Genomic DNA, 72,089 nt, shown 5'->3' with positions numbered 1-72,089 from the left:
AGAAAACTTTATCCCATATAAGTTCTTAATCATCTCATTCAATCGACAGAAGACATATTCTTTTTCCTCACGAGCAAAATGTATTTTTTTCTATTTCTTTAATATATAAGAAATATCACATGAATTATTTCCAACAAATTTAAAAAATAAATTACTATCACAAAAAGTAAATTCAACCGCTACTTTTTAATTAATCTACTTTTTTGTTTTTAACTTTCCACGTATGAAATTATATGTATGAATTTATTCAAGAGTTTTATAGGATTTTGCAGTTGATGCTTATTACAATATTATAATCGATTTTGCATTATTTTTTATTTTTTCCACCACAATAGCTATTCCTATAAAAAATCTAATTTTTGTATCTAAACTTTTTGTCAGTTGGAAAAAGGGTTTACTTATATGATGATTTGCAAAGAAATTGAATGGGATTTCTTTTTTAATTTGTTAATTCAAAATTTTAATATTTATTCTTATTAAAAGAAATAATTTAATTTTTGTTGATTGAAATTATTAATATGTTTTAAACATTTGATTATAGTTATATTTTTATTTAGAATTATATTTTTCAAGCCTAAAAATTCAATCTGATATTTAAGTTTGGATATTTGTATTTGCAAAGCTATTCGTGTTTTTTTAACTATTGTCAACGGCCCAGCACCCCTCTCTCTCCTATATTTTTATAGTTATACTTGTTGGAATTATTGAGGTGTAATTTTCAAAGATTATAGTATGAGATAAATCATACAAACTAATATTAATAATTAATCACTCTCTCATATTTATTGGAAAAATCTTGTTGTTGCGACCAAACACACTCACACAAGTATACGTGATCGTCTAATAATAGAGTAGTGAGTAGAGTATCGTTCCCACGAAGACTTATGATTAACTTTTGACTGATTCAAACTCAAATAACTTATCGATTTAAGAGATTTCTCACAAAATATATAATTGACTAATTTACTACCTAAAATTATCAAGCAATAAAATAACCAGAAATCAACCACAGCACTTAAGCAATTTTGGATAACAATCAATAGGAGATGATATTCCAGAGTCACGGGTTAGCTAACAATCATGTTGTGTTCTTGGCTTAAAATGACTAATTGATTTATTTGGATTGTTGGTTGGCAAAGTTGATATTACTCATAAGAATCTGTCGAGTTCTTACTCGCCTATGCATGCTAACTTAATGCCTATATGTCTATGGAATTAATATTAACAAGAATGCATTTACACTTTCTTTATTTTAATCAAACAAGGCAATTAGGTATATTTCTATCCTAACCGTGAATCTGTTCCCCGATGCACTAGTTCAAGAACCTGCTCTATTTAATTCTACATGCAATCTAGAATTCTCACTTTTGAGTTTAACTTTAGATTCGTAGATAGTATTTCATTGTTAGTTACTCAGCAAAATAATTAAAAACATAATTAAATAAACAACCCAATATGATAAAATCAAATTCGTCAATTTAAACTTTAAACATCAACATTAATGTATCACTCATGACCCTAGAATAATAAGGTTCTTAGCCGCTCATGTTCATACAATCATCAAAAAATAATATTTTTAAAACATAAAATCAATGAATACTAGAAGAAGAATAGAAGATTTGATCAAATCCGTGCTCCCGAGTGTTTCGTACTTTTATTTTTCTCTCAAAATCACGCCCCCTTTCAAAATAGGTTTAGGTTGGCTTTTATATGAGTTGGGGGCGTCTTGGGGTCGAAATAACCGAGTCCTAGTCGAAATAGGACATTCTTGCGTTTTGAGCGTCCAGGGCAGCGTGGGGCGCTGGCCCTGGCGCTCACCCTCTTAACCATTTTGTAAATTGCTCCCCACGCTGCATGTGGCCCTCAAATTCTACTTTTTGCCTTTTCTGCCCAATTTCGCTCCAATTCGCGCCCTTTCGTCCCAAATTATATCCGAATGATTCTTACACATAGAAATACCACAAATTAGCACAAATAATCATATTATACATCTCAAATCTTCAAGACATGAGAAAAATGTGAGACAATATACATCAAAATATACATACATTAACCCAAATATCACTTGTGCATGTCTACAATAGTTTCCATCATTTAACTTTGTGGCATTTATGCTTCGCCTCCTAGTAATAGCATAAGTAACATTACGTTGGTCTATATAAGGAAAACTACATAAATTAGTAACAAATTCACGTACCACTAATCCTTCCCAATGGTTTGTTGTTGATTTGGGATTGTTGATAGTTTTTCCTTACCTTTTTCTTAACGATTTATATTTTAATAATGTCCTAAATATTAGGATTTCTTACCTAGTTCAAATAAAGAAGAATTTAAAGCACAAACTTTAGTTGATTTAAAAATTTTAAATATTAGGAAAAAAAATTAAAATATCGATTTTGTCCAATATGAACTGTATTTTAAATGGTAAAAAAAATGAATGACATTTCGCTAAGGGCTTTCGTGCTTTTAATATGAACTCTATTTTAAAGAGGTAAAAAAGACGAACGACATTTCGCTAAGTACTTTCATGCTTTTAATATAATCTAGATAAATAGACATAGATGTAGATATACATAATTTACTTGACTTTCATATCACAAAAGGTCTTCTATTATAAATGAGGAATAACCCCTTTTATTTATATACAATAACTCAATCAGTGTCATACTAACATAATTATATCATCATTTTTCCACCCTCCACTCTAGCAAAAAAAACCCAAAAAACAATCACTTTTCCCTCCTTTTATCTATACACAACAATGGTAAACAAAAATCACTCTTCATCTTGATTTCCATAATTCCTAGCATCAAGAACTTGACTTTTTGTTCTCTTTGGATGGCGATGGTGGTGCTTGTTAAACTTCAACCTCCCCGTCTCTTTGAAATGTTGTTGTTCAATTGGATCTATCTCGCATTCTGGTGGTGGCACTGAGTATCTCAAAGAATCGTAACAATAAGAATAATACATATATTTTGACCTAAATCTTTTCATAGCCATTCTTTGTCTTGGTGTAATTCTTGAAACATCTGCCTTTTGAAGTTCATCATCTTTCTCATCACAACTAGGGTTGTTTACTACTTGTTCCAATGGATCCATTGCACATCCATTTAGTACTAAATCAGTGAATTCAGCTATAAATGGTGCATATTTGTAATTTGTTTTATATTTGCCTCCTGAAGTAGCCCAATCTGAAGCATCCCATATTGTTGCATATAGTCCCATTGGCTTTGATGGATAGTCTCCTCCCATTGCATCATTACGTACGATTTCTCTAATTGGAACATCATCTATATAAAATCTGTTCTCAAATAAGATTAAAAAGAATTTAATTAAAAAATTGTCAATAATTGAGTTGGTTCAATATTAAAAGATATCTATCATTTAATTACTTTAATGTGGATTAGGTTATATGTACTTTTTTTCTAATTAGAAATAATATATGTTGTCAATTCAATGTAATACAAAGTGGTTAAACTATATTTATCTCTCTTTTTTCTAGTGAGAAATAATTTATGTTAGTTAATTCAATGTAATTCAAAGTGGTTAAACTAATTCAACCAGACTATTGGTTGAATGGTTGGCGTATCTTGAAGAGGTTTTAGAAAGAAAATTCTCAACGTCTCCTATTGTTTGTTTCTGTGTGTTTTCCTTTTTCATATTATCTTCTAAAAAATATTATAGCCATATGTTTTGTATGTGATAAACTGGTAATCCAAACTCATGTTAACATCCAAAAAGAAAAAAATAAGCAAATTAAATTGTCAAATCATCAATTAAGACCTTGAAATTGATAGACGTAATTGTCATTTGTCAATAAGTTACTTTAATATTGGAGATTATTAATTAGGTTATCTACAATTTGATCACGGAACATCAAACTTTTCAGTTCAGCTATACGTCGTCCATTTAATAAATCAGATAAACTATCTGACAAGTTAAATGAATAGATTCATTGAACCAGTCAAGTACAAATTCATCACGTCAAAGAAAAAAGAAAAGTCGCACCTTACGTTCTCAATATTCAAAAAGCATATTATTAATTGGTAATATCTCCCTGAACTTTCAATTTCCTAATTTTATATTTCTGTTTGTACTTTTCTGATACCTAATTAACTGAAATGGTCTTCTTTGTTGTTGTAGATATCAGATTTCCGATCATGAATTTCCTAATATTTATAGGAATTTTAACTTATATCTACAATATATTTACATAGCAAATTTCACATTTAATTTACGGCAGATTCTGTATCCCAAATCATTTTGAAAGTTATCCAAGTTGAATTATAAGAGTACAAATGCTTCCTTTTTTAATTTTATCAGTGCAATTTAATATGTTCTAAGAGGTTATTTGTCTCTCTTTTAAGGGAGTAATTTTCTACAGTAATTAATTTTCAAGTAATCTAATGGTGTAAAAAATTCCTATTTATAATATACTTAACATATTTTACATGTGATCCTTGGAAGTTATGTGTACCATATTTCTTTCTAGAAAAGGAACTGTAGTTTTGAAATGGTCAAATATCAAAAGAAGCCGCAAATTTGTCAAATTCAACGAACCCGCGTTGGTAAAAGGATGATATGATGTTTGTACTTTTCTTAAAATTGAAGAAAGAAGTTAAAAAAACTCACATGATGTTTTTGTTGGTCCACAGGATACTGTAACGATGAAATTCTTTAGAAGGGTCGAACCAAAGATAATATCGTTCTTCTCTTCCTCTACTTGTGCTTCCATTTCCATACATATTTGTCTGAAATCTCCATGCTTTTCCTCTTATATTTCCCAGAAACTCAAAATCCAGTTCATCATGTGTCTGTGTAAATAAATCACCATTCGTCGTCTGCCCAAAACAAACAAATAAATAAATATATACGTGATCGTATTAATTAAACTACGATATGAAAATCATAATATTTGGAAAAAAGAATAGTAGAGATGCATACATAGAAGGCAACAACGATTCCTGCAGTATAATCTGATGGCAATTTTATCTTAGCACTGAAGAAACCATGGTTGTAGAGGTCAGAAGATTTAAACCCTGAACCTGTAAGAATTTTAAATAATTACAATGGGAAATAAATTTAGAAATATATATATGGTATGGTAAAAACTACGATAACAGAACAGCTGGAAGACATAAAACAAAGAAAAAAAAAATCATATGATAGTTATATGTACATCTGTAGAGGAAAATAAAGGATTTTCATGAAGTTACGTTAACTTAATTTCCAAAAAGTATTTTTTATGACTTCGGTCGTACTAAACAGACTGAATATATATATATATATATATATATATATATATATATATATTTACCTGTGCGTTGGTTGAGGTGAAGTTGAAGGCTCTTATCATCAGTAGCATGAAGAATGTTTCCTTCGCCAAAGAGATGGCTGAAGCCATCGCTAAAAGGTATGGTGGAGACATTTAGGGCTGTACTAAACCAGACATGGAAAAACAAGAAGACAGACAGACATATCTTCTTTCTGATGAAATCCATCTTTTGTTTCCTCACTATTCCTTTTGTGTTAGCTTTCTCTGTTTTTTCTGTACTTTCTGATGCCACTATCTATATATATAGTGTGTTTATTTATGTGCTTTGAGAGAGAGAGATGTAGTAGTATTATATTGGATAAATTGTTTTTATATTATGGTTGGTTATGGAGAAGGTTCAATTGGAGGGGTATTCATGGAAATATATAATAGCATTAAAGGAGAATGGACCAGTAAGTACGGCTGCTTATCGGGCGGATTGGATGGTTATTTACTCTTAACGGTTTGGCTTATCGGTTATCGGCTTTTAAATGTATTAATTTGCTAGCCACCCGATAAGATATCGGGCGGATTGGTATCGGTTTAGCTCTTATCAGACGGTTTATCGGCCTAATTCAATCTATATCGTGTGCATTAATTGTTTGCTGACCATTGTGACTCAAACTAAAATTCTTATGCTCAACAGACTACATTCCAGTCTATAGAATACAATAGATGAGTCCATTACATCCCAAAGCAAACTACATTACAGATGAGTCCAGAATACATATGTCTTTCCTCCGCCCACAACTGCAAAGGAAAGTCAATGCTCCCTGATTAATTCTGAAATGATAAAATTTCAGTCTATATTCAAAGTGAGTCCAGAATACATACTTTAAAATGATTAATCCATAAGTCAGTGGACTACACAAAAATGTTTGTCATGCAGCTAACGCCTAACAATGCTTGAATTTCTGCAGCTTCAAAGTTCAAACAACAGCTTAATCCATAAGTGAGTCGATCCCTGTAAAAAATATGCATACACCAAATTTCAGCATTAGGCAACGAAGTAGAGACTGTGATAAATACTATTGTTAACTAGTATGTATACACCTAAAGCCCATTACCAACTCCGGAAAAAAAAACTAATCTCAATTAACTAATATTTAACAAGACTCCAACGGTCTAAACTTAATTGAAATGGACAGTCATCCCTTTGGTTCGTTAACAAAATCATATATAAGTCTAATGAGCAATTTATTAAGAAAAACACTTACATAAATGGAGATGGAACATCATAAACAAATTCATTCATGATTTCAGCCATTTTTATGGAGAAATAGTACAGATTCAGGAATGTGTACCTAAAATACTTGACAAATAGAGCTTGAAACAGCTGATAAAGGGCAGAAATTGAGATGAAGGAAATTCAACTACGATTTTGATAGCAAACAGCAGAAGAACAGCAATGTCGACCTCAACTTCAATCCAAAAACAAATGAGAAACCCATAAATTCTCCGAGTAACACAACAGAAATCAGAAAACCTTTTTAATCTTTTTTTCGTTTTTCTTCTTCATATCCGGATATAGAAAAATGGGAATTCAGGGATTTTGTTTTAACTTTTTTCATAGGTGAGATATGTGTGCATGATGGCGAATTCTCGGCTTCCTTTTGCGTGAAAGGGAATGGGTGAGTGAGGAAGGAGACCAGTCGGCTAGGGTTTTCAAAGGGGGATCCATCTGTCTTTTTCTTAGGGTTTGAAAAAATGAGTGTTTTAAAGAGAGGAGAGATCTGGTTGGGCCAGGCGGGTCATGAAAATTGGGCTTCTAAAGGGATGAGCTTGAAACAATTGCAAAATTAGTCACTTTGGATTCAAATTTGAATTAAAACCAATTTGTTTGGCTAAACTATTATATATATTTTTGGCGTTAGATAGAGTACTGGAAGTCGACGAGATAGAGTGTTTGTGGCTACAGGTTGAAATTTAGGCGTTAGGGTTTCTAAATGTCTAATAGTAAATTAGTAATAGAGAATAGAGATAAAGTACTGGAAGTGGAAGAAGGGTTTTTGATTATTTAATACATATATATGGATAAAAATAAAAATTATATATATTCTTAACGGGTTAAAGGATTATCCGTTAAGAAAATTGAATAATCCGTCCCCAAACCGATAAGCCGTTAATAAAAAAAATTTAATTTGTTCCCCGTCCGTTAAACCGTTAACCCGATACCAATAAGCCATTAAGTTTCGATTTCGGTTCGTTTTGAACACCCCTACCGGTAAGGATTATAATTAAGGGATAAATAGATCTTGAGTTTGAACTCCATGATTATGAAGTCTGTCTTTGTTACGTATTTGTTAAGGAAGCGATTGATCTCATACTTTTTTGTGCGAATCGGATCCCAATATATTAGGTGGGAAACCCAAAAATTAAAGGAGCATGTATTTTGGTTTTTGAGTCCGTGATTTATACTTATCCTAGCGTTTCCATAGTCCTTAATTAGTTGCTTATCCAACAAGATATTGAAATGTATAAATTTCCGATTTCTAAAAAAAAGGCTAAATAAAATCAATCAGTTAAGTGTTGATGTTACAAGCGCAACAAACTCATAGCTTTAACAAGATAAGAATAGTACTTATATTTGAACAAAAATCTAAAAGTTAGTATTTAGTTATTTAAATTTTTAAAATTTTAAATTAATAATTTATATATATTCGATGAAATTCTTAAAATTAATATACGATTTTGACCTAACTTAGTGAATTCTGCCAAATATGTAACCGGCACACTAGCTCCACCCTTTGTATGTGTGTGTGAGAAGAGAGTTTTTTCTTTCTTTTTTAGTGGGCGTTTGGACATAAGAATTGTAAAATGAAAAAAAAAAATGAAAATTTTTTTTAAGTAAAAATGGTATTTGAAAATTAGAGTTGTGTTTGGACATGAATATAATTTTTGGTTGTTTTTTAAGTTTAGTGAGTAATCTGAGTGAAAATTTTTGAAAAACAGCTTTTTGGAGTTTTTTAAATTTTCGAAAAATTCCAAAATGAATCTTCAAGTAAAAATAAAAAATTTATGACCAAACAATGATTTTAAAAAAAAGTCAAAATTTTTCGGAAAAAAAATAAAAAATTTCTTATGTCCGAACGGGCTCGTATATGAAAAAGCAGAATAGAGGAAAAGCAGGTTTAATTCTATACCTTGCTGTATTCTAAGCTGACGGGATTGCCCCTGGACATAGCATGTGGGTTAGGTCTCAAAAGCCTAATATTAATGTAATTAGTTAATTGTCAATATTGGTGAACTGATTTTTTTTCTTAATTAAAGAAAATGTTATATATAGATTATTAGAAATTGAAATAACGAACTCTGACCTCTGAAGTCTAATTAAGTTCATCCTGCGTACGAGAACAGTCTGTCCACGTGTCCAGGCAGTCAACTCCATGCAACTTGCAACTGGATTTCATATGCCAGAAAATGTTTTTTTGTCAATTATTGACAAAATATTAGCTAAAACTTGTTGGACTTTATTCAATATTAAGATTTTTTTTCTTTCCTTTCTATAATTATAATAAGAACACTTAATGGGGAAAAAAAGGAAAGAGAGGAAATTCAATCCTTTTAGTGACAGTTGCCATTTTAGGACAAAGAAAGGTCGGAACTCATAACTAAAATAAGATAGAGTTTTATAAAGTCAGAATTGAAAAAAGTTAGTACTAATATGAATAGAAGAACAAAAGGAGCCTAAACTTGGATCTTAAGCTTTGAACAAATAGTTAGTAGGACCACTGATAAAGTGAAAATGATCTAGAAGAATCCCTCTTTCAAGTTATTATATTTAATTTTAAGACTATATTGACCCCTCTTTTAATTAAATTTGAAGTACTATTTTTCCAAAATTTTATTCCGTTATAGATGAGTAATTGTAATTTGTTGGTGCCCAATATGGCTAGTGAATACCAACATAAGGATTGACCCTAAGTCCCTGACCCGAGGTTGGGTTGTGTGAGACGTAATTCAATTTTAATTTTTAAGAAGGTAAACCTCTTAATATAGAAGGAATTTGGTCATTTGTTAGAGAAATTTTTTATTCCTCGTAGTGTAGTTTCCAATAGTAATGATATACGATTTGGGATGCTCACAATGTAAAAGTTATGACTAATTTACTACATCATGCTGACACAATATCGATGCGAGGCGGAGCGAAGATTTGAAACTTATGAGTTCTTAATTTTAGTTCATTTAAATTACTGAGTTCTAAATCAATAATTTGTACGTTCAATATATTTTTTTTAAAGATAAATCCGAATTTAGACCAAAGATGTTAGGTTCGGCAGAACCCGTACGCCCGCACTCTATAGCTCCGCCCCTAGAATCCAGTTATTTCTATTGCACCCAATGAAGAAAGAAACCAGTAGACAGTAGCATAGAACAATTTAAGTACTAAAATGTCCAATTGAAGTTCGAAAAAAGTTGAATGGGACGCTATAGCGTCAAATGGATGATTATCTTTTAGTAGTGATATATGGGGTCTTAAAAATGATTTCCGTTTTTAGCATAAAAATTAATATTTTGTTACAATTGTTTACTTATTTGAGAAGGAACCTTTTTCTCCTTTGAAATTATTTAAAGTACTAATGGAAAGATATGTGCCAGGTAATTTTATGTTATCACTTTAATAAAATTAGCTTCTAAAGTGGTTATACCAACCTGAACAACTGCGTCCATGCATGGCTCCTTCATAATGCAAGGAAAAGAATAGGATACCTATCATCTTTTTTGATAAATAAAAATAGGATATCTATATATAATATCGGAGCATAACCAAAGTGCAGAAGTCTAATGATTCATTATCTTTTACCGGTCTACAATAAAATATTTAACAAGATATATTAACTTTAGGGGAATAAATTTAAAAACAAGGAGTATTTCTTTTCTTCTATTATATTATAACTTCTTTTTGTGTTTCTTCTGGTAAAAGAAATTTATATTGATAGGTGTGAATTCACGAGTCCCTTTTTTGATCCACTATATATACAAACGGATAAATTTGCCATATGTATCATACAACTATTGCTAGTTGTGTAAAGGTACTCATAATTGAACTAAGAAACTTTAGTACTTTTTAGCAAGTAAAACTCACTCCATCTCAGTCTTTATCAAGACTGTTTAAGGGTGTCCCGCCCATAATCAAAAGTTTCAGAATCGAACCTTTAGAGTAGAGAAATATATGGTAGGGAATCCTTGAATGAACCTTACGCGGCGTAAATATGAATGAAGCGTGTCACTAGTTTCGAATACGCGACACAAATTTAAATGAAGTATGTCAGTAGTTTTGAATATAACATGATTTAAAAAAAATCTTCACCAAGATACTTTAGTTTAGAGTGTAGTCTTACTTTATTCAGTAATGTGTGACACATTGTAAAAAATTTCACACAAACCTCAATCAAAGTATCAAACCACTTGATGGAAAAATATTTCGCAAGTAGGGCCAATGCATTTGAACTGCTACATAACTTGACAAGATCCTGTGACAAGTTTTATAAAAAAATATTTAATTCTTAGATGAGAATTATTCTAATTGTATGTGAAATTGTCTGGAGTTAAATGGGGCCAAACGTTTTAGAATCTGCCGTTGTAGAGTTGCTATCTGCAGCCGCCTTGGGTTGTTTTGAGGGCTTATTTCTATTGCCTTTTGTGTGGTTGTATTGGACCCAATCCCTCATGTTAATCCAGAAAGGTTATATGTTATGTGGCATTCTTTGACTAGCTAGCTGGCAATTTCGTATACGACACTTAATATATAGTTTTGGCATCTTCTTTTAAATATTTTGGTGGTGGAAAGATCAAGAATTCCAGAAATAAAAAAAAGATCAAGAATTCTTTTTTTCTTTGAGTTGGGAAAGGAGGGGAATGGATTAATACTAAAGCATTCAAATAATTGACAAAAAACATGCATCAAATTAGAAGAATATATATATATACTCCAATCCTTTCACTATTTGTCATAACGAAAAGGATCCAAAAAATTTATGGTTTCGGCCTTTAAGGTTCTTATCAATGAACCCACCATTGTATTTTTAAAATTATGGGTTCATATATATTATTTATTGCAATTGTAATAAATTTTACACATCAATTTATGCTCCACGTCAAAATTAAAGTTATGAATTCAACTGAATTCGATATCACAAGGCTAGATAAACGTTGCATATTTTTAAAGGTAATATCAATATGAAGTTGAAAAATGAGCATTTTTAAATTTTCATAAGTTTGGCCGCATAAGCTACCACAACTCAAATTAGGGAGCTTTTTGTAATTTGTAAATCTTGAGGAGTCGGCTGTCACAAGTTGAGGAAGTTTGTGAATCCCGCAAAAATATTATTAACGTAAATAAGATAATAAAGTTTAGTGCTATCGAATGAGTAGTAATTATGAAGAAACATAATTGAGGAAATAAAAAATAAAGGGACCTCTATCTCTCTCCCTATCATGATACTTTTGTCTGTGTTTATAGTGTAACTAATTATGCGTAATATATTCTTTCGGATAGAATTAAAGAGAAAAAGGAAAGAGAAAATTCTCAAGGTCTACGAAGACTAGGTCCTAACAATTTGATGCCAACTAATCGGCCATGATACTTGAATTATGTCTTAAATTGTGGTTACTTGCTTTTGTTTTCTTATATATTTTATAAAATATAAGTATGAATTAATTTATACGTGCATGATGATTTGGCAGCAAGATGGAAAAAAACAAAGAATATATGTATTTCACTTGCTTATGTTTAGCCAGTTGGGTCACAGGGGCCAGATTTTAACCTACTCTGCAAGCAGCTGCACCTAATTAACGGCAACAGATTTTGTTTTGCTCATATAAAAACGGGTGATTTGCATCTATACCCAGTTTTTGGGTCACATTTTAACCTATACCCGCTTTGTAAAAAAAATTGCAAGCGTACCCACTTTTCGGGTAACTTCAGCCGTACGGGCCTGAAGTATCAAAAATTTATGTCTGAAGTTTGAACTTCAGAATTTTTTGCCTGAAGTGTAGCCTTATCAAAGCAAAATTTCAGATATTTTTGCCTGAAGTTTGGCGTGACTTGCAAAGGCAATCATGCAAATTTCAGTTCATAGTGCAATGGAAAACTTCAGTTTCCCCTCACTTCATAGTGCAAACTTCAGACAAATTAGTCTGAAGTTCTTCAATTTGTAGTGCAAATTTCAAGAATTTCAGTTCATAGTGCAAGGGCAAACTTCAGTTTTTCCTCACTTCATAGTGCAAACTTCAGACAAATTAGTCTGAATTTCTTCAATTTGTAGTGCAAACTTCAGGAACTTCAGTTCATAGTGCAAGGGCAAACTTCAGTTTCCCCTCACTTCATAGTGCAAACTTCAGACAAATTAATCTGAACTTCTTCAATTTGTAGTGCAAACTTCAAGACAAATTAACTTTTCAGTGTAACTAAGAGCTGGTTTGGCATCACATCGGGCTTTACCTCATGGAAAATTCTTTATGTTCTTTGTACTGGATTTGAAACTTCTGTATATTCAGTATGAGATAAACACATAACAAGATGAACTAGAGAGTATCTGTTGCGCTCTCGATGCATTTGGATTTGTATCTCGAGCTTGCAAAATAAAGGATTGTAAAATTTGCAGAAGCTCACGTTTTATCTTCTGTTGGCAGGGTTTTTAAATTCAAATAGAGAACAATAATAATACTTTGTTTTATTATTTTATGACAGTATTTGATCAAATGCAGGTTAAGTTGTTAATTTGACTTCACATTTTATTAGTGAATTTATCAAAGTAGTGGTTGAAAAGTTAATTTGATAGACAAGAAGAGGAGGAAGAAAGGAGCGCATAGGTCAGGAGGAAGAAGAAGAGGCGTCTGAAGTTGTTAAAATTAGGGTATAGGTTAAATAATTTTAAAAATATGGGTATAGGTTAAATGGGGGCGACCAAATAGGGCGCCCCGTGCAATTTTTACTATAAAAACTTTTGGGCGCCCCGTGCAATTTTTACTATAAAAACTTCCAACTTTGTAATTTTCCGGCCTTGCACCTTACACCAAACTATATTAAATAATTAGGATAGTTCAATGATAAAATTAAATAAGGTGAAAATATACATTAATTCTCATAGTTAAAATAGTTAAAGTTTATGTGTAAGCATATGTCATTCACGTATTGATTTGGTGTAAAAGTCTCGTGCACTGCCTTTGCAGATTTTACATATGTTATAGCCTGTTTGAGCTTATTTTGAAAAGTGTTTTTTCTCAAAAGTTCTTTTTTTTGTGTTTAGCTAATAAATTTGAAAAACACTTTTGAGCATCAATTAGTGTTTGGCCAAGCTCTAAAAAAGTGATTCTCAGTGTATTTATTCCAAAAATGCTTTTCAAAAAAGTACTTGTGGAGAGAAACTAATTTTTTCTGTTTCTCCAAAAATGTTTTCTTTCTACTCAAAAGCACTTCTTTTTTCTTCTAAAAATTTGGCCAAACACTCCAACTTTGAAAAAGGCAATTTTTTAAATAAAAATATTATTTTTAACCTTGAAAAAGCTTGGTCAAACATGCTATTAGTCGTAAAGCATTTGTCGAGAAAACGATACATATCAATCAACTGCATACGCTTCAATCTCAAATTTATTGAAGTCAGTTTTATGAATCATAATTTGTGTCATAAGGCAAATTAGTAAACTCTGTGACCTTTCCGATACAGATGGAAACATATAAGAGCGAACTGAAAAAGGAAATGCGACTATCTTTTGGTATATAGAGTGTCAGCAAATTAACTCATAGCAAAAAGAATGGACCAAGTCATATGCCCTCCTCTTACATTATTGTTTCAATCTATAACTTGGGTAAAAACTTACCCGCGTCGAATCAATAGATACATGACATGTGCTTGCGAATACATTTCTTTCACAAAACCATGATTAATTATTGCATATTTTCACTTTTTAAATCACTTAACAATATTAAGTTAATATGATTTGGTGTGTACATATGATACATGTAAACTTTTACCATGTATAGGGAATCAGTGCAAATTCAATAACAGGGTAATTAATTAGAGCAACATTGCTATAGCAGCTTGCAGGCTTATATAATATTGTTGACAGCAAGTAACCGTCTATAACAGGTGGAACTAGTAACTTAAGAAAATAAGACAAAGTAATTTGCTATAGCAAATTAAATTACACGGTAGTGTAAAAATTTCATTACACTATCAATTGATATAAGTCAAATCCTCTATTATAACCAAATTGAATCAAGATCACCCATGATTCCAAAAAGACTAGCTGTACCAAAATTTGAACCAAAATCACAGACTAGCAGTTTGTTGGCTAAAATGGAGTGTACAATTAAGATAGCTTAGTCAGAAGCCTAATCTTGTAAACAATAGGTATAAATCATGTCAAGCAGGAAATGCTGAGCACGAATTGTAAGTATCGGTATGTCCTATATTGGTCAAGAGAATGAATTGTCTCCTTATATGTCTTGGACAATCATCACCTCATGAACTAGCTTTCGAGATTGAGTTAGGTCCAAGATTCATTTTCTTGATATGGTAGCAAGCCACACCTCAACTGGTTTGGGACTGAACGCAATTGTTGTTACCCAAAGTTGAGCGCCACCATGTTATATTGTTTACGCTCCAGAAGTCCAGCCCTGGGCATGCGCAAGTGGAGGATAATGTATTAATATAGTCCACATTCTGTTATCTCCTTTTATGATCTCGGACAATCCATACCTCATAAGCTAGTTTTTGGGGGCTCTTCAACAAGAACCGAATACTGGTTTCTAGACAAGCAGAATGTCTCAAGAAAGCGGCAAGCATCTGGCTTTAACTGGAGCCCTTTTTTTGTCATTGTGAAGCTGGGCGGTGAGCACATTAGTAGTAAACATACTTGATCGATTATTCAGTGCTTAAGCAGCAATCATCAAGCTTTAAGTGGCACCTTTTTGTCATCGTGAAGCTAGAATGTTGAGCACATTAGTTGAAAGCAACTTGATTCATATGTGGTCCTTCCAAAACAACCTCTCCCAGTATTGCACCATCTCCCTCGGTTCAATTTTTTTGGTGATATAAGGGAAACTCCATTCCTTTTCCAAGTGAGACATTGAGCCTTTTTGTGTGTGTGTGTGTGTGTTTTGTGGGGAGGGGGGGGGGGATTTGAGAATTTGAGCTTTTCTCGATGCCAGTAGCTCGATTTCCTCATGACCTTGATTCTTCCATCATCCAACACTCGGATAATTTCGCAGCAAACTTCTTTGCAAATATTTGATGCTCCGATAATGAGGAGTTTTATACTCCCACAGACAGAGCATGTGAAAGATATAATGTAATAGGCTTATATTGGTATTTCATCCAAGACTAATGCAGTGCACGTAGTCATCCCTGCAACCAACAAATATGTCCCCACCAATCATCACAGGAGAGGAGAAGATGTCTCCTCCAAGTTCATACCTAGCAAATTCCCGCACCATATCACATGGTTGATTTGCCCTGTCAGAGTTCAAGCTGACTTGAAGAACACATACACTTCCAGAACTGGAGCAAACACAGATTAACCTGGCAATGACATATACAGATGAGTTGAATTCCTTATTGACTTATCATAGTATAATTCATTGCATGATTAAACTACACTAAATCACCTTTGAGACAGAGAAGAATCAATGCATGCCAATAGCAAGTGTTCATCAACATAGGCAGATGAAGTAATTGGCTGTCCAATATCATGCTTCCAGAATAAATCACCATTTTCCTAATAAAACATGAAACCACACCCCATTAGCATGATCAAAGATTTCATGCAGAGATGTCAGCCTAGCATCTCTAACAATAGTTTAGCTCATCTTCCGAATGGAACAACTTGAAAGATATGCATCACCAACCCATAACAGGAAGATGGAGAAACAATGATCTTCAGAGACAACTATGTCACAATCCAAAGCTAGTTGGGGTCGGTTATATCAATCCTCACGGGCCACGCTCCATTTAAGCTCACCTTAGACCGATATTATTCATTATTATTACTATTATTATTAATTTACATTTACACTTAATAATTATTAACTTACAGACTTTATTTTCAGCATCAAGAGAAAACAAGAAAATGAGGCATCTTAACTTCCATGAGCTCTTTGAATGCCAAAAATGAAGGGTATGATGTCTGTGGCTCAACTGCTTCCCTGAGTTAACCTATCAGAATTAAGAACAAGCAGGAAGCTAATAATTTTGCCTTAATTCGTTGCCATTCATTTTCTCTTTACTCCGAGAACTAAATTTTCTACCTCTTTTGTCAATCTTACTATTGGGGATTCTTCTGCTCTATTTCCCTATATCCTTATTTAATTTGATAATACATCAAACAAACAAAACATGTGAATCACTTAGGTTCATGGAGTAAGAACTGTTAAATTTAAAAGCATAAACTTTTAGATGAGATGGTCACGATTTAAGAGAAACTTGTAGGAAAGCTAATTATACCTGACACATAAATGACCTGCTATTGCATTTGCTGCAAGTCTAGTAAGTCAAATCATTCATTCCTCTCACAAGGAGCATCTCAAAACTGTCTATCACATTTTAGGACATGTAAAGAGCTTGTGGGGAAAGGATTATTTTTTTAGAAAAAAATAGCAACGGACCATTAATGCCTGCACAAATGCAGTCCATTATGCAGACGGCGCAGGATCGACTGTCAGAAAAAGGTCGACATCAGGGTACTGAAGATTTGCATGGGGCAGTCAAGTAACATGGAGAAGCAAGAAACAAAATGTGGTGGCCTGCAGTTGCACATTCGATGGTTGAAGGGGGTTGTGAGTTGATATGGCTCAAACGAGTCTTGGAATAACTAAGTATACTTTTGGAGATTACCTATGAGGTTGAACTATGACAATAAGACCATTAGTATCACACACACTGTGGTTCAACATGACAATGTTAAGCATATCGAGACAGGCAAATTTAAGGCCAAATACATAAACAGCCACTTAAACTTGTACCTTTTCCTATTAGACACTTCAACTTCAATTAATGTGTGTCAATTAAACACACATTTCACAATGCTAGACTAAGTTCGGCGAGTGAATGCCACTTGCTGTGAGGTGGAAAATAAAGCCAATAGTAAATATACACGTCAGCATAGAAAAGGCCAGAATTAAAAGAAAAAAGAACAGAGAAGAAAGAGTCTTTGAAAGAATTTTACACCACCGTCGCTCATCCACATAAACCTTCCATCTCTTTCCACCATTGAAGCACCCCAAGAGTAACACAAGACACCCACCTTCTTCTTTCTCTCTTCTTATTCCATTTTTCACTCCCCTCCCCCGCGTCTTCTTTATTTCACCACCACCATCCATCACTTCTTCTCCATTTGACCACCATTAAATTCCATTACCATTTCTCCTCCGCCCTCTGATTATAGCAGCACAATATGAAGCAGTCATACAACACCCATTGGAAAAAATAGAGGAATGGAAAACGAAGTGCCTTCGAGTTCTCAGAAACGTCAAAAAACAACTCCACTACAGCTAAAGTTCATGACTTCTATCTTACAGATGTCTCTCTTTTTAAAAAAAAAAATTTACTCGAAGAAACCAGGAGAATCCTTCTTCCTTTCTGTTACGGTAATATTACCATTTCACAATCCCAAATATATATTCTTGAAGTGATGTAGAATCTTGGAAATTTTATATTTTAATCTCTTTATTAGCTAGTTTACGACCATATACATGGGAGAGCTCCGGCGGGTCCGACAATCGGAGACTAAAGATCACGAGCGGAGACGGATTCAACAACATATTCCAGAAAAGAAAAGGGATAATGCTGTGTTTTTTAGAAAGTACATGCTATGGGACTCTATTTCTCAAAGAGAAATGAGGAACAGATCTAGCGAGAAATGCAGGAGAGAAGAAAAGTAAAAAGGCAAAATGGACAAGAATAGCTGAGGTAGGACGTCGTTTAGATCGAAGTAAGAGAAGGGGGGAGGGGGGATGAAATAGTCACTACAATTTTCCTTTTTCTGTTAACACTTATTTTTTGTTCAATGTCAGCCTAACATAAAACTATTTCACGCTCTCAAATGCTGTGTGAAACACGCATGGTGCCACATCAGCAACTTGTGTTCAGTTGACACATTTTAAGTAACATCGGGTGTTCAATAGGTCAGCCCCTTAGTTAAAGTGTCTAAATGAAATTTCGTGACAAGTTTAAGGAGTTGTCTATGTATTTGGCCGCAAATTTAATAAAAGAGAGTTGAATTTGCATATGTTTGTATGTCGTTTATTCCAACGTCAAAACTAATACTCCCTCCGTTTCAATTTATGTGAACCCATTTGACTGGGCACGGAGTTTAAGAAAAGAGAGAAGACTTTTGAATTTGTGGTGTAAAATGAGGCACATATATTTTGTGTGGCTATAAATTATTGCATAAAGGTAAATTGTTTCCAAATAAGGAAAGGGGTCATTCTTTTTGGCACGGACTAAAAAGGAAATAGGTTCACATAAATTGAAACGAAGGGAGTAACAGATATTCTCACAAAGGCACAATTTCGGCCAAACTAAGAGAATCTAATTCAGCAAGTTGGACATGATAAATATCAATATCAACTTGACAGGGTGTGTTGAACTAGGAACTAATGGCTAGAAACTATCACTAGATTTTGAAAAATAAAACCGATTCGTGTATCCAAGGTGTGGCCTAGTGGTCAATGAAGTGGGAGGAGAGCAATAAGGTCTCAAGTTCAAATCCCAGCGGAGGCAAAAAAACTAGGTGATTTCTCTTCATTTGCTTAAGCCTTAGTGGGCAGAGTTACCCAATACTTGTGCTGGTGGGTGGTACTCGGTGGAATAGTCGAAGTGCGCACAAGCTGGCCCGGACACCACCGTCATTAAAAAAAATATAGATTCATCATCTTGTAGGTTTAAACATTGTAAGTTTAAACACAAAAATAAGGAGATCTCTTGAGATAAGCTATGTTGCTCATATCCTTCAAAATCCATGTCGCACCGTTGTCAATTCGATGCGATTCGGGTGTTGGTGTGGGATCTGCACTGGACTGGATTTGGTCAACCTAACTTGGGTGCTTCAACTACACCTATATGGAGGTGATTTGGAACAGGAGGAGCCTAGCTTAATGAGGAAAAGATACAGAGATTAAGAAACTTGTTCTATCAAAAATGACAAAATTTAATCTTCAAGCTGCTCAAGGACAAAATATCATCAGCATAGTATGCTCTTTATATGCCATACTCATAAGCTGCACAAGAACAACTGAAGTTCAAGATCTTTACCAAATCAAAGGAGTAAACACTGCCATCTCTTGAACAAACAAGCACCTGTAGAGATTCAGAAGGGAGAATATTCATACTCACGAACATTTAGATTTTTAGATACTACTTACTGAAAAATAAGAAAGGCTTTCGGCATGTAAAGAAAGGAAAACTAAGGATAGTAAAAATAAACTTGTGAAAGGCCTAAATAGGCCAATATCTTAATCATATCATGAAACTTTTAGGGTGACGATGATGGTGATTGAGAAGTAGGAGGTCCTCTCGCCAACTGAAGACAGAAGTGGACATAAAACTGAAAGAAATGATAAATCAATGTCAAAAAAGTGTGCAGAGACATTGAGAAATTGAGTTATGGTTCATAAACTAAGGCCTTCACTTAATGGCAGCCATCCCACTAATTCGAAGCAAAACACTGGGCAGGAAGTTTTTAGATGTGATTTTTGGTCTTTAAGGGTATTGCTCCATCCTCACCCTCATAAAGGAAAGGGATACCTTATGACCCCTCAGGCTATACAAACATCATGACTTTCATGCTTGTTTCCCTTACCCAAAAGGTTAGTATATACTCGAGATGAAAAGTGTAGACAGTGTGATCAGGCCAACATGTGTCTAAGTTTCCTTGTGGATGGTTCTCTTAACATAGTATTACTGTGGTTGTATCAGATTTATAACTGTGAAGATATTATAAGGGAGAAAAAATCACCTGTGAAGTTAGTGCACGAGATATGCAGGGCCCAGCAAATATTGGGCCAGTTGTACTCACCTATTCCACAAACAACACATAAATAGATAAATAAATGATGAAAATTGAAAAAAGGACATCTCACAGGAATAGACGGAAATGCATCAACTAAAGATCATATGTCCAATTTCATTTGGTATTGATCATATTTATTCAATCAAGCAGAATATGCATTCATGCTCCAGTAAATTATTCTGCAATTGTCTTACAGCCACATCATCCTACTTACAGATACTCACATCCCAACCATGATAATGGGAAAATGGTCTTATCTCAGCTCTAACGGGTTGGCTTACAGATCGTGTAAGAGGGTAAGGTAATTTCAGGATAGTTATCCTTGAAAGGGGGAAGGTTTCATAGGTAAGGAGAATCACAAGGATTCTGATGAAGTAAAATATATCCATTGATTGATGGGATTAAATTGAAAGGCACAACTTGACTTTCAATAAGATGAAATGAGTAAAAATAATACATCAAGTTCATTCCAGTAGGTGAGAAGCAGATGATCTGAAAGAGGTGCTTGACAATAGGTGCAAACTTGAACTGAGCAGTAGGAAACATAATATTGAGTTAACTCAAACTTATCCTCCTAATGCGATAATAACATCAGACTTAAACTTTGATACAGAACAAATAAACGGATGGCTCCAAGAAGCTAAAAGAGTTCACAAAGTGTTGGTACAATATTTGGCCAAGGAAAACTTAAATTTGGTACTAGCTTAAATTCGTACTACAAACGAGAGTTTTCTTTTGGTTAATCTACAAGGTACAGAAGATTTTCGTGAAATCCACATTATTATGCAGAATTCTGTATTCTAACAGAAAATACACAAATATGCTCTGTTTTAGGTAAATCAACATGTGAATATTCGTCCAGTTCTGTTTAAGTCCTGCAGAAAACTGGTTCTTCTATTTGGAGTTGCCTATTTAGTGCAACTTTTAACAAGTTCAGTTTCACCACCAAAAAAACGACCCTCCTTATATCCAAGTAAAGGGAGGGAACATGTGGAGTTCAAGGATATTAATGTTGTTCTACCTTCCAGACGACACATCCCTCAGTGCCCAGCGAAACAACACTTCCATCCACCATGCAACATATAACTGCAACACCACAAGCTAAGTTATGTAATTGACATCTGAAACACACACCATAACAACATGTACTACCAATCATAAAAAATTTAGACAACAATGCATAACATCAACCACGACAACAACAACAACCCAGTGGAATCCCACAAGTGGGGTCTGGGGTAGAGAGGAAACAAGAGGCTGTTTCCGAGAGACCCTCGGCTCGAGAGGAAGAATAGAAACAAGTAAATATCAACAACAAGACCAGGAAAATGATACCAACATCATAAAAATAAATCTTAACAAATATGAATAAAAATAAACTTATTCAATCAATAACTTTAGCACAATCTTTGTAGCCCTAGACCTTTACACACTGCTCTGGATGCCTTTATAGACCCCTACCAACCAAAATGTTAATCAGCCAACTCTGCTCAATATCTAATCCGGACAAATAGATAGCAAGCCAGGATAAATTGATAATGACACAAAACAAGTACCATTTCCAGATGAAGGGTTGATTGAAAGTGACCCAAAAATAGGAACTCCCAACTCTTGTACCCATATTTGATCAAATGGAAGAGCCTGCAGAGAGAGAATTGCTTAACAGGCTTGCAAAGAAGCAAATATTAACAATATTACGTAAGTATAAGAAGGTAATGCTCGGACGCAGCGAACAAAGTAAGCTTATGCTCATATCATGGAGCAATGCGTATCATGCCATCCCACTCCCAGAGTGGAGGGATTGGCAAAGAAAAGAAAACCAAGGATGGTAAGAAGAGCCTTAGGCTAGAGAGATATTCTATCTCAAATTCTAATTTGGTGCTACGTTTTTTTTTTTAAATTTTATTAATGATGGGCAAAAAACACCCGTATACAAGATGTATACCAAAAAGTAGAAAATCTTACCAAAAATATGGCTTCCTACAAATGATACCCAATCTTCTATATTTATAGGAACCTCTGGTACTACTTTAACGGTATGGTTCATATAATGGAGATGATGTTTCTGGCAAGGTCTTATGATCTTACCTCACATCTTAAAATGAAACCAAATCATATCATACAGAACAGATCTACCAAAAATGCAGCCAGTAAAATAAAACCTTCAGTTTCTTTCTACAGCTTAGATTATCTGCTTTCACATGTCATATACACTCTTATTGTTTAACCATAAAAGCAAGTAATTATTTAGTAACATATAAGGCCATATGACCAAGGGTATGGAGCTAACATGGACCATAGATGATAGTATGAAACTTTTGGACACCGAAAAATGTTGCTACTACTATTATCTAGCAGAAGATGAGATCTCTCTAATACTCAACAGGAAATAAAATTTAATGGCCGAAACAATTTGCCCTATGAATCTACAAAATGTGCAAATTGTCATGAGGTACGAGTTGTGAGATGAAGATGGCCCCGAATTTCTTTTCTTCCACTTGGTCGATCATTACCTATATTTCATAGGAAAAATAAGAGAAACATATTTAAATACATCTCCTCACCCTGACAAATAGAGCTGTTACTCTGCCACTAGTGGATGCCACATAGAGCTTTTCATGCACCTACAAAGTTTTTTAAAGAAAAGGTTAAGAATATAAGAAGAGCAAGTTACTTAAAGAAGGAAGAAGATTGATATTAAGTGCCGAGACGTTGCAAAATGGTAAGGATAATTGTTCCAAAACAATCCCGTATACAGGAAAAGCATATAATAACGTGCAATATAAGGTAATCTGACCAAACATCTAATGAAAATTGCTTCATCGGTGTGCAATTCTGTTGAGATGGAAGACATAAGATGTGATGAGGGCATAAAAGCAAATCATTCTCGTGGATCCCACGGAAGGTTTTGCTAATTAGCCCTTTAAGAAATGTACAGCCACAAGTTAACATGTTATGCTAAATGCCAGAAAATTCCAAAAGAAGGGGTCTATCTACTGAGAAGGACATTCAGATCCACCTCATCAAGTGCAGGTGCACCAAATATGCTACCACCACATCGGATTTTGTAAATACAACAGTGATTTTCATAATCAAGGGCATACAGATTATGGTCGTGCGATCCACACCTGCAGTCAATTATACGAAGACAAAAGAATGAGTAATATAGTTGCAGTAAAAGAATGCTAACTGTATCAAGATGGCAAGAAAATTTGGGGAACCGATCAACAAAAAAACATTAGAGCACATGTATCTATTTGTTCTCATCTGTAGATCATGCCAAATTTCTTCATTTTCTCTTTAGATTCTTAGTTTAGACTAATGAGCTCTTGGTAAATCTAGGACGTTAAAAGGTACTTGGACTATTGAAAGACTTCTCTACATAGCAACATGAGCTCTCCACAACTCTAGGAGTCAATTGGCACTTGGACAGTTGAGAGACTTGATCCAAAAAGCACCATGGGCTCTCAATAATTCTAAGAAGTCAACAGAGAATACATGGGCGGGCATAGAAACAATGGAACCTAGCTGTTCTGCTCCCCAGCTTTTCTGTGATAGGTAACAGCACTTAGCTGCTAATGCAACAAAATGAATTTAGAGAATGAGATCATTAGGACATTGTAAGAACACATATAACATGAGGCGTTTCATGTGAGGTAGAATCAAATGAAATCTCCAGAAAATGTAAGGACATTAAGAAGGCAAAACAACATAACGCCCATTCCTTTTCTGTATTTACTGGGATTTTGCCTTCCCAAGCCCCCTCTCCAAAGTTGAAAAAAGGGGCATATATGCACTGATATTCCACGAGCATAGAAGAAATAGGCGACTCTTGGAGATGGGGCTTGCGTGGCAATGGTTTGTTCACCGTAAAGTCCTTTTACCAGAGTATGTTGGTGAGAGAGGAGACCACTTTTCCATACTCCTCGATCTGGATTCCTAGGGCGCCCACGAAGGTGTGCTTTTTTGCATGGCTAGCTGCAAGGGGAGTGATTTTGACTGCTGAAAATCTCCGAAAGGGGGGAATTACACTTGTTAGTTGGTGCTACATGTGTAAAAGCTCAGGAGAAGAAGTTGATCACCTTATGTTGCATTGCCCTGTGTCCTCAGCTTTGTGGAGGGCAATCCTGAATCTCTTTGGTGTTCAATGGGTGATGCCAAGCACTGTAAAGGAAATGTTATATAGCTGGGGCGGTTTCCGTAGAAGAAGAAAGCAAAAGGCGTGGAAATTCGCTCCGTTAGCTCTCATGTGGGTAGTATGGGGGGAGAGAAATAGGAGAGCTTTTGAGGAGATTGAGTCTCCTTTTTCACATCTTAAGAATAACCTTTTATCTTTGATCGCTTTTTGGTGCACTCACTTAGCCCCTACTTGTATAGAAGATTGGGCATCTTTTGTAGAGAATCATGTTCTGATGTAAATTCTCTACGTCTTTGGTATACTTTGTGTACACAGGAGTTCTCTCCCTTTTGATTAATACAATTTTACCTTATCAAAAAAAAGAAATAGACAAGCTTCAGATATAGTAGAAAAAGTTTGCAAGTTTTATCAACCAGGATAAAGAAGAAGAAAAATTACCAGACCAAGTGCCTCTCTTTGTCAACGACTGGCTGCGATTTTACCTTAAAATTTCAGAAGTTGAGTACAAAATAAATGTCCAACAACAGTCAACAAAAAATTTGAATAAACAGGAAAGAAAGCTATATTCCAACAGACTATTATGATTACTATCAACTACCTTTTTTTAATTACTCTTCAATTGGTCTCAATCACCAATGGATGATTAATATCCACCTCTTGTAATAACACAAGAGTCCATAAATTTTAAAGTCAAAACTGCATCTTTGGTACCTAGATTTCAAGGGTTGTGCATTTTTAGTCTTAATTTATTAATTATGCACACAATACCTTAATTTTAACATTTAAGTGCAAAGATTGGATCTCATCCTAACGGTGGTAACTTCCTGATATAAAAAATTTATGTGTCTTGGATATGACACATTTCTAATATAAATTGACGTCAAATCTCTAATAATGCAAACAATCCTTCTGATATACTATTACACCTAAGTTTTATTTTAAAATATTTATGAAAAGTGAATTTTAAAGTAAATTGAAATCCTATCTCAATTAAGTGACTTTTCAAAAAAAAAAAAAATTAATTAATAAATACTCAAGAAACCAGTAAAAATTCTCATTCTTGAAAAAACTTTTCTGTGCTATTTAATCAAAATTCTACTGTAGTAAAAAAAAAAAAAAGAATAACCCACCTCTTAAATAGAACAAAAAAGTTCCACAGTATTGTAATATTCTTTTCTTTGATTATCTAATATTCAGTTGAAAGTCAAGCGAAGTTACAATTATTGAGATAGAATTTTACTTTACATAAAAGAACAGACTCATTTTTTACCATACATATGTTAAGACAAAAACTAAGGCAAAATACTATATTAAGAGGAACTGTATGCGTATTAGAAATTTGGCTTTAATTGATGACTCCATCCACAAAAAGAAAATGGATATACAAGTGAAAACTGGATATACAAGTGAAAACAGACTTAGAACGCTTAAAAGATTACAAAAAGGTTAATTCTCTTTTTTCCACCCAAAAGTTATCAACCATCACGATGACATCGTATTTTGCATGTTATGTTAACGTTAACGTATTTACAAACTCAAAAAAGCAGGACAGAAATACACTATCTGTAAAAATTAGGAACTAAAAATGCAATTTTACTAAATAATTTCTACTGGCATTTCATATTATGTTTATTTTGTATGAACCAAAGCAACCAGGCAACTTCACCTTGCACAAATATTTTACATTTTCCCATCCCTACAAAAGTTCAAGGCCCAAATTAACAGATTGGCACCAAACTATATGGTGTTCTATAAAACTCATCCTTCTAACAGAAAAAAAAATAAAAAAAACTGTCTAGACTCAGTTTGATACGATCAGTGTTTATTGAAATCCAAGCCCACAAACTCTACAAAACTGTATTCAGGCTATTCCTGGAGAGATTGTATTTTTTGTACAGGGATTGAATTTGGAAGTTTCACCCAAAAAGAAAAGATTGAGTTTGGCAGGGCATGAATTCCTTGATCCCTTCACACTTCCTGACATGAAATACTTCGAGGTAAACAAATACTTTAGGCAATATGCGATCACATTATTCCTGTCGCTCCTCTGCTAACCTTAGGTTTAATGGTTTGTACAGCAAGGTCTTAAAATGCTATTGTCTGGAGATAGGAAAGGCAGCTTCTGAAATTATTTGATAATACTGTATAAACGTATGAATGTAACTCTCCAAGAGATACAAATTTTGAGAACTCCAACACCTAAAACCCTAAATCCAGGGAAACTTGGCTTCCACAAACTTGTTACCCAAGTAATAATAGTAAACACAATAACAGACATCCTAAAATAACAAGGAAGCCTTTGTGACAGGAAATCCTAAATTAAATACTAAACCAACATTTTCGAAGTAACGAGTGCTAGAGCTCATGAATAATACTTCTAAAGTAATGGTTAAGTCACCACTATTTATCCTTCAGTACTTTTGGCAGACAAGCGATAAATATTATAGTTTAGGCCTTTGTGGCCGCTAAACTGCATCATATAAATGCTTGCCAAATAGATCAAGCTAAACCCTTCTCTAATTATGGTATCTTTCTATCATTATCAAGAAGTTCAATGGAAAAGGTAATCAACATACTATAACTTACTGATACATTAAATGTAATCATACCTCTCCATCCGTTTGAAAATTCCAACAAGGGATGCCATTTGAAAAATTCAGAAAATAAATATTTCCATCATAACATCCAATAACAACCTGTAAGTGAGATCCCTATCAGCTGAAGTAAAACTTACAATCCAGAAAACTATGATAGAAAAAAGTTATCGTCTATAACCTGAGAAAAGTCATGTAGAATTGCTGCTGAACTCTCAACACGTCCTTGTAATTTGATCTCCCACAAAACAAGACCACTAAACACATTTGCAGTGGAGTAGTATAGTCAGATGCTTTTCATCACCCAAGCCAGAAAACCATCTCAAATTAAGCATAAAATTGCTCATATATCGATAAAGAAGCAAAAAGCTAGGGTCGAGAAATAAGAACTGAGTCAACAATGCATTGCTTGGACTAGTCCACAAGGAAGTCACCTTTCTCACAGCTCAAGCAACAATGGCAAAGGTAAACCAAAACGACCAAGCATACATGATCGTAGGCAAAACCAAAGTTTGAATAACAAATTGCAAACATGGAACAATCACAAGCAAACAACACATACAGAAACGTAAAATTAAAAGCAATGAGAAGCTTTCACTCAAGATGGGATGTACTTAATTACCAAAAAGCCTCTCATATTATCGACATAAGTGACAGCAGAAAATGACAATAAATAACCACAGTTATACACATAATGTTAACGTCATGAAAAAACCCGCTAACCAATGTTAGATAAGTTATGTAAATACATTAGACTTAGATGTCATATATAAAAGTGTATCGAAGCAGCCTCTGCCCTTCCAAGGTAGGGGTAAGGTTGCGTACATTTTACCCTCCCCAGACCCCACTTGTGGGAAATCACTGGGTTTGTTGTTGTATTGAAGCCGCAAGAAGTATGACCATAAACCTTGAAAAGTTTGAATTTAAAAGGATCAGTTGCATGACATGCTGCTTCACAAATTCTTCCTATCTTTCTCTTATTTCTCACATGGTATCAGACTTATGGTAAAATTAGTTGAGCATTCACTTGCAACAACAGGAGAGAAACATCTCGTGGCCATGCATTAGCTTTTCTTGTTGCTCATGAGTGTTGCGCATCAATCAGTATCACCAGGTGACACTGGATAATCATATGAACGAAACCAAGATATTGCATCTTTGTTAGAGGCCCACATGCCCTTCACACTCACACAGTGCGCGCATGACCAGCTCTAGCCATATTCTGCTAATATCTTGGATCTATCAGAGTTGATTCTTTCTGCTAAGACAATCCATTGCACTTGTGGACTAATATGACCACAGTAAAACTAAACAAGGACCTTAGGTTAGGGTAACACAGGAAATCTCGGTATCCTCCTCACTTCCTGATCGATTTATCACAATTTTAAACATCCTAAAGCACGACCTACACTTGAATCCTACCACAAGTGATATCCAAGCTTCTCCGATAACCAGAACAAGTCTTTAAGTGCTCTAGCAGTGCCTTCAGGTTTTTCATACTCAGACCATCTTTATTTCATGTTTCAGTAAATCGGAAGTCAACCTATGCATGTTAAGCATATAGATATAGATTAGGCACGATCACCTTCTAACAGAAAGTCTACCTACCAATACAACTTTGTTGTTTGACATAAATTGGTATATTTACAATAAGTAGAAATAAAATGTGACAGTAGATTTAGCGTAGAAGCTGAACATCAAACCATAACTTTTATGACTTGGTAACTTATATAGATCTGTTAGCGTCCCACATTGGTTAAGGGTAGCATTCTTGTCTCCTTATACGGTCTTTGGGTAATTCTCAGCTCATCACTAGATTTTTAGTAGAGTTAGGCTCAAGGTCCATTTCTTTTACATGGTATCAACGCAAGACACATCCATGTTCTTCGTTTACCCAATAATGGTCTTCCATGTTATATTTCCATATTCTGGATGTCCAGTCTTGGACGAGCAGGGGTTATCAGAGTCCCAAATTGGTTTAGGGTATAAGTTGTCTTTTTATACAATATTAGGTAATCTTTACTTTATGAGCTAACTTTATTTTTATCAGGTAAGGTAACTTTTATTAAGAAACTTCAAAAAAGTACCAAGGGAGTACTTTCAAAGTACAAGCAAAACATCATAGGAAAACAATTACAAATAAAGTTTCTACAATTCCTAAAATCTAATAGCTGCACCAAGTCTTCTGCTACCCTTTCCTTACACCAAAAATATCGATTCTGCTAGCAACTATTTTTCAGCGTAGGAATCTGGGTCCTCTGATCTTCAAAGCATCTTTTGTTCCTTTCTAGCCAGATGGTCCACATGATGCATAAGGGAATGGTCATCCACATCTTTTTCTTCCTTTTGCCTACTGATTGACCCTGCCAACTTTCCAGCAGACTTCGAACACTGTTTGGCATTACCCACTTCACACCATAGATGTTAAGGAATAGGTCCCAGATCTGTTTGGTCTGCCGGCAATGAAGAAACAAATGATTTACAGACTCCTGGCTTTCTTCACAGAAAAAACATCTACTGCACAAGGCAAAACCTCTTCTTTGTAGCATATCTTGGGTAAGACATCTATTCCAGGCTACAGTCCACCCAAATCCAGCAACTTTTGTTGGTGCTTTGGTCTTCCAAAGCATCTTCCATGGCCATGATTCCTCCCGCTGCCCAGTTTGTTGTTGAAGAAGATTATAGCAGCTTTTAACAGAGTATTTCTTATCTCTACTGGCCATCCAAATCTGGGCATCCTCTCTACTATCATCCAAGGCTATAGGCTCTAGAATTTTGAATAGTTGACAGATATCTTCCACTTCCCAATCATTGAAGTGTCTTCTGAAAATTGGTTGCCATCCTGCTCTTGAGTGGCATTCTGCAACAGTGCAAAGTTTGTTAGTAGTAATGCTATATAGATGAGGAATTTTTTCCATCAATTTTCCTTCTCCGGCCCAGACATCTGTCCAGAACCTAACTTTGTTCCCGTTTCCAATCTTCACCATTATGTTTCGCCATAAACTACTTATATACTTCCACAGACTGGCACCTGCATATGTAACCACCGGACTAGGATCCCAAAAATCTTTTTTACCATATTTAATGGTAATCACCTTTTTCCATGGTTCATCACCTTCTTCATTAAATCTCCATAACCATTTGCACAATAGACTCTTGTTGTGAAGCTTCAAATTCCTCACTCCAAGCCCTCCAGCTTCCTTGTTTTTCATTACTTTCTGCCAATTGACCAAATGCATTCTCCTTTTTTCTGCATTGCCTTCCCATAGAAACTGACTCCTAATGGTGTTGATTTTCTTCCAGCACAGTATTAACCAGAGTGATTCTTCCACCAAAGGACAGATATTGCTTATTCCATGTGGACATCTTCTTTGTACATTTATCAATTACACTTTATGAGCTAACTTTTGAGGTTGGGTTAGGTTCAAGGTCCATATTCTTTGCAAGATCAAACGACTAACCAAAAAATGACGTTTGAATATATTAGTGAGATGCAACTTGTATTTGGTAATCAAGTGCACTTCATATTGCATCAAACCCGACATTCCAGGAGAGACTAAGCGCATAAAAATCAAATGTCACTTTATTAGTGAAAGATATTCACATAAAATATCATCATAAAGTTCATAAAATCAAATGATCGACTTAGAGATATGATCATCAACTCCCTAGCCAGTCCTCGAACTACTTAAATACGTTCGCTATCCTATATCTTAGTACAACAACATACCCAGTATGATCCCACAAGTGGGGTCTGGGGAGGGTGGGGGGCAAACTTTATCCCTACACAAGGTAGAGAGGCTATCCTATATCTTAGTGACTAGACAAAAAGTTTTAAGATGTTAACTTGACTTATAAGTTATATATCTAAATATATCAGAAGCACATTAAATAATAGATGAAAAGTTAGCTAGATGAAGAAACATCACATTATGTAGAAATTTGAGTAATTGAATTTGAATTCTTAAGCTTTAAAACTTGCAAAACCATGAAATAGTGTCAAATACTTTGGGACGTTGCAAAAAAGGAGTGTCACACATATTGGCACGAAGGGAATATGTAACAAGCTCATTACATACGAGTTGTATGCACTAACTTGAATGGGAGTGTTAGATAAGCTATGGGTGCATAGTCACCACTCCGGATTTGATTGGAATTTATTTTTCCTTAGTGATTGGAAAGGAGGGCGCCTAGGTATGTTATACAAAGGCAAGGCGGAAGCATCAAATGGAGAAGAGAGGCGGCTCGGCAGGAAAGGAATGGGAAATCGTCAAGGTACTATCTTGCAAGATAAGCTATGAAGTAAATTAAATTTATGTAGTTAAAAAAAAAGTTCGTAGAAGTGTCCCATATCAGAAATGTAACCTTCTATTCTGAAAAGTGTGATACTACCGAACAATTGCAGTGATATGACTGGTATAGCAGAGAGCTTTCCACAATGCAACCCATCAAGTTTAGTCTATGCGTCCATATTTAGACATTCCTATCCAAAGAGAACTTTTTTGGGTCAAAACCTAGATCAAAATTGTCTAATAGTGTATGGAAACCAATCGGGCAACATATCCCATCCTCAGCCAAACCAAGTGGATGTAGGACTCATATATAAGAAATTTGTCCTTCACACACTCTTTTTTTATCTTTTCTTGATTTTCACAATCACAATCATCTTAGACAAACATGCGGCATTACCTTGTTGCATCAATGCAAAAGAATTTGTGGGAGTGAGCTCCGACAAACAGATAAGCACTTCTTTCTTTAAATACAACTAGTGGTGATGCATCAACACAAGACTCCATGTAGACCATCCACTGTTCTCGCATGAGACCTCTTTTATCACGTGGAACTTCCCAAGACAACACAGATCGGCAATGGTAACCCTCACATCTGGCGTCATGCCTTACTTTGTTGCACCGGCTGTAGGAACATGAAACCTGTGTCATAGTTGAATTATTCATATCTCTTCCATTAACATCGTAGGGATCAATATACAAATCTGAATCTGTTTTCAAACGTTTAATGGGGTAATCACTTGTCAAACTCAAAGAGGTACTGCTATCAAGATCGGGCATCCAAGATTTATTGGAAGGAAGATTGCTTTTTTCTTGAACTTGCGAAGGAAGCTTGCTTTTTTCTTGAACTTGCGAGTTCACTCCAACTAAAGCATCAGCTCTAAGTTCACGGCTAGAGGATACTTTTTTATGTAGAATGGCCTTCTGAAGTTTCAAAGGAGTTGGAAAAGTATACAAGTCCTTCATATTAATTCCTAGATTATAGGAGACATAAGCTGCTGATAGAGAATTGCCACCCATCTCAAAGAAGTCATCATCAAGGGAGATCTTGTCAACAACCATCAGAGCATCAGAAAAAGCCTGTCCAATCAAAGTTAAAGGAAGTGTTAGAAAACACATACCGGAAGGACAAATAATATTGACTAGAGAACAAGAGACTCACGACAATATGACAGCACGCATTCATTATTCAAACTTTCTATGTATCTTTTACCACCAAAAAATAGATGAAATGAAGAAGATGTCTTTATAACATGATTGTTTTGCTTTCGTGGGGAAAATGAGCTGTAAATCCTCTTTTGCTAATTCGAAGTCTTTCCTGCTGTTTGGTTAATATAGCGTGAAGCTACGGAGATTTGACATCTGATTTATCTACTGGAAAAGGGTGGTAGAGGGAATTTATCTCATCCCCAAAGAAGGGGGTGGTAGAGGGTTCATATATGCCTTGAGGTGCTCTAGACCCAAACTGGTACACTTCAGCGAACGTGTCATGCCTGGCACACTCCAAAATGCGCAGCCTTCAATTTACTCTTGAAGTATGCCTTGAAATCTACTCGTGGAGCAGTGGTGTGCTTTGATGGTGTTGTAACATAGCTACAATAATGAAGCTAATCTATGAGAAACGAAGAGTGATTGTAGACTTTAAGTAGTACTCTTGACTGTTACTCTTGAACATTACATTGCTTGTTCCTAAAGTTGACCAGTAACTGACTCATTATCATTGTTAAGAATTAGCTGTTGGGACAGCTTGATAGATATATGTGGTTAATCCATTTGCACAACTTGTATATATTTTTGACCCAATTTCGGAGTGATATTGTAGAAAATGGACAAAAGAACAGGTTATCTGTCATTACACAACCTGATTACTCCCTCAAGTAATTTTTTAATTTGGTTGATTACTCCCACAAGATATTGCAAATTAAATAGTGTTTACAAGTTGCCTGAAAGAGAGAGAAGGCATAAATTAAAACCCTATAATTCTTCCAGTTACATGGTCTGGCATTTGGAATCCTTTACATAATACAATATAAGGATTCTCTTAACTGATATCAAAGAATAAGTTGTTTTACAGAAATAAAAAGGGAATTTTATAACGCATGGTACACATCCCAACATGATGCTATTGAGAGAGTGAAAGCTAGCTTTTGCAAGAAAAGAAATTTTATCCCAGTTACCTTGTTGCAAGCTATGTTGCTCGGACTCTCCAAAAATGTCGCTGGATGCGTGTTGGATCCTGCAAAAGTAGTGTATTTTTGGAGGATCCGACACGGGTGCGGCAGCATTTTGGAGAGTCCACACAACATAGGTTGCAAGGGTATAAATCAATAATAAAAAATGTCATTCAGTTAAAATGTTGAGAAAACCCCCTGCATATGACAGTTTGTATACAAAAGGTAGAGAAGTTTATACAAAAGGTGATTCTCTACAAAGACCACTATTTATACTAACTGAAATGTCATGTTCCAAAAGTGTCAGAACATACAAAAGTTCCACTGATCTGTAATATCTTTTCTATTACTATTTGAGTACATTTTTTTGCCAAGCTAACCACCTTTCATAGAAAATATCTTCATTAACTGAATAGCTGTTTCACCAATCAGCTTCTCTACTCCCAATATAAGCCAAACTACATAATACTCCCTATGTCTCAATTTATGTGGCACACTTTCCGTCCTGGACACCAGCTGATAAGTTGCTCAAAAAGGGAATGAATTCCCATAAGCAAGAAGTATATAGTATCCAGAATAGAAAATACAAGCTAACAACAACTTTTAGCAGCTTATCTAGGCATCCTATGATGTTAACAGTCTACACGTGATTTTTCTTCACATCTACATCTTATTATATTTAACCAAGAAAATCACATTTTAATCATGGGCAGACTTAGTACTGAATGAAAATCGAAGCATGAAAATTAAAATCAAGATTGCTAACCCCATATTACAACAGAATCACAACCTTTAATAAAGCTGAAGTCTAGTTAAATACCTTCTGTATAACATTAATGAGATCGATATCTTGAGTTTTTTCAATCTCAATACGGCTACCTGCCTCAGAAGCTGCTAAAGTGGCCAAATTCTTATAATCCACTTTCCCTGAGGAAGACATTGGAAAAGATTCAACAAAGTAGAAACGAGCAGGAACCATTATCGGGGGAAGTTTGTTGGCTATCCACCATCTAATTGAGGACCTGAAGAACTCAAGGTTGCTTTCCTTTTGTTTGAGCAGCAAATATGCTTCAAGAAGTAAAATATCTGCTTGAACACAACGAGAAACTACAGCAGCATCAGCTACGTCTTGGTGTTCCTTCAAAACGCTTTCAACCTCCTCTAAAGCAATACGGTGCCCACTGATCTTTACAGTGCGGTCCTTTCTCCCGATACACACCAGGTTGCCATTTGAAAGTTTTCTGCCAAAATCTCCAGTTCTAAAGTAACAGTTCACTTCATTTTTATCGTTCTCAGCGTCAGCTACTTCTTGATGTAGTTCCACGTTATCCAATGGAAAAATAGAAGGATGACAAAAGTATCCAGCAGCAACACAACTTCCACTGACACATATCTCTCCCTCATCAGGAGAATTTTCCCCAACAAGAACTACATTACAATTTCCAATGGGAATGCCTATTGGAACACTACCCGGTGCATCTTGCTTCAACATTGGGGGCAACCACTTGCAGTCAAAATATGTGCAGTCACCAGAAACCTATTTCAAACATCCAAAGTATTAGTGAAGACTACAGAGAAGATAGTGGATTAAAGTGATGGATTAAAATGATGGTGACGTAAGCTACTTCAAACATCCAAAGTATTAGTGAAGACTACAGAGAAGATAGTGGATTAAAATGATAGGTGACGTAAGGAGAGTACTAGCTCAAATCACAAATACTCTTTTAGACAAGGTAAAATTATTTCATTTAATATGGAAAATCTCCCGTATACAAGACGTATACCAAAAAGTAGAGCACCAACATAAAACTCAGATCACACAGATTAACGGCTAATATGCACTGATTATGGTCACAAGCACTAAGAAATTGAATTTAAGCTAAAGTTCAAGACTACATAAGTTTCCCACATTTAAACTCCAAACTAAAGTGTTTCTTTTTTTTTTTTTTTTGATAAGGTAAAACTAAAGTGATTCTATCGAGTAGAGAAGGTGGCACAAATTGAAGGGTGAAGAAAACAAGGATAGAAATTGGCATCTTGTTTGATATGAGAAAGCATTACTCAAAGCTTCCCTTTTCGAGCGGTCCAAACATTAGAACTTACAAGAACATAAGTGATCAAACAAAGGAACATGAATCTTTTTTCCTTCCAAGCGATTCAGTATTAGAACTTGCGAGGACTTGATTAAAATCAGAGACGAAAATTTACCTCTGTACTTCCATATATATTAAGAATAGAAGTCTGGGGCAGCAACTTGACAAGCATCTTCCACAGCGATATATCAAAAACTTCACCACTTAGTACTAGAAGTTTTAATGGAATCTGAACTGTAGAATAATATATGCTCTGCAGAGCCGGAAGAAACGCCCTTATAAGAGATGGAACAGCCACGAGCCTGCTAATAGAATATTCCTGAGATAAATGATGGAAAAAATAATGGAATAACAGAAGTCTGGGTAAGCAACTTGACAAGCATCTTCCACAGCGACATATCAAAAACTTTTACCACTTAGCACTAGAAGTTTTAAGGAAATCTGAACTTTAGAATAGTATATGCTCTGAAGAGCAGGAAGATCGCCATTATAAGAGATGAAACTGCCACGGGCCCTAATAGAGTACTCCTGAAGACAAATAATGGAATTGTTTTTAATATTTTATGTCTCATAGTACGGAAAGGAATGAAGAACAGGGAAAAGGTCCAAATTTGATGCTATACAATTCGAAATTGCTCAACTTTATCCTCTGTTATACCTTGATCCATTCACACCCTTGCCGTTATCAAATCATCTTGTATTTGCCCTTGTCATTAAGGAAGCTTTAGCATGAAATGGGTGGACAACACATGTCAAGATACCTCGAGAAAAAGGGTCAAAATTTACCCCTCTAATTTTGACTAAGTTTTAAACTTAGCCTCGGGCTGGAGCTACATTACGGGTCAAGGGCAAAAACGAGACTTTTTTCAATGTTGCTCAATTTCGAATGCAGCGGCAAATTTGACCTTTTCCCATAAGAATATATGGAATTTCCTCTATATCAAGGGGAAAGAATGGTGGCTCAATTTTTAGTTTGCAAAAGAGAAATCAGTGAATAGATGCAAGCCAGAGAAGAGGTTCAAGAACCAAGGCAGGCAGCAAAAATGCAAAAGAAAAGACAAAAAATTCCTGATCCAGACGGCCAGACCAGAGCAAGACCAAAGCATGTTATTGACCAACCACAAATCCATTGAATAAAGGTAGCTTGATAATTTTAGTACAACAACATTATCAGTGCCAGAAAACTACCAAGAATAGGCACAGAGCTTTATTCTTGCAATATTTGAAAATTTCATAATCATAGATTCACAAAGTAAACATTATCCACTTGAACTTCGTGCAACTTACTGCCACCAATAACAGTCATTTAGATATAACACTGAAATTCCAAGGAAAATAAGAGGTGTAACCCCCCCCCCCCCAAAATTAGAGAGAGAGAGAGATGACAATGATTAGTGTTTGTGCAGCAGTATTTTAGCTTAGTACAGAATTATCAGCAACCAATACAGCAGCTAGAGTACAAATTAATCAAGGAACTCACGCTCATACTAGCTATAGAAGTCTACATAATGTTAGAAAAAGCTAAGTGATCACCGAAGCAGTAACCTAGATATAAATTTTACTTGATTAACAAGCACCCAATACTCTCAAGAGTCAAGACTCGTCGCGCCAGCAGCACCTGAGCGAAAATACTTGCTTTATGTTTGTAGTTGTTAGAGAACAGCAATTGGTTAATGGACACGAAAGCCCTTAATGTTGTTGTCTACCACATGAGAAATAATGCACACCCTTTTAAAAACACTGTCAAATAACAAGAAATTCAAGGGTAATTAACTTGGATATACCTGTAAAAGATTGACTACACAAAATATATTGTCCTTCAGCTGATTGAAAGGAGGTATGACCAACGTACAATTAGCAAGTATAGCCCCTAAAAATTCTTGCAAATGGTCAATGAAGCTTATTGATGTTTTGAAAAGAAGGATTTCTTCTTTTTGAAAGGGATATGATTCTTGCATCCACAAAAAGCGACTCAGAAGACCTGCAAGCGTTAAATAAATTGAGTTAGTGCCTAAAGGAAAGCGAAAACTATAAATGCAATAAATTTTGTATCGGGGCAATATAAATTGATGACAAACGGTTGAACATTCTAAAGGATGTACGACTCACCTATTTCAGTGCCACATACACCCTTAGGTTTTCCAGTCGATCCAGATGTGTACATCAAGTAACAGAACGATCTCAACCTTTCACTTTCACAAGGCCAGCCTAACAACGAATTAGATTTTTTTGGGATGAAATCCCCCATTGACATACAAAAGACAGGATAACTGCCTTTATCAATGAGCCACTGTAATTTGCCAAGCTGATGACAAGTTCCGCCAACAGAAGATCCATAGCCGACAATAAGACTAGCTTTTGAAGAAGATATTACCAATAGTACCCTTTCTTTTGGCCAAGATGGATCTAAAGGCAGAAATGCTTCTCCGCACCTCAAAACAGATAGAACAGCAACAATGTACTCAACTGAAGGTTCCATATATATTCCAACTATTCTAGGGCAATATGTTTTATGGAGCTGTTTATACTGCTCTAAACCTTGATCAGAAGACCCCAAGATTGACTGGTCCTTAGAACTGCAGTTATTTGCAGTATGATGCATATTAACTACTAGCAATGAAAAGATGCAATGCCTAATTAGTTTACTCATAAAGTGATCATCAACATCTCGGAGGATTCTATAGCCAACAATAGAAAACCAAAAGATTTCAAGAAAACAAGTATAACATTGTCACATTCTTTTAAAAACCATAGAAACACAGATTATGACACACTACAAAAAGAAGAACTTGGCTATTACAACAAAAATTTAAACAAATTTTTATTGTGATTCGTGAAGGCCCAAAATAATCATAAACTATCAGTTTCTGAGGCTGTAAATTCACGAGTCAAAGCAAATAATTATAGAAATAAGGGAAAAGGTCTAAATTTACCCTTGTGCTATCTCAAATTGCTCAATTTTGCTCTCCATTATACTTTTTAGTGCATTATACCCTTGTCGTTTTTTGGTGCATTCATACCCTCGCCGTTAGCAAATCTATCTTGTATTTTCCCTTGCCATTAACGGAAACACCACCATGAGATGTGTGGACTCCACGTGTCCAAATTCTTCGAGGAAGAAGATTCAAATTTACCTCTCAACTTTTGCCTATTCTTTAAAATTACCCTCAGCTTGGAGCTGGAGCTCCGTTAGGGGACAAAGGTAAAAGCGAGACTTCTCCATATGGCAAGGTAAGATTGGACCATCGATTAAACTTTTGGCGAAGTTGCTCAATTTTGGATAGCACAAGAGTAAATTTGACCCTGTTCTAAAGGAAAATTAGAAAGCCGAAAATAATTCAAGAAAGCACATGTTATGTCTGTAGAAGGGAGTCTCTAAATTGGGAAATTGATCGAATTAGGGTTTGGATTTGGAAAGTGAGATGGTCAATACAATAAAGAGACTGAAATGGGAAAGGCAACGTGGCAGCTTATCACCCTTCCTGAGCACACGTGTTTTAGTAGGTTAGTTGTATTAGACGGCTGAGATTAAAAGTTAGCTTAAACAATAAAGGCCCGGATCAATCCTCAGCTGAGTCGGTTAGTGGGTTGTTACAGATTGGGCCTTATATTCCAAGGAGTTGGGAAGAGACGGTTATGCAAATTCTGGTAATTCATTTCTCAACCCTTCCCCCCTCTCTCTCTCTCTCTTCATTCTTCTCTTCTCTCTTACCATACTTCTTATTCTCTCAGGTGATCCGTCATTAAAGCTCAAGCTCCGATTGAAGGCCCATTAGTTTCCAATTGTAACTTTCTGAGTTGTAATACAATTGACAATTATCAATAAAAGTTCGAATTCCATTTTTGTTTGCAAATTTCATATAAGAACATTACATTTGGTATCAGAGCATCTCCCGGCCCCACAATTATGACTATTACAGAAACTCGATCGAAATCTATGGAAGACAGTCTCAAGAAGTTAGAGGCACAGTTACAAAATCATATTGCAGAAGAAAGTAAGAAATCTGAGACTAACGGATGCCAAAATCGATGAACTGGCTAGAGGGTTTGATGTGTTGATGGAAAAATTGTTGCCCAATCGCGCAGGTATACTGGGTAGTGCACCAGTGGAGATCCATCCGCAAGAGGAACAGGGAAGTAGCCTTAGAAGAGAACAAGTCCCTACTGCTTTGGTCAATGATTGAAGTCACCATGATAATCATGGCAACTACAACTTCAGGGTGGAGTTTTCCTATTTTGATGGTGTTGTGGGAGCTGATCCTTGCTCTTGGCTGAAAAAGTGTGAGATATTTTCATTACAACCATGTATCCAATCCAGAGCAAAAACTTGAAGAGGCAGTACTGCATCTCAATGGGAGAGCAGAAGCATGGTACTTCTCCTGTCAAATAAGCAAAGGGAATGTTAGATGGTCAGAGTTTTGTGAAGAAATCTGTAAGAGATTCCAAGATGTAGACAACAGTAGATTCAATCTCATTGGTGAGTTTAAAAAGATGGAGCATAAGGGAACAATCAATGAATACTTGGAGAAATTTGAGGATCCAAAAGCTTGGGTTCTGATCAGGAGCCGTACAATTCTTTCTAGAATTCTTTGTAGAAGGCCTCAAAGAAGATATAAGACATACAATGAAGATGTTGAATCCCTATAACCTAAGCCAAGTTGTGGATAAAGCTAGACATCAAGAAAGAGTAATTGAATCTTGGAATAGGAAAGGAAAGGCTACCTGGGAAAAAGGAGCAACTTATGGCAATTACCAACAGACAAACACTCACAATCCACGTATAGGGGAGGAGGATGTGTACAAAACAGCCTTTAGAACACATTTGGGGCACTATGAGTTCAAGGTTATGCCCTTTGGCCTAACAAATGCCCCTGCTACATTTCAATCCCTTATGAACCATGTGTTTAGAGCCTATTTGAGGAAGAGTTTTTTTATGATGTATTAGTCTACAATGCATCATTAAATGAACACAAAAAACATCTTGAAAGAGTAGTGGAAATACCGAGGGAGGAGCAGCTCTTTGCCAAATTTTCTAAGTGCTCTTTTGGACAATCAAAGGTGGAATATCTAGGGCATATTATCATTGGGGAAGGTGTAGCTATAGATCCCTCTAAAATAGAAGTAATGACTTATTGGCCTGTTCCTAAATCCGTCAAGGCTCTAAGGGGATTTTTGGGCCTAACAGGCTACTACAAAAGGTTTATACAATCTTATGGCATCAGCAGCAGACCTTTAACTAGTTTACTGAAAAAGAACGCCTTCCAATGGTTTGCATAAGCTGATACTGCCTTCCTGGCATTGAAACAGACCATGTCTACTGCACTTGTACCAGCCCTAGCAGACTTCACAAACACTTTCATTGTGGAAACTGATGCTTGCTCTACAAGGATGGGGTTGTGCTAAGGCACGAAGGCAAACCCATTGCATTCTTCAGCAAGGCTTTAGGTCCTAGACACATAGGGCTTATCTACTTATGAAGGAGTACATGGCTATTATGTCAGTTGTAGATAAATGGAGGCACTACCTACAAGGAGGACATTTATTACTAGAACAGACCACCAGAGCTTGAAGTACCTACTAGAGCAAAGGGTGACCACTGCTTTCCAACAAAGAGGTATGGCCAAGCTCCTTGGCTTGGATTATGAACGACAGTACAAAAAAGAAGCAGAGAATAGGGTTACATATGCACTATCTAGAAGGGAGGAGGAAGAGCCTTCTCTATGTGCCATTACTACTACCAACCCAACTTGGATGGAGGAGATTGCACAAAGTTATGAACATGACCCTATGGCTCTACAACTGTTAACTGAGCTGATCACCAGCCCTGTTAACAAGCCAGATTTCTCCTTACAACAGGGCATCATCAGGTATAAACAAGAAAATTTGAGTGGGAGGGAATGTTGATCTTAGAACAAAGATCTTTGAGGTATTCCATCAATCACCCTTGGGGGGTCACTCTGGTCAACAGGGGACTTACAGGGTCTTCTACTGGCCAAAGATAGAGGACATACAGAATTGGGTAGCTGAATTGTGTGTCAGAGGGTGAAGACTGAACATGTGCATTACCCAGGCCTATTACAAGCCCATCCCCGAAGAACCAATGCAAGATATAGCACATAGATTTCAGTGAAGGCTTGCCCCACTCTGGACACAAGAACTTTATCTTGGTGGTAGTAGACAGACTCACCAAATATGGGCATTTTATTCCTCTTAAGCACCCCTACACAGCTAAGGAAGTTGCAGATGTGTTCTTGAAAGAGATATATAAACTCCATGGACTACCCAAGTCCATAGTAACATATACAGATCCCCTGTTCACTAGCCAATTTTGGCAACAAACGTTAAAGTCCATAGGAACTAAGTTCAACATGTCCACTTCCTATCATCTTCAGTCAGATGGTCAGACTGAGAGGCTTAACATGTGCCTAGAGTCATACCTCAGAGCCATGAATTTCTACAATCCTAAACACTGGCTTAAGTGGCTTTCTTTAGCTGAGTGGTGGTACAACACAAACTAGCACACAACCCTTAAGTCCACCCCATTTGAGGTTGTTTATGGATACCCACCCCCTCATATTCCCATGAAATCCCTACCCCACTCCACTCACACTACTGCGGGGGCTAACCTAGCCCTCAGGCAAACCATGCTACAACATTTAAGGGAAAATCTCCAGGTGGCTCAAGCTAGAATGAAGTTCTTTGCCGATAAAAACAGTACATACAGGGTTCTAAATGAAGGGGACTAGGTTTACTTAAAGCTACAACCCTGCAGACAAGTTTCAGTGACAGTCAGAAAGAATTTGAAACTCAGTGCAAAATACTATGGACCCTACCAAATCACACAAAAAATAAGTTCAGTGGCTTACCGATTAGCTCTACCAACAGGCTCTCAGATTCACCCAGTTTTCCATGTGTCCCAGCTGAAAAAGCATGTAGGTCCAAGTGTGGTGACTCAGCTACAACCTCCAATCTGTGGCCAAGATGGTCGTTTGATGGTTGAACCAGTGGCTATCCTCCAGCAACGCATTGTCAAAGTGAATAATGCAGCAGCAGTCAAGGTTCTCGTCTAATGGTCGAATTTTGAAGCTGATGAAGCAACCTGGGAAGATTGGGGGTACATCAAGGGGTGGTTTCCTGAATTTGTAGCTCAACTCCGGCCTTGAGGACGAGGTCGATTTGAACGGGGGTATTGTTATGTCTGTAGAAGGGAGTCTCTAAATTGGGAAATTGATCGAATTAGGGTTTGGATTTGGAAAGTGAGCTGGTCGATACAATAAAGAGACTGAAATGGGAAAGGCGGCGTGGCAGCTTATCACCCTTATTGAGCACACGTGTTTTAGTAGGTTAGTTGTATTAGACGGCTGAGATTAGAAGTTAGCTTAATCAATAAAGGCCCAGATCAATCCTCAACTGAGTCGGTTAGTGGGCTATTAGTTAGTTAGTGGGTTGTTACAGATTGGGCCTTATATTCCAAGGAGCTGGGAAGATACAGCTATGCAAATTCTGGTAATTCATTTCTCAACTCTTCCTCTCTCTCTCTTCGTTCTTCTCTTCTCTCTCTTACCTTACTTCTTATTCTCTCAGGTGATCCGCCATTAAAGCTCAAGTTCAGCTTGAAGACCCATTAGTTTCCAATTGTAACTTCCTGAGTTGTAATACGGTTGACAATTATCAATAAAAGTTTGAATTCCATTTTTGTTTGCAAATTTCATATAAGAACATTACAGCACAGTTGTAAGCTTGCAAGACGCACGAGATATTCATATTCAGCCATTTAGCCCAGGAGGGTAGGGAAGGTAATAATTAAGCAAGATTTATTCTCCAAACTAGAAAAAATGCAGGTGTTCACAGATTACACGAATTTGGTTTATTCAATACGAGATTAAACAGAAACAAAAAAAAAAACTTTTATCTTAATTCGTTAAGACAGCAGTTAATCACAAAGTTCAGTTACTAACACAGACATTAACACCATCTTTTCTTCATCATATAAAATTTACACAAATAATAGTTCACAAATTAAATAACCAGATTAAGAAGAATTTGATTTTTTTTTCTCCATGGATACAAATTCAATAAATCTTTACGTTAATTTATTAATACCCCATAAAATCACAAATTTCAGTTACCAACACATACACACACATTATACCTGAATAGGGTTTCACAAGATTGGGGTCATCATCACCGTCAAGAATGCAACGGAGCCGTGAACTAAGAGAATCAACGGCAGACAGAACATCGGAATACGTGAAGCACTCATCACCTTCGTATACCGGGGGATTAACCGACGTCATCTTAGAAGAAACAAACTCTTCAAACGTCTCGCGGGTTTCTCCGTCGCCGTTTTCCGTGCAAAGGAGTTGAAATTCTTTGGCGATTTTGAGACCCCCAAAAGCTTGAATCACTGCAATTTTGTTGGGGTTGGTTGTAGCAACTTTATAGAACTCGTGAGATATACAACAAGCGGAAAGCTTATTGTATGGAACCATCTCCTAGGAACAATTGCGTTTTTCTTTTGGAAACGAAGACAGTAACAGTGAAGAGCCGTAGGTGGTGTAGTTTGCTACTCCCTCGTTTATCAGGTTTAAATACTACTACTCATTTTAGAATAAAAAAAGAAATTCTCATTTTTACCCTTATCCTAATAAAGTGTGGATTGTCATGTTTAAGGGTGTTTTTAGTACTAAGGAAAATATTTTTCATCAAAATGCTTTTTGAAAAATGAGTAGTTTTATCACTTATTTTTTCGTATTTGTTTTGTGAGTGAAAAAACTTTTTCGGAAAAATATTTTTTAGTGTTTGGTTAGAGAGTATAAAATATGTTTAGGAAAGTAATTTTTTATGTTATTCTCCTCAACCCACTTTCCCCAAAATCTCCATGTTTCATGTACTCCTTCCCCCTCCCCCCTCTTCGGACTCTATTTTTTCAAGAATTTAATTATTCTTTCCAAAATTCACACAAACCCAAAGAAACTAATGTGTTACTTTAATTTTTCCCACAAGAACAACGTTAAAATTTGAGCTCGATAACTAAAAAGAAAATATTTTATTTTGTTGAAAAAGAAAGTATCTTTTTTACTATATGAAAATAAATTACTCATTTTATTGAATAAAAGAAAATATTTTTTCTACATCATGAAAAGAAAATACTCAATTTGTTAAACTGAGAAAATATTTTTCTACATCAGAAAAAAAAAGTACTCGTTTTGTTAAAATGAAAAAAAAAAAATTCCTACATCACGAAAGAAAATACTTAGTTTATTAAAATGAAAGAAAATACTTTTTCTAAATCATGAAAATAAAGTAATTTTTTTGTTAAAATGAAAGAAAATACTTTTTCTATATCATGAAAAGAAAAGTACTCACTTTGTTGGGGAAAAAATAAATTTTCTATTTCAGAAAAAGAAAATACTTAGTTTGTTGAAATGAAAGAAAAAAATACTTAGTTTGTTGAAATAAAAGAAACTACTTAAATGAATGTACTCGTTTTGTTAAAATAAAAGAAATTATTTTTTCTACATCATGAAAAGAAAGTACTCATTTTTTGAAACAAAATACTTTTTCTATTCTAAGAAAAAAAGATACTTAGTTTGTTGAAATGAAAAAAAATATTTTTTCTACATCATAAAAAGAAAGTACTCGTTTTGCTGAAATGAAAGAAAATATTTTTTCTACATCATGAAAAGAAAGTACTCACTTTTTGAAAAAAAAATCTTTTTCTATTCCACGAAAAAAAAATACTTAGTTTGTTGAAATGAAAGAAAATATTTTTTCTACATAATAAAAAGAAAATACTCGTTTTGTTAAAATGAAAGAAAATATTTTTTTCCACATCATAAAAATAGTACTGTTTTGTTGAAATGAAAGAAAATACTTTTATTATATCATGAAAAGAATATACTTATTTTGTTGAAATAAAAAAAAAAACTCTATCTGCAACATGAAAATAAAATACTCTTAATAATAGTTTTATTTAGGGTGGGGTGGGGTCTGGGTAGGGGTAGGTGTCACGACCCGAAATTCCCACATTCGGATCGTGATGGCGTCTAACATTTCATTTGCTAGGCAAGCCGACATTAGAATAATATTATCCATTTTAAAAATAATTTTTAAATTATTAATAATCAAAGAAACAAATGTGGAAGCAAAATCTAAAATATAGTGAATAATCCATAAAAATAACGGTGTCTAAATACCATCCTAGAATTGGTGTCACAAGTGCACGAGCTTCTAGAATAAATACAAATAAAGGTTTGAATAAAATAAAGTTGTCTGAAAACAAACACACAACTAAAGTAAAGTAGATGGGGACTTTAGAACTACGAACGTCGTGCAATTATACCTTAAGTCTCCTCTGAGTAGCTGAAATCCGAGCAAGTCTATGGTACGTCGCTGGGACCAACTCCAAAATCTGCACAAGAAGTGCAGAGTATAGTATTAGTACAACCGACCACATGTGCTGGTAAGTGTTGAGCCTAACCTCGACGAAGTAGTGACGAGGCTAAGGGGGGTCATTTACATTATCTGTACGCAATATTAGTAACAACAACAATAATAGAAATAAATCAGGTAACTCATTTATAATAATTGAAGCCAACTAAATAGCTATAACCAATTATCATTTCCATCAATTCTGTTGCAGCGTGCAACCCGCTCTCAACAATATATTCACATTCAATTCTGTTACAGCGTGCACCCCGCTCTCACAATATATTCACATTCAGTTCTGTTGCGGCGTGCAACCAGCTCCTCCAATATATTCATTTTAATCAAGTCTGTTGCGGCGTGCAACCCGATACCCCAATATATAAATATGTATGTCGATTTTTAAATAAGTCTGTTGCGGCGTGAAACCCGATCCTCCAATATGGACTTTTAATAAGTCTGTTACGACGTGCAACCTGATCTTCCAATATGGACTTTTTAATAAGTGTGTTGCGGCGTGCAACCCGATCCTCCAATATATTCATTATAATTAATTCTGTTGCGGTGTGCAACCCAATCCTCCAAAATATTCATTATAATCAATTCTGTTGCGGCGTGCAACCCGCTCCTCCAACATATTCATTTACCAATTCTTATAGAAGAAATTTCTCCAATAAATACAATAATTAATATAAAATTATAAGACAACAAGCATACAATAATTATGATTTAATTATGAAACAAACAAAGGCAAATAGCAAATTATTATGGAAATCAGAGAGAAAATATGCAATATAATATTTAATATGCTAAATGTTAAATAACAATCAAGGCACACAATTCAAATAGCATGTAACAATTAATGCAGAAATTCGAGAATTAATATTTGACAAAGAATAGGAGGAAAATAATTATTATAATAATTAATTCATAATTTAAAACAATTTATGATTTTTCAAGTATGCATGCAAATAATTAATTTGACGACGTATAGACACTCGTCACCGCTCCTATACGTCGTTCACATACAATTCACATAATAAATAATTTAAGGGTTCTATTCCCTCAAGTCAAGGTTAACCACGACACTTACCTCGCATTGCAAATTCCAATCAATTACTCGACCACAACTTTTCCTTTTAAAATTATCTCCAAAAGCTTCAAATCTATTCACAACAATTCGATATACTCAATACGAATCATAGGAATTAATTCCATATGAATTTATAAATTTTTCGGATAAAAATCCGAAATTCATTAAAATATTCGGTAGTGGGACCCACGTCTCAAATCTCAAAAACAATTTACGAAATCCAAATACCCAATCCGAGACGAGTCCAACCATACAAAAATTATTCAATTCCGATGTCAATTGGACATTCAAATCTAAAAACATTTCGTTTTTGGAAAGTTTTATAAAAATTTCAATTTCTTCCATCTAAATTCGAAATAAACGATGAATATAGACTTAGATTTATGAAATACAATCACTATATGATAAAGAACACTTACCCAGTTCGAAATCGTAAAAAACTCCTTTGAAATCGCTCCTAAGCCGAGTTCTAATTGAGGGTTTGTGAAAAATGGGAAAAATCTCATTCTAGTTCTGTTTTAAGTCACAGGCGTCAGGCCTTCTTCGCGTTCGGGAAGGGCCCGTCGCGTTCGCGATGAGTAGCAGCCCGTGGCTTTCGCGTTCACGAGTCCTCCTTCGCGTTCGCGAAGGCTTTTTCCCCTTGGCCTTCGCGCTCACGTGCCAGTGCTCGCGTTCGCGTAGAAGGATGACTGACCCCTCCCCCAAGTCTCTAAAGCTTCGCGTTGAGCTGGTCGCGTTTGCGAAGGGTAAAGTCCCCATAACTTCGCATTCGCGACCCAGTCTTCGCGTTCGTGAATAAAGAAAATTTAGCCAACTCAGTTTGCTCTTCGCGTTCGCGAGAGTACATTCGCGAACGCGATGAAGGAAATACCAGACGCCCAAAGTTTGCAAAAACTAGATTTCCTAAGTCCGAAATCATCCCGTAGCCTATCCGAAACTCACTGAGCCCTCGTGGCTCCAAACCAACACATGCACACAAGTTCTAAAACATCATACGAACTTGCTCGCGCGATCAAATCGCCAAAATAATATCTAGAACTATTAATTGAACTCCAAAACGAATGGAATGTTTAAGAAAAGTTTAAAACTTATATTTTCACAACCGGACGTCTGAATCATATCAAATCAACTCCGATTCTCACCAAATTCGGCAGACAAGTCATAAATATTATAGTGGACCTATACCGGGCTCCGAAACCAAAATACGGACCCGAGGTCAATAAATCCAACATTAGTAATTTCTTAAAAATTATTAAGCTTTCAAGCTTTTAATTTTTTATCAAAATTCCATATCTCGGCCTAGGGACCTCGGAATTCGATTCCGGGCATACTCCCAAGTCCCAAATCATGATACGGACCTATCAAAATTGTCAAAATACTGATCCGGATCTGTTTTCTCAAAATATTGACCAAAGTCAACTCAATTGAGTTTTAAAGCTCTATTTCACATTTTAATCCATTTTTCACAAATAAGAGTTTTGGAAAATATTTCCCCTTCTTTTGATAGGAAAAATATTTTCCTCCAATTGGAGAAAAATGAGTTTATAAGAAAAATATTTTCCAAAATATTTAAGCCAAACAAACATGAAAAAATTGGAAAATATTTTTCGAAAAATATTTTTCTTCATACCAAACACACCCTAAATGCTTGTCGTTTTAGAATAAGTTATTTTTTTCAGTTTTATACTTTTTCTAATAAAATAACGAAAGCGAATAATATGGTAAATAGTGAAAGAAAAAATAGTCGTAATAAATTAATATCAAAGAATAAATACGAGTAGTTTAGTTAAATTATTTTTTTAATTAATATTTTTTAAGGAGTGTGCAGAGGACAAATATGACAAGTAAAATATAAGAAGGGGAGTATTATTTTGAATGTAAAGAAAAGGATGTGTTCCTCGTTCTTTTAAACAAAAACAAAAAAATAATTGCTTTTGTAGTCATACAAATGACATATACATTTTTAAGATTACAAGTTTTAAAAATCATACATAAATTCAACAGGTTTAAGATCACGAGTTTTTTTCTTTCTTAAATTATGTTTAGTCAAAAAAGGAAATAATAATTGGTTTGAGAAAATAATGAAAACGGTCCTTTATATTTAAGAAGACGTTCAAACTAGTCCCTTAAGTATGCATTGAACTATTTTGATCCTTGAAGTTTATCAAAAGTTAATACTTTTGATAACTATCAAATATTTAACAATTTTTGCTTGTTAAATTTGACTAAAACGGTGTAAGAAAAAGATTTTGTCTTAAACTCTAGTCTCTTCAAATCATAAAAAATGCAATAATAAAAAACTGCATGAGATACCAAAATGATACAAAATATAATAGAAATTATATCTCAAAAAGTTGCATCAGATACTAGACATAGATCAAAATTAGCAAAAACTATAAAAATTATCTCTAAAGTTGAGTTCCCACGGATTTTCTTATTTTTACACATTTTTTATCAAATCTAACGGATAAAGTTCGTTAAATATTTTAAGGATGTCAAAAGTGTTAACTTTTACAAATTTAAAGGACCAAAATTGATCAATACATATTTAAAAGACTATTTTGAATCTACCCTCAAACATAAGGGATTGTTTTTGTCATTCTCTCTTACTATAATATACAAAGATTTTGAAAACTAACCACTTTTACGACTGCCACTATTTCAAAACTAATTGGAACTATATCACTCTATAATACAACAACAACAACCCAATGAAATCCCACTAGTGGGGTCTGGGGAGGGTAGTGTGTACGCAAACCTTACCCCTACCCCGAAGAGGTAGAGAGGTTGTTTCCGAAAGATCCTCGACTCAAGAGGACAAAAAGACAAAATAAGACAATATCAGTATCACCACAGAAATCATAGGAAAAATAGGAACAACATGAAATCCAAAAAAAAGATGTAAAGCAAAATAAAAAATAAAAAAAAAGCAAAAACAAAAACGATAGCTAGTAAATAGGTCCGACACAGAAACACAAAATAGTAAGACACGACATTGCCACTAGCTAGCTTAGACAAAAACCCTATCAGACTAGTCTCACAACGGTACGAAATAAGACAAGACTCAATTACCTCTTAACCTACAACCCTAATACTCGACCTCCACATCTTTCTATTAAGTGTCATGTCCTCGAAAATCTAAAGCCTCGCCATGTCTTGCCTGATCACCTCTCCCTAATACTTCTTTAGCCGCCATCTACCTCTTCTCGTGCCCTCCACAACCAGCCGCTCACACCTCCTTACCGGGGTATCTGGGCTCCTCCTCTGTACATGCCAGAACCATCTAAGCCTCGCTTCCCGCATTTTGTCATCAATGGGAGCCACACACACCTTCTCCCAAATATCAATATTCCTGATCTTATCCATCATAGTGTACCCGCACATCTACCTCAACATACTCATTTATGCTTCTCTCATCTTCTGGATATGTGAGTTCTTAACAGCCCAACACTCAGCCCCGTACATCATGTCCGGTCTAACCACCGCTTTATAAAACTTACCTTTGAGTATCGGTGGCACTTTCTTGTCACACAGGACTCCAGATGCTAACCTTCACTTCATCCATCCTACCCCAATACGGTGTGTGACATCCTTGTCGATCTCCCCTCCCCCTTGGATAGCCGACCCAAGGTACTTGAAGTTGCCTCTACTTGAGATGACCTGTGAGTCAAACCTCACATCCACGCCCACTTCCCCCGGCTCAACGCTGAACTTACACTCCAGGTATTCCGTTTTTGTCCTGCTCAGCTTGAAACCCTTAGACTCAAGAGCTTGTCTCCATACCTCCAGTCTCTTGTTAACACCGGCTCGCGTTTCATTAATCAAAACTATGTCATCGGCGAATAACATGCACCATAGAACCTCCCCTTGAATATGGTGTGTTAACACGTCCAACACAAGGGCGAATAGGAACAGACTGAGCGCAAAGTCTTGATGTAGCCCCATAACAACAGAAAAATACTCAGAGTCGCCTCCTACTGTCCTTACCCGTGTCTTAGCCCCATCTTACATGTCTTTAATTGCCATAATGTAAGGAACCGATACACCTTTTGCCTCCAAGCATCTCCAGAGAACTTCTGTAAAAACCTTGTCATATGCTTTCTCTAGGTCAATAAAAACCATGTGCAGGTCCTTCTTCCTATCTCTGTATTGTTCCACCAACCGCCTAACAAGATGTATAGCTTCTGTAATAGAACGACCCGGCATGAACCTGAACTGGTTGTCGGAAACAGACACCGACATCCTCACCCTCGCTTCAACCACCCTCTCCCACACTTGTATGGTATGACTCAGTAATTTGATACCCCTATAATTGTTACAACTCTGGATATCACATTTGTTCTTATACAATGAAATCATAGTACTCTACTTCCACTCATCTGGCATCCTCTTCGCCTTAAATATAACATTGAATAACCCAGTCAACCACTCCAAACCTGCTCTCCCCACACACTTACAAAATTTCACCGGAATTTCATCAGGCCCTGTTACTCTGCCCATACTCATCTTACTCATAGCTCCCACGACCTCCTCCACCTTGATGCGCCTGCAGTACCCAAAGTCACGGTGACTCTCGGAATGCTCCAATTCACCTAGCACGATATCCCGATCCCCTTCTTCATTCAGAAGTTTATGAAAGTAAGTCTGCCATCTCTTCTTAATTTGGGAATCTTCCATCAATACTCTACCATTGTCGTCCTTGATGCATCTCACTTGATCCAAATTCCTGTTACATCTCGTACCTTAATATTAGGATAAGTCGTAATAATCCATATGAGCTTGAAGGGATTAAGATCATTCATGAGATTATAGAGGATTTATGACTATGTTATTATAAGACCCCGTAAGTTTAACAACCTTGATACCGTTAGATATTATGTTAGTGTGGTATTTTCTTTTAAGTGGAGTATTTTAGTAAAAGTTTTATAAGTATAATTTTGGGATAGTTACCATTATTACTATTTTCGGATATGGTAAATTATACTCATAATATAAGAAAGTTTATGAGATGTTTTTCGCACAAGAAGAGAAGGTTATCTTTTTACTATTTTAAGAATTAAGCGTACGAAAAGTTTTACTCTTTATATGAGATTAGAAAAATTAAAAGTTGAAAAAATATATTTATTTTTACATGGATGTTTTAATAAAATAATAGTGTATGTATTGATTTTATATGTACCACATGACCATGATAGTAAAATGTATAAAGTGTGTTAAAAGTGAGTAGTATTTTAAGTAATTTGAGATAATTCTTAATTATGTGGATAATTGGATAATTATTGGTTAATGAGAGATTAACTAATTAATTAATAATTAGTGTATGATTAATTAGGATCTTAGATAAATCCTAAAAGACCTTAACGTGGCAGCCCCATATGGTCCGTTAAATGACTCATACACTATGAAGCATGGTGTCATATTGTTAGGACATAAGAAAGCTGCATCTCAGTTGTTTCCTCATTCCTTTCTAGATTTTTATAACAAGACTTAGGATTGAAGTTTGCAAATATTTTCAATTGCTAGGTTGTAGGTATACTGCTGATTCAATTTCAGATGATGTTGACAAGATAACGAATCAACCCTTTCTTTAAGTTGACACGAGAAATTTGTTATATATTTTATACCTTTGCTTTCGATATGTATTACTATTATTACACTTATGAAGAAATCACAGAACAACGAGGCATATTAATTTGGATCTTTCCTGATCTAATACCTCTAGTCTAGGATATATATTAATAGAAAGTTGTCTTGTAGTAGTTGAACTAACTCGGGTTATTGGGTTTGGATAAATTTGAGGCAGAATAGTGAGGTTGCTCAACCCAAGTGGATGATGGGAATTTCTTGATTGTTGTTTTCTATTGTAGAATTAGATGAATATTTGTTACAAAGATTGAAACTTTGTGAGATGGGGTTGAAGATATTGAAGATGTATTTAGTTTATTGAAGTGAGTCAAGAATATTATACATATTTTCCCTACTTCAGGTATGCTAAAGTTAATTTTTTCTTCTTTTGGCATGATCCAAGTAACAATACGTAAATGTAATGCTATTTCATAAGTGTTTCTACTCTTAGCAGTTAAGGATGTCTATGTTAGTTATTCCTATAAAATGATATTCAAGCATGTCTAAGTATGTCCCTAAGTCCCTAATGAGGTATATGGTAGAGATGTTAATGTTTATAATATAGTGATATATGTACGTGCATATTTATGCATTTATCATTGTGCTACGGCCGGTCGGGCAGTTATCACCGGTTGGGCAGTTATGTGTCATTATTTATCACCGGTTGGGCAGTTATGTGTCATTATTTATCACTGGTTGGGCAGTTACACATTTACCACCGAGCTACGGCCGGTCGGGCAGTCATGCATTTACTACCGAGTTACGGTCGGTTGGGAAGTTACACATTTACCACCGAGCTACGGCCGGTCGGGCAGTCATGTATTTACCACCGAGCTACGGCCGGTTGGGCAGTTACACATTTACCACCGAGCTATGGCCGGTCGGGCACTCATACATTTACCACCGAGCTACGACCGGTTGGGCAGTTATACATTTACTATCGAGTTACGGCCGATTGGGCAGTCATGCATTTATCACCGCGCTACGGCCGGTCGGGCAGTTACCACTGATCAGTTGGGCAGTCATGCATCATACGATATGGATAATAGAAATAGTCTCAAATAGAAGCATTATATATGTAAGTATAATAAGTATGCATATACGGTGGCACTTAAGAGATTCAGGTTGATTCTTATATGTCTTTAATTAATGTTATGTTTCAGTTCTTCCTTACATACTCAGTACATTATTCGTACTGACGTCCTTTTATTGGGGACGCTATATCCATGCATGCAGGTATAGATAATCAGTTTGACGAGCCATCATAGTAGACGAGATTGGCATTCAACGAAGGATCGGTAAAACTCTACCTCATTCGGAGTGCAGCCGAGTCTATGAGTCATCGTGTCAGATTTTTGCTACAGACTTATGGGTAGGCCGGTACCCTGTCCCATTTGATGTCAAATAATCTTAGAGGCTTTGTAGACAGAGGTTCATTTTGTACAGTATGTCAGAGGCCTTGGCGACCATATGTATTCATATTTTAAGAAAAATGGTTCATTAATATAGTATTTGCCCACTTATAATTATACACTAAAAGTTGTGGCCATATTGGCCCGTGATAGTTACAAAGAAAACAAAGAGTTGCAGAGTGGTTCGCACGGGCCAGCACGACACTGAGTGCTAGCCACGCCTCCCCAGGTTTGGGGCGTGACAATCCCCAGCCTTCCTCTCTCTCAACATGGCCGGCCAAAATAACTTCTTCTCCCCGCCTTTTTTCCCCAGTTCCACGTATATACGACCATAAGCTGCAGTCTTAGCCTCCGTGACTACCAGCTTAGCTTCCTTCCTAGATACCTTATACCTCTCTAATGCACGCACGACTCTCATCCTCACATATGCTCCTCACTAACTACAGGTACACCGCTTTCTTCGCTTCCACTTTACCCTGGACCACTTTATTCCACCACCAGTCTACTTTGTACCCGCTAGCGATGCCCGTCGAGACCCCTAACACCTCTCTCGCAGCCTCCCTTATACAGTCTGCTATTATTGACCACATAGTGCTCGCGTCACCACTGCTCCTCCAAGCTCCCATAGCCGACAATCGCCCCTCTAACTCTTGGGCTTTATCCTTAGTTAAGGCTCCCCACCTGATTCTCGATCTTCCTCGAGCAGACCTTTTCCTCTTCTTCAACATAATACCAACGTCCATTACCAAGAGCATATGCTGCGTCGCGAGTATCTCACCTGGAATCACCTTGCAATCCTTGCACAACCCTATGTCACACCTCCTACGGAGGAGATAGTCAATCCGAGTCTTCGCCACCGCATTTTGAAAAGTAACCAAATGCTCCTACCTCTTCGGAAAGGTAGAGTTCGCAATCACCAACCCAAAAGCCTTAGCAAAGTCCAACAACGAGGTACCTCCTCCGTTTCTCTCCCCAAAACCGAAGCCTCCATGCACCTCGCCATAACCACCTGCGGTCGATCCAATATGACCATTAAAATCCCCTCCTATGAATAGCTTATCAGCAGGCGGAACCTGACGTACAATCTCATCCAACCCCTCCTAGAAACGCCGTTTAACCTCCTCATCTAGGCCCGCATGCGGCGCATAGGTGCTAACGACGTTTAGGGTGCACTCTCCAACCACCAACTTAATAATCATCAATCTATCATTCACTCGTCTAACCTCAACCACAGACTCTCTAAGTTCCCTATCCATCAAGATACCCACTCCATTCTTACCCTTCTGGACTCCTGAGTACCAAAGTATATCACTCTATAATAAGTTAGTAATAATTGGATATTGATACTCCTCCACATGTTAGTGCCATAAATCATTTTTTCCCCGACAAAAGTGGTTAGTCCATTGTATCCATTAAAGGTAGGCTTCTAGCTATATTGGTCTATTTTATGAATATATGAAGGACCTCCAATATAGTTGTGTGAAGGCGTTACGGCGAAACTCGCCATAGTCTAATTCTTAGCAACAAATATATTTTTTAACCGTTTTCTACCTATCTCTCTTTGAAAATACAAAGAAAAAAATAAATAAGAGAAGAAACAATTTAAACAGAGCACCCTCTTGCCTTTTGTGTTACCATGTTAAACAAGAAGAAATTTAAAAAGAAATTGTTCAATTATTCTCTCAAGTATATTGAGATATAATAGAGTTTATAAGCAATCCAATACTTACAATGTCCATTACCACATTTCATAGCTTTCTATGCCATATCAAAGATCTTACTCTATATTTACAACAATAAGTTTTGGTAAAAACACTTTATCACATATCCTATTGTCTAGTTGGAAATACGCCTCTCTCGCTCATGCAATTAATGTCATGTAACTAAAATTCTTGACATGAGAGAGGTCATAATATGAAAAAGACTATTTACCCAAATGACCTAGTCTTTATACCATACTATGTTATGTTAAATTTATAGTAGCCAACAGAGGGGTGTCCAATGTACAAGAAGAGTAATACGTTGTGGAGGTTGTGGGTGTATAGGAGTCAAATAAGTAAGTTTTGTTACATTAGTAATAATGTTCTGAATAGAAACACTTAGAGTTGTGTTGTTAAAGACATCGTGATTATGACTTAGCCAGATATGTCACAGTACGATAGGCGAGAGCGTGGATAAGGGAACAATTAAATTTCGTGCAAGAGGAATCAAGAATTTGGAGGTACAAAGAGTACGTACCCGGGAGTTGCAGTTATTGTTTGGAGGTGAGATGTTTAAGTGGCTCCATAATGGGAAGGCGGGGGGGGGGGGGGGGCATTGGTATAAAAATGTGGGAAAGGTCTTCATACGGGTGGGAACATGTTTTGCAAGATGCGTCAGAGAGGACGTGTCTAGATTTAAGTAAGTCGGCACTTGGTAATTTACCATATAGTATGAGCCACGAAAAATGCTTGATTTTATTTGTGGTATGAGTTTGCTAGATCCAGCGGTAGAGAGAAATAGGAGTGACATTTTGTAATGGTGTAATGAGAGAAGAGTAGGCTGATTTGGTTGTAAAATTCTCATTAGAGCTATTACTCCAGTAAGGGGTATCGACAACATTAAAATGTTGACAAATGTGGGTGTTGTAGATTAATTGCTTTATACGATCTGTGAATTCGAATGATATGGTTGTGAAGTTCCATGAGTGATGAGAAATGAGATAGGAAAGGGGAAGTAGTAGTTTATGTTTCGGAATTGGTCCCCGGATAAGATCGTTTAGGGAGTATGAATGAGTAATCCAATGATAAGTCCATAAGTGAATATGTTGGCCATTAATAGCAATTCAGTTAGTCCCTAGATGACATAAGGTATAAGCTTTGACTATAATTTTCCAAATATAGGAGGCTGCAGGTTTGGAGGGAAAAAGTTGTAAAGTGTAATTAATATGACTTGCTGAGACATATTTTCACCGAAGTACATTGGCCCATAGGGAATTTTCACAATGCGTTTGGAACCGCCAATTTAGACTAGCTAGCAAAGACATATTTTTTTGCAAAAGGTTTAGGAATACCAAGGCCACCATGGTGCTTGTGTGTCGTAACAACATCCCAATAAACGAGATACAAACGTTGTTTTTGAGGAGTGGATCCCCAGAGGAAGTTATGTTGAATACAATCAATATGTTGCAATGTATTTTGTGGTAAGAGGTTATTTTGCATCACATATGTAGGTATAGAATTGAGCATAGAACGAATAAGGGTGACTCGTCCAACAAGGGTAGATAATTTTGCTTTCCATCCTTGGAGGCGTTAGTTCATACAATCTAGGAGATATTGATAATCCGAAGATTTTGGATGAATATTTGCCATAGGAAAACCTATATACTTTTCAAAACAGAGGCAACTCATATACTAAAGGCAGAAGAAATACTATTGCATCGGTTGGATGGTACATTTTTTGAAAAGATATTTTTGATTTGCAAAAGTTAATGTGTTGTCTAGATATGTAGCTGATTTGATTAAAGATATCTATGATAGCGTAAGCGTTATGGAGATCAGCTATGGAAAGGAGTACTAAATCATCTGCAAAAAGCAGATGGGATAGTAAAGGGCCAGCACAAGCAATTTCAACAGGAATCCATTCTCTTTGGATGACTGCGTTCTCAATAAGTTGAGATAATATTTTCATACAAATGATGAAAATGTATGGGGATAAAGGATCTCCTTGTCTAATGCCACAAGATGATTGAAAAAATTGTGTAGGTTTACCATTAATTAATATAGATATGGATGATGTAGTAATAAAAGACATGATGAGGTCAATTAAAGTGGTTGGAAAAATTCAGATTCTGAAGAGAAAATCTAATAAACGACCACTCTAAACGGTCAAATGCCTTTTCAAGAGAATTTTGATCATCATTTTGCCAAGCTTACCCTTAGTTTTTATAAAGGAGTGTAATTCTTCCTCTACTATGATAGCATTGTCCACAACACGACTGCCCAGGATAAAAATTACATTAGGTTGGGTTGATAATTTTGGAGAGAAAAGGCCTAATGTGTGTTACAATAATAATAATAATTATTTTATAAATAATATTGCACAACCCAATGGGCCGATATTGAGAGATATGTTATGAGCTTTGGACCTTAGAGATTAACGTTGATTAACGTGAGAAAAGTAGTATTAATATCAAGGGGACTAGTTGATGTCGCAAAAACTTACATACGTATAGAAATGACTGCACTTTTCGTAGCATCCCAATATTTTTGGAAAAATAAAGGATGCAACCCGTCGGGTCTAGGTGCTTTTAATGGTTTAAAGGACTTTATGGCTGAAAACATTTCAGCAATAGAGAAAGGTCGAGTTAGCGAAGGATGGTCATTAATAGAGAGATGAGTGACAGACGGAATATGTGTTGTGTTAGGACAGTATGATAGTTGGGTAGTGTATAACAACAACAATAACAAATCCAGTATATTCCCGTAGATGGAGTATGGGGAATGGAGTGTGTACGCAGACCTTACCCCTACCTTATAAAGATAAAAAGTTTTATTTCTGATAGACTCTCGACTCAAGTAATAATGGAGATAAAGCAACAAGTAACAAACAATAGTAATAATATTATATTAAGGTAACGGGCGCGAATGACACATCATGTAATAGTAAAGAATCATGAATAAGATAATACAAAAATAGTCCTAGTACTACCGGTAAGCCTAGGAGGAACACACTATTATCTGTTAACCTACAACCCTAATCCTCGACTTTCATGCCTTTCTATCGTGAGTCATATCCTATGTAAGCTGGAGCAATAACATGTCTTGCCTAACTAACTTTTCCCGATACTTCTTAGGCCTGCCCCTTCCCTTCCTCAGACCCACAATGGACAACCCCTCACACCTCCTGACTGGAGCATCTATGTCTCTCCTCTTCACATGTTCGAACCATCTCAGTCTCGACTTCCGCAAAAGGGGACTGGTGGTGGAATAAGGAGGTCAAGGAAAAGTGGAAACTAAGAAAGCAGCATACCTGAAGCTAGTGAGGTGCACAGATGTGGAGGAGCAGAGGATGTGTAGGGAATGTTATAAGAAGGCAAGGAAAGAGGCAAAATTGGCAGTCACGATGGCTAAGACTACAACTTTTGAGTAATTATATGAGGATCTTGGGTGCAAATGAGGTGACAGGAAGTTGTACAAGTTAGCCAAGATTAGGGAGAGGAAGTCTCGAGACCTTGATCAAGTGCGGTGCATCAAAGACGAAGATGGTAAGGTTCTGGTGGAAGAGGTGTGTATTAGGCGTAGATCGCAAGTGTACTTCCATAGACTCCTGAACTAGGAATGATACATGAACATCGTGCTAGGTGAGTTAGAAAACTCAGGGAGTCAGAGTGATTATGGGTTTTGCAGGCGTATTAGGAGAGGGGAGGTTGAGGTGGCATTGCGGAAGATGAGCAGGGGTAAGGCAACTGAACCTGACGGGATCCTAGTCGAATTTTGGAAGGAAGTGAGTCGGGCAGCCTTGGAATGGCTTACTGGGTTATTTAATGACATTTTCAGGGTGAATAAGATACCCGAAGAGTGGCAGTGGAGTTTGATGATCACGTTGTACAAGAACAAAGGTGATATTCAGGACTGTAACAACTGTAGGGGTATCAAGTTGCTGAGTCATACTATAAAAATTTGGGAGAGGATGGTGCAACATAATGTTACTATTTTTTAGAACCAGTTCAAATTTATGCCGGGAAGGTCTACTACAGAAGCCATTCACTTTGTGAGGAGATTTATAGAGAAGTATAAGGAAAGGAAGAAGAACTTGCATATGGTATTTATAGACCTAGAGAAGGCCTATTATAAAGTCCCAAGAGAGGTCCTATGGAGATGTATGGAGGCTATCAGTGTCTCAGTGGCGTACATTAGGGTGATTAAGTACATATACGAGGGAGCGAAGATTCGGATGAGGACTGCGGGAGGAGACTCGGATTATTTTCCAGTGGAGATGGGGTTGCATCAGGGATCGACTCTTAGCCCATTTTTGCTTGCCTTAGTGTTAGAGGTGTTGATGCGACACATACAAAGGGAGGTGACATGGTGTATGTTATTCACTGATGACATAGTCCTAATTGATGAGACGTGTGACGGAGTTAATGCTAGGTTGGAAGTTTGGAGACAGACGCTGGAGTCTAAGGGTTTTAAGTTGAATAGATCGAAAACTGAGTACTTGGAGTGCAAGTTCAGTTATGGGATGCATGGAGAAGGAGTGGAAGTGAAGATTGGTACTCAAGTTGTCCCCAAAAAAGATAGTTTCAAGTATTTGGGTCTATTATTCAAGGCAACGGGAGATTGATGAAGATGTTACCCATCGTATTGGAGCGGAGTGGATGAGATGGAGGCTTACCTCGGGGGTTTAATGTGATAAGAGTGTGCCACCTGGACTTAAGGGTAAATTCTATAGAGTGGTGATTAGATCGGCTATTTTGTATGAGGATGAGTGTTGACTTATCAAGAAGTCCCATGTCCATAAGATGAAAGTAGCTGAAATGAGGATGTTGAGATGTATGTGTGGTTATACTAGGAAGGACATGATCAGGAATGAAGTTATTAGGGACAAGGTAAGAGTCGCATCGGTAGAGGACAACACCTCTCTAGCATCTTCCCTAATGCTTGCTGTCGTATTTCACATACTACTCGCGTCCCCACTACTCCTCCAGGCCCCCATGTCCAACAGATTCTCCCCCAACTCCTCTGCCTTTGCCTTAGTCAAGGCTCCCCACTTAATCTTCGACTGGACGTCCACCACTCCCTTCTTCCTTACTCTCTTGACCTCCATGTCCATAACCAGGAGCCTATGTTGCGTCGACAAACACCCACTCGGGATAACCTTGCAATCAGTGCAAAGGCCTCTATCACCCATCCTAAGGAGAAGGTAATCAATCTGAGTCATGGCAACCTTACTCCGAAAAGTGACTAAGTGTTCCTCCCACTTCTGGAAATACGAATTAGCTAACACCAGGTTAAAAGCTTTAGCAAAATCTAATAATGAGGTACCGCCCTCATTCCTAACTCTGAAACCGAACCCGTATGCACCTCGTCATAACCCCTAGCAGTCACCCCAATATGGCCATTAAAATCACCCCCTATGAAGAGCTTCTCGGAGTATGGAATACCATGCATAACCTCATCCAAATCATCCCAGAAGTGCCTTTTGACCTCCTCGCTCAGATCCACGTGAGGCGTGTTAGCGCTAATCACGTTAAAAGTGACCCCACCAACCATTAGCTTTATAGTCATTAGCCTATCATTCACCAGCCTAACGTCCACCACCACCTCCCTAGGATCCCTATTAGCTACAATACCTACCCCGTTATTGCCTGCTCCTCCTCCTGAATACCATAGCTTAAATCTGTTAGCATCCTGAGCCCTCGTACCCTTCCATCTAGTCTCCTGAACATATGCTATATTAATCTCTCTCTTATGTAGATCTTCCCTAACTCTATAGACTTATCCGTTAGTGTCCCTATGTTCCACGGCCCTACTCTCAGCCTACTAGATCCCTTAACCCCTTGCCCTCGCCCACTGGCCCACCGAAGACATAACCCTACTCTACCATCATTCCGACTAGCCACCCCACAAACAAAGAAACTAAGGACTATAAATTAAGAATAAAACTACTGTAAATACAGACAAGTGGAAAAGTTTCAATGTAGACTAAATTTTTTTCTTAATCACACAAAATATAGAGTGACTCATCTATTGAGAGAGAAAGGTAAACACACAACAAAGGCAGCCAGCTAATGGAATACTCAAGGGTAAATGGCATGCAAGAAGGCTATAAACACACAAAATACAATTACTAAGCAGGAATGATAGAACATGGAATGTCTACGGATGCCAAAATGGTGTAGACCAACAATAGCTACAGTCCGAGAATATATACCTACGCACCGCCAACCTCTAGCTGCCCATGCCTGGGCCTCATGTGCCTCTCACGGCTAGCCGTAAAATTGTCTGCTACTCCAAAAATTCACCAAGAAGCCCACCAAGAAAGGACAGAAGATGACTAAGAAGGCATAGCCTCCCAAGAAAAATGCCTGCCTGACAACAAATAAAAATAAAAATAAAAATAAAATAAAAAATAAGAAAACTAGATAAAAGAAGACGGGAGTAGAAGAGAAGAGGGATAATGGAGGAGGCAGAAACAAGGGGAAAATAAAGAGACGGGGAGAAGGGGAAAGATCCGGCAATCTGACTAGAGGATATAGGAAAGAAGAAGGGAGGAATGAGGTGGGAGAAGAAAATTAGGGGAAACTCTAGAGAAAGGAGGAGGGGACTTACGTGATTCTGATGGAGGTCGCTAGAATTACGTTGGCGTTAGCAGGCGCGTGTATTATGGATAAAGAGGTTAGAGAGAGAGACGTTAGAGAGACATTATTTGAATAAGAATACTGTTTTTTATAGTTGGGTAGAGTTTAGGTTTTATAAATGTGTTAGGATAGTAGAGTGAATGGTAATAGGATCAAAGGTCAAATTATTTGATTGCGCCTATGACGTTGGGTATTTGCATTGCCGTCAGTAAGCCATTGAATCCGTGATTTAAGTTTTCAAAAATGCTTTTCCTTTTTTAAGATAACATTAAATTCATTTAGCAAGGAATTCTCTAAGTGGTTGTGAAAACCAGTTTTCAAGAGAGGTTTCATTCTCTGCGATCCATTAAGTCTAGCAAGAGTGATTTTCTTTTAAAAAAAGATATTTTCAAAAGTATGCTTGTTTCAATATTTAACATGGTCAGTAAAATATTTTAAAGCTCTAGCATAATCATTATTATATAATCAATTGGTCGTGACAATAGATTGAAAATCTGGGTGGGTGGTCCACAATATATCAAATCTAAATAAAGGAGTTGTTTTCGACATAATTTTACTAAGATTTAGAATTAAGGACAATGATGAGAATGAGTTCGAGGTAAGTGAATAACACTCTTCAAAAGTTTGTATCCAATTTTCATTAGTAAAAAAATTATCCAATCTTTCAAAAATAAATTTTTATGAAATTTTGTATTAGTTGATCAAGTAAATCGGGGACCAGTGAAACCTAAGTAAAAAGTTATTCAGACAGTTGTTGAAGCAGAGGAGCTCCTAAGGTTAATGGGATTGCCCCCAAATTTATCATTGGAGGAAGCAACCTTATTAAAATCACCACATAAAAGTCATGCAGATGTATGAGTTTTATAGGTTATGCCAAAATATTTGACGGTTATTGAAGGAAGTGCTAGCATAAATTAAGGAAAGAAATCATGGAGTAGTTGTGTTACTAACCTGAACGGAGGCATCGATCTCTTGACCAATAATAGCAAGCGGATCCACCGTTAATTCATCTACATGCCATATCATAACAATACCACTTGAGAGCCTTTGTGCAACAATTTGTATTAAGTTAGTAAAGTTGAACTCTTTGTAAAAGGGGTGTATGATCCTCTATTTTTGTCTCAGTAAGGCAAAGAATGAAGGGATTATTTCAGTCAAGCAATAATAGGGATGTTCAAAATCGAACCGTAACTGTTAACCAAATTGCAAAAACGGGTTATTGACTTATTAGTATCGGGTTATCAGGATAATGATTGGTGAACGAATTGAAGTTTTATAATTAACGACTTAACGGTTTGGGGGCGAATTACTCAATTTTTTATTGGATAAACCGCTAACCCGTTAAGAATTTTTATATTTGTATTTTTACCCCATATAAAGTAATATTTGATGTATGATTGGATTTGATGATAAGTAACAAATATAGACCTTGATGTATTATTGGATTTGTTTGATTTTCCTATGAAAATGGTATTTAAAATCATGTTGGAGAGTAAACCTTGAATATTACATAAGCAAATGATTATTCTTCTTAATCAGGCTACTGATCGATATCATCAATTTGTGGCAACAGAGTGGTGGTGATTTAGCCTAAGCCTTTATAGAACAAGATTTGTATATTGTGATGCCACTGTAGGTCATCATTTTGTTTGCTATCATGATCTAATAAGTAACAGATGTAGAGTGCATATGCTTAAGCCACAATCTTGAATTATATAATCAACAAAAAGATGTTGATCATCATTGCCATCAAAGAGAAAAATGAGTTTTATTTTACAAGAATTGTCTATTGAGATTGAGAAGCCTATACCTCTCTTTATACATAAAATTATTACTAGCAACATTGCTAAAATCAATTGGATTATATAAATGCTCGACTATAGAGAGGATTTACTCCAAATTTTTCCTTATTCTAATTCTCAACTTCTTTTTAATTGTATATTTTTTTAATTTAGCCGATAAACCGTCCGATAACTGCCCGATAATCGCTAATCTGATATCAATCAGCACGTTTTCTTATTGGATGGCTAGTTGATTACAATATTTATAAACCGGTAACCGATAAGTCAAACCGTTAATGTAAATATCAGCTTGATCTCCCCGATAAGCACCCCTAAGCAAGAAGCGGAGGTTGCGGCGATACTCCGATCCATTCGCACCGCGACAACCGATAATTCGATAACATGATCTTCATGGATTTTATGGGTAGTGGGGGACGAGCTCCCGGAGCTAAGGACATATTCAAATGCATCGTCAGGTGATGAGGAACATAAAGGTCCTCTAGTAATGGAACTATGATCAAAATCGAGACCATGATTATCACATATTTCTAATCCTCTGAGAATGGGCCGAAATAGATATTGAGAGATTCCTTTTCCAACTCTTCTGGAATGAAAATCAAAAAATTTCTTTCGATATTTTCATGCATGGTAATCTTCAATGAGTCGTTCAGTGCCAGCATCTCCATGAAAGTTTCTGGGGTGTTTGGCGTTGGTTCCTCTTCGTCTTCCAGTGGGGGGAGGTCGTCAGTGGTAGTGATTGCAGTGGTTGTTCAAAGTGTTCCTCCATTGGCAGAACCTGTTGAGCAACTTTCGGTTGATGTGATGGTGGAGGAGCCGCATACCAGGGCCAGTAATTGGGTGTGCTGTTCTAGTATGTCACCTAACAGTGAGGGATTATCCAGACGTATTTCTGGCAGATCTTCCGGGCATGCCACCTGACAGAGATATCGACTTTGGCATTGTTTTGTTACCGGGCACTCAACCCATTTCTATTCCACCGCCCCAACAAAGTTGAAAGAGTTAAAGGAACAATTGCAAGAGTTAATCGATAAGGCTTCATTCAGCCCAGTGTGTCGCCTTGGGGTGCTCCTGTCTTGTTTGTAAAGAAGAAGGATAGTTCTATGCAAATGTATATTGATTATCTCCAGTTGGGGTTACAGTGAAGAACAAGTATCCATTGCCACGTATTGATGACCTATTTGATCAGCTTCAAAGTGCCAGAATGTTCTCTAATATCGACTTGCGTTCAAGCTATCATCAGTTGAAGATTCGGGAGTCAGATATCCTAAAGACTGCTTTCAGGACTTGGTATGGTCATTACGAGTTCCTTGTGATGTCTTTTGGGATGACCAACGCCCTACCAGTATTCATGCACTTGATAAATAATGTATTTGAGCCCTATCTTGACTTGTTCGTCATTGTATTTATTGATGACATTCTGGTGTACTCCCAGAGCCGAGAGAATCATGAGCAGCACCTGAGGACTGTGCTTCAGACCTTGAGAGAAAAGAAGTTGTATGCAAAATTTTTGAAGTATGAATTCTGGCTAGATTCAGTGGTATTTTTGGGTCATGTAGTATCAAGTGAGGGGATCAAGATAGATTCGAAGAAGATTAAAGCAGTGCAAAGTTAGACCAGACCATCCTCAACTACGGAGATTCAGAGTTTTTTTTTTGGCTTGGTGGGGTATTACCATCGATTCGTAGAGGGTTTCTCATCTATTGCAGCACCTATGACCAGATTGACCCAGAAGGGTACTCTGTTCAGGTGGACCGAGGAGTGTGAGGAGAGCTTTCAAAAGCTCAAGACTGCTTTAACTACAACATCAGTATTGGTATTGTCTACTGGTTTGGGGTCCTATACCATGTATTGTGATGCGTCGCGCATTGGTCTCGGCGCGGTATTGATGGAGGACGGTAGGGTGATTGCCTACGCGTCTAGATAGCTGAAGGTGCATGAGAAGAACTATCCGGTCCATGACCTCAAGTTAGCAGCTATTGTTCATGCCTTGAAGATCTGGCGACACTATTTGTACGGTGTCCCTTATGAGGTCTACACCGATCACCGGAGTCTACAACATCTGTTTAAACAGAAGGATCTTAACTTGCAGCAGCAGAGATAATTGGAGCTGCTTAAGGATTATGATATCACCATTCTCTATCATCCCGGGAAGGCCAATGTGGTGGCCGATGCCTTGAGTCGCAAGGTAGAGAGTTTGGGAAGTTTAGCATATCTACCGGTATCAGAGAGGCCTTTAGCCTTGGATGTTCAGGCCTTGGCCAACCGGTTTGTCAGATTGGATATTTACGAACCGAGTCGAGTTTTGGCTTGTGTGGTTTCTCAGTCTTCTCTTTATGATCATATTAGAGAGCGTCAGTATGATGACCCACATCTGTTTGTCCTTAAGGATACGGTTCAGCACGGTAATGCCAAAGACGTCACTATTGGAGATGACGGTGTATTACAGATATAGTGCAAGCTATGTATGCCCAATGTAGATGGTTTGCATGAGTTGATTCTCCAGGAGGCTCACAGTTCGCGGTATTCCATTCACCCAGGTGCCGCGAAGATGTGTCAGGAGCTGAGGCAACATTATTGGTTGAGGAGAATGAAGAAGGACATAGTGAAATATGTAGCTCGGTGCCTAAATTGTCAGTAGGTGAATTATGAGCATCAACGAACAAGTGGATTGCTTCAGAAGCTAGAGATTCCCGAGTGAAAATGGGAGGGTATAACTATGGATTTCATTGTTGGGCTCCCACGGACTCAGAGAAAGTCCAATGCAGTTTGGGTGATTGTGGATAGATTGACCAAGTCAACTCATTTCATTCATGGGGTTACTACTTACTCTTCGAAACAGCGGGCTCATGTTTACATTCGCGAGATTGTTAAGCTTCATGGTGTGCCGGTATCTATCATCTCTGACTGGGGCATGCAGTTTACATCGCAGTTCTGGAGAGCCGTACAACATGAGTTGGGTACTCGGGTGGAGTTGAGCACAATATTTCACCCTCAGACGGACGGACAGCCCGAGCACACTATTCAGACATTGAAGGATATGTTTCGTGCATGTGTGATGGATTTTGGGGGTGCTTGGGATCAGTTCTTGCCACTTGCGGAGTTTGCCTACAATAAGAGTTATCAGGCAAGCATTCAGATGGACATGTGTGAGGCTTTGTATGGTAGACGGTGTCAGTCTCCAGTGAGTTTGTTCGAGACGGGCGAGGCTAGGTTACTGGGTATATACTTGGTTCAGGATGCATTGGAAAAGGTTAAATTGATTCAGGATCGACTTCGTACAGCCTAGTCCAGGCAGAAGAGTTATGCAGATCGGAAGGTTCGCGATGTTGCATTCATGGTTGGGGAGCGGGTCTTGCTCCGGGTTTTGCCCATGAAGGGTGTTATGAGGTTCGGGAGGAAGGGCAAGTTGAGCCCTAGGTATATCGGGCCTTTTGAGATTCTTGAGAGGGTTGGAGAGGTGGCTTACAGACTTAACTGCCACCTAGTATCTCTGCAGCTCATCTAGTGTTCCATGTTTCCATGCTTCGGAAGTATCACTGCGATCCGTCCCATATGTTAGACTTCAGCTTTGTCCAGTTGGACAAGAATCTATCTTATGTTGAAGAGTCGATAACCATTTTGGACAGGCAGGTTCGAAAACTTAGGTCGAAGAACATCGCTTCAGTAAAGGTTCAATGGAGGGGTCATCCGGTCGAGGAGGCGACTTGGGAAAACCGAGCATGATATACGCAGCCGTTATCCTCATCTTTTCACCACTTCAGATATGTCTCTATACTCGTTCGAGGACAAATATTTGTTTTAAGAGGGGGGATGTAACAACCCAGCCGGTCATTTTGAGAGTATTAGCCTCGAACCCCTACTTATTGCACCCTCTATTTCATTTTTGGGTTTTGTGACTTACCGGGGTACTTGGTGTCGGATTCGGGAGAGATTCAGAGTGGAATGGAACCCATAGTCCCTAAATTGGAAGTTTAAGTTCTAGGAATTTATTGTAGTTTGAATTGTGTGAAGACAACTCCAGAATGGAGTTTCGATGGTTCCAATAGCTCCGTAGGGTGATTTTGGTCTTAGGAGCATGTCCGGATATTGATTTGGAGGTCCGTAGGTCATTGCGACGTGAAATGGCAAAAGTTGGAAAGTTGAGTGAATTTTGGAAAGATTGACCGGGAGTGGACCTTTTGATATCGGGGCCGGATTCTGATTCCGGAAGTTAGAGTAGGCCCGTAATGTCAATTATGACTTGTGTGCAAAATTTGAAGTCAATCGGACTTGATTCTATTAGGCTTGAATCGATGCGCAATTCGTATTTTTAGCATTGTTTGATGTGATTTAAAGTCTCGACTAAATTCGTATGACTTTTTACAACTTGTTAATATATTTGGACGGGGTCCCGGAGGCCCTGGGTGTGATTCAGGGCTTGTGAGAATGTCTGAAGTGCACCAGTTCTGGTGCAATTGCACCTGCACAAGTTTGACCGTAGGTGCGAGCTCACAGAAGTGAGCAGCTGGGCGCAGATGCTGGGCTGGAGAAAGTGGCCAGTGTTCGCAGGTGCAACGTGAGGGTCGCAGAAGCAGAGTTGCTTCTACGGAAGGATGATCGCAGAAGCAGAGGAGAGCTTAGGAGGCCGGTGCGTAGAAGCAGACGAGTTTGTGCAGATGCGCACCCGCAGAAGTGGTTGGTCAGCGTCAGGGACCTTCCACAGATACGGTTGGTCGACCGCAAAAGCGGCGCTGCAAAAGAGGCTAATTAAACCGCAAAAGCGGAAGTTTTGGGCAGAATGGTTTAAAATCGAGGGTTTTGCCATTTTGTTTTTTATATTTGAGAGATAGAGCTCGGATTGAGGCAAAATTTTAAGAGATTTTCAGAGAAAATATTTTGGTAAGTATTCTACACTCATTTTTGATTAATAACCACTAATCTATCAATTATTTCTTCATTTAATTAAGGATTTGGGTTGAGAAATTTGGGAAAAATGGTGAAAGTTCTTAGACCGAAATTTTGGGAATTTAAAAGCGGTTTGAAGTTGGATTTGAGTAATTTTGGTATGGGTAAACTCGATATCGAATGAGTGTTCGTATTTTGTGACTTTTACCTGATTCCAAGATGTGGGCGCGGGTCGACTTTTGGGGCGAATTTTCAATTCTTAGCTAAAGTCATAGATTTATTATTTAAATTAGTTTCTTATAGTTATATTTATAGTATGTAATTGTTTTGGCTAGATTTGAGCAGATCAGAGTTGGAAAGTCAAGGGAAAGGCATTCTTATTGATTGATTGAGCGAGATTTGAGGCAAGCGATTTATCTAACCTTGTGGGGGGGGGGGGGGGAAACTCCCTTAGGTTTTGATACTGTTACGGTATTTTCAATACGTGAAAGCCGTGTACACGAGGTGACGAGTGCGTACTCAAGTTAAATGTTGAGAAATCCAGTTCTTGCTGAGTAGTTTTCCTTTAATTCCTTAACTGAGTTGTTCTAGCATGTGTAGTCATCATGTTTAGCCTAAGTTCGCATGTCTACGTGTCTTAACTCTTACTTGCAATTTGTGTAACATACTTAGTTGAATTATCTGCTTCCTTGATTTTGTTTTAAGTCTTTAACTATAGGATTCCTTGCCGTAAATTCATTGTTCCATAGGTTATGAGTGTGTATTTACTTTTGGCACTATGAGGCGGTACCTCGGGATCTCTCCCTATTGTGTATTTACTTTTGGGACTACGAGGAGGTATCTCGGGAGCACCCCTGTTGCATATTTACTTTTGGGACTACGAGGCGGTACCTCGGAAGCTCCCCTGTTGCATATTTACTTTTGAGACTATGAGATAGTACCTCGGGAGCTCCCCCTATCGTGTATTTATATTTGGAATTACGAGGCGGTACCTCGGGAGCGCCCCTGCTGTTTACCATTATTTGCTGTGTTATTACTTTTCTGAGATTTCTCATTGTTTCAATTTTCAGTCATTTCATTATATTGTTATATATATATTCTGCTTTGTTTCCTTTTTATTTCAGTAGGGCCTTGACCTGATCTCGTCACTACTCTACTGAGGTTAGGCTTGGCATTTATTGGGTACCGTTGTGGTGTACTCATACTATACTTCTGCACATCGTTTTGTACAGATCTAGGTTCTTCCTACCAGGCCAGATACCAGTGAGATAGCCGTGTGTGGAGACTTCAAGGTACTTCTGTTAGCGTCCGCAGACCTCAGAGTCCCCTCTATCCTTATTATGCTGTTTCTTTCTTATTTTCCTTGGACTCTGATGTGTAGAGATAATTAATATTTCTCATTGGAACGTGTGACTTATTTTTACTGGGTATTGGGAGTTGTAATTATTTTGAATCTCATTGAGAGACCTGTGCAACAACTTGTATTAAGTTAGTAAAGTTGAATTTTGTAAAAGGGGCGTATGATCCTCTATTTTTGTCTCAGTAAGGCAAAGAATGGAGGGATTATTCAAGTCAAGCAAGAATAGGGCTGTTTAAAATTGAACCGTAACTGTTAATCGAACCGCAAAAACGGTTTTTGGCTTATTGGTATCGGGATAATGATTGGTGAACGAATTGAAGTTTTATAATTAACGACATAATGTTTTGGGGGGCAGATTACTCAATTTTTTTATCGGATAAACCGTTAACCCGTTAAAAATTTTTACTTTTATATTTTTACCCCTATGTATATAAAGTAATATTTGATGTATGATTGAATTTGATGGTAAGTAATAGATATAGACCTTGATAGACCTTGATGTATTATTGGATTTGCTTGATTTTCCTATGGAAATGGTATTTAAAATCATGTTGGAGAGTAAACCTTGAATATTACATAAGCAAATGATTATTCTTCTTAATCAGGCTACCGATATCATCGATTTGTGGCAGTAGAGTGGTGGTGATTTAGCCTAAGCCTTTATAGAATAAGATTTGTATATTGTGCTGCCACTGTAGGTCATCATTTTGTTTGCTATCATGATCTAATAAATAACAGATGTAGAGTGCATATGCTTAAGCCACAATCTTGAATTATATAATCAACAAAATATGTTAATCATCATTTCCATTTAAGAGAAAAAAGAGCTTTATTTTACAAGAATTGTCTATTGAGATTTAGAAGCCTATATCTCTCTTTATATATAAAATTGTTACTAGCAGCATTTAAAACCAACTGGATTATTAAATGCTCGACTAGAGAGAGAATTTACTCCAAATTTTCCCTTATTCTAATTCTCAACTTCTTTTTTATTGTTTATATTTTTGATTTAGTTGATAAACTGCCCGATAAATGCTAATTCGATACCAATCCACCCGGTAACCGATAAGTCAAACCGTTAATCAGAGGCGGATCCAGGATTTTAAGACCATGGGTGCACCACAATACTTGTCATAATATTAAGTGATGTATATTTTTTTAGTGTTTTATGACATATTAATAATTTTGCACATTATTCAACGAAATAAACTATAATCTTACTAATCTAAATCTGTGTTTGTCATTAATATTGTCAATTATAATTCGACAATCATTGCATAATGTTTATCTTAAAACATGTTCAGGCTTTAACATATAATTCAAAATAAAAAGGAAAAGTTGAATACTAATGAAAATTTAATACCGTAAAAATTGAAACATTGCAAATTTTATAGCTAAAAGAAGAATGAAAATATCAAAAATCTCTTAGAGCATATGACGAGTTCTTTATACGTGTCTTGCTTATCCAAAAAAGAAAAGTATATTTTATCCTAAAATTTTTGAAAAATAATTTTAAAAATTTGATTAAAATTC

The 72,089-nt window shown here is 36.6% G+C and overlaps 2 protein-coding genes and 1 long non-coding RNA gene across 10 annotated transcripts; all 3 read right to left on the bottom strand.

The window, feature by feature from the left end:
• Nucleotides 1–2,570: 2,570 nt before the first annotated feature.
• LOC104102785 (probable xyloglucan endotransglucosylase/hydrolase protein 30) lies at nt 2,571–5,605 on the bottom strand. The gene is made up of 4 exons (XM_009610609.4): nt 5,318–5,605; nt 4,945–5,045; nt 4,633–4,841; nt 2,571–3,301 (listed from the first exon to the last, which is right to left on the bottom strand). Exons 1-4 carry the CDS (start codon nt 5,499–5,501, stop codon nt 2,776–2,778), a joined length of 1,020 nt encoding a protein of 339 aa, XP_009608904.1. The 5' UTR covers nt 5,502–5,605; the 3' UTR covers nt 2,571–2,775.
• A 9,823-nt stretch (nt 5,606–15,428) lies between these two features.
• Nucleotides 15,429–44,171, bottom strand: LOC104102786 (putative acyl-activating enzyme 19). 8 transcript variants are annotated; one of them, XM_070176750.1, is made up of 18 exons: nt 43,764–44,171; nt 37,721–38,221; nt 37,396–37,592; nt 35,727–35,930; nt 34,339–35,055; nt 32,209–32,427; nt 31,748–32,178; nt 27,240–27,315; nt 27,074–27,160; nt 24,903–24,946; nt 23,346–23,454; nt 22,891–22,950; nt 21,883–21,967; nt 21,348–21,412; nt 20,273–20,332; nt 19,570–19,614; nt 15,927–16,036; nt 15,429–15,840 (listed from the first exon to the last, which is right to left on the bottom strand). In XM_070176750.1, exons 1-18 carry the CDS (start codon nt 44,101–44,103, stop codon nt 15,633–15,635), a joined length of 3,558 nt encoding a protein of 1,185 aa, XP_070032851.1. In that variant the 5' UTR covers nt 44,104–44,171; the 3' UTR covers nt 15,429–15,632. The 8 variants fall into 8 exon arrangements, 7 of the variants coding, with proteins under 7 accessions (XP_070032851.1, XP_009608905.1, XP_009608909.1 ...); XM_009610610.3 differs by having other exon boundaries at nt 31,748–32,427; XM_009610614.3 differs by having other exon boundaries at nt 24,903–24,934; nt 31,748–32,427.
• A 1,760-nt stretch (nt 44,172–45,931) lies between these two features.
• On the bottom strand, nt 45,932–62,558 carry LOC138900014 (uncharacterized). Its single transcript, XR_011411410.1, has 3 exons — nt 62,482–62,558; nt 62,084–62,241; nt 45,932–46,025 (listed from the first exon to the last, which is right to left on the bottom strand). It is a non-coding gene; the product is annotated as an uncharacterized lncRNA (long non-coding RNA).
• Between the last annotated feature and the right edge of the window lie 9,531 nt (nt 62,559–72,089).

Source organism: Nicotiana tomentosiformis, chromosome 1 (assembly GCF_000390325.3).
Source record: "Nicotiana tomentosiformis chromosome 1, ASM39032v3, whole genome shotgun sequence".
In the NCBI taxonomy this organism is placed as follows: domain Eukaryota; kingdom Viridiplantae; phylum Streptophyta; class Magnoliopsida; order Solanales; family Solanaceae; genus Nicotiana; species Nicotiana tomentosiformis.
This window is presented reverse-complemented; position numbering and strand designations above follow the sequence as displayed.

Bases quoted from the DNA above. Each gene is read 5' to 3' on its own strand.
- LOC104102786 (XM_009610610.3), bottom strand. From the start codon at position 44,103: ATGGTTCCATACAATAAGCTTTCCGCTTGTTGTATATCTCACGAGTTC. The intron at 32,428-34,338 runs GTATTTAACTAG...TTGATTGGACAG, and splicing joins TCATTAATGTTATACAGAAG to GCTTTTTCTGATGCTCTGAT. The intron at 21,413-21,882 runs GTACTTGTTTTG...GTGGTGTTGCAG, and splicing joins CAACCCTTCATCTGGAAATG to TTATATGTTGCATGGTGGAT.
- LOC104102785 (XM_009610609.4), bottom strand. From the start codon at position 5,501: ATGGATTTCATCAGAAAGAAGATATGTCTGTCTGTCTTCTTGTTTTTC. The intron at 5,046-5,317 runs GTAAATATATAT...AAATTCTTACAG, and splicing joins TCACCTCAACCAACGCACAG to GTTCAGGGTTTAAATCTTCT. The intron at 4,842-4,944 runs GTATGCATCTCT...TGTTTTGGGCAG, and splicing joins GAATCGTTGTTGCCTTCTAT to ACGACGAATGGTGATTTATT.